The sequence below is a fragment of the Bidens hawaiensis genome, unplaced genomic scaffold (assembly GCF_021521415.1).
Source record: "Bidens hawaiensis isolate Kalapana, Puna unplaced genomic scaffold, B.hawaiensis_p1.1 tig00053215_1, whole genome shotgun sequence".
Lineage (NCBI taxonomy): Eukaryota > Viridiplantae > Streptophyta > Magnoliopsida > Asterales > Asteraceae > Bidens > Bidens hawaiensis.
In genome coordinates this window covers 1-71893 of record NW_027499586.1, presented here as the reverse complement: position 1 = coordinate 71893, position 71893 = coordinate 1, and the positions used below count along the sequence as shown (strand labels likewise).

Here is a 71893-nt window from a genome sequence, read left to right as displayed (position 1 = left end):
TCCACTCCTACCGAAATCCGTTCCTTTTTGGGCTTAGCTGGTTACTACCGGCGATTCATCTCGAACTTCTCAAAAATCGCCTTGCCTTTAACAGCATTAACGCACAAAGGCAAACCGTATATTTGGGGCTCTAAGCAAGAAGAAGCCTTTCAGACGCTCAAGCAATTGTTGTGCGAAGCTCCTGTTCTAGCGTTACCTGAGGGTACTGACGACTTTGTCGTTTATTGTGATGCCTCCAACCAAGGTCTCGGTTGTGTACTTATGCAACGAGGCAAGGTTATCGCTTATGCGTCTAGGCAACTCAAAATTCATGAAAAGAATTATACGACTCACGATCTCGAACTTGGTGCAGTTGTATTTGCCTTAAAAATCTGGAGACACTACCTCTATGGGACTAAGTGCATCATTTACACCGACCATAAAAGCCTTCAGCACATTTTTGATCAAAAGGAACTTAACATGAGACAACGCCGATGGAACGAACTCATCAGCGATTACGATTGTGAGATCCGATATCACCCTGGAAAGGCTAATGTGGTAGCCGATGCGCTCAGCCGCAAACCCAGTCAACTCAACTGTATCTTGCCGCGCAAGCAGCTTCATTTCGCGCCGATCCAAAACGATCTTGAATCGCGCATTCGCGACGCGCAGCGCGCATCGATCAGCAAAGGCAACCTACGCGCCAAGTTAGCGTGTGGTGCAGAAGCGCATCTAGTCCCTAACCTGAATGGAATTCTCTGTTATCTCAATCGCATCTGGATCCCCAATGATGAGAATCTTCGCTCTGTCATACTGAGTGAAGCACACAAAACTCGGTATTCCGTTCATCCTGGTGCTGACAAAATGTACAAAGATTTGCGCCTTTCTTTTTGGTGGCCTGGTATGAAAAAGGATATTGCTGTGTTCGTAGCTAAATGCCTAACTTGTTCTAAGGTAAAAGCTGAACATCAACGCCCATCTGGTTTGCTCGAACAACCTGAAATTCCTACGTGGAAATGGGAAAGTATAGCAATGGACTTTATCACCAAGTTACCCTTGACCGCAAGCAAACATGATAGCATTTGGGTAATAGTGGATCGATTGACCAAGTCTGCCCACTTTCTGCCCATTCGTGAAACCTACCGTGTTGAACAACTTGCGCATCTTTATGTCAAAGAAATTGTCTGCCGTCATGGTACTCCCTTGAGCATCATGTCCGATCGCGATGGCCGTTTTATATCTCGCTTTTGGAAATCTCTCCAAACTGCGTTAGGAACTCGTTTGGACATGAGTACTGCATATCATCCTCAGACTGACGGACAGTCTGAGCGAACCATCCAAACCCTTGAGGATATGCTTCGATCTTGTATTCTTGATTTTGGAGGCAATTGGGATTCACACCTACCTCTGATCGAGTTCTCTTATAATAACAGCTATCATTCCAGCATCGGTATGGCCCCATTTGAAGCACTTTACGGTCGAAAGTGCCGCTCGCCGATTTGTTGGAACGAAGTGGGTGAAGTTCAAATCACAGGACCCGAACTAGTTCAAGAGACAACCGATAAAATCGCCAAGATCCGTGATCATCTGCTGACTGCCAGAAGCCGACAGAAGAGTTACGCAGATCGCAGGCGGAAGCCTCTCGAATTTCTAGTTGGTGATCTTGTTCTCCTCAAAGTGTCGCCCTGGAAGGGTGTTGTCCGCTTTGGGAAGAAAGGTAAGCTTGCACCTCGTTATGTTGGTCCGTTCAAGATTCTTGCGAGGGTGGGAAAAGTTGCCTACAAACTGGACCTGCCGCCCGCGCTCAGCAATGTGCATCCAACTTTCCATGTATCCAATCTCAAGAAATGTTTAGCTGACGAGAACCTCCACATACCACTTGATGAAGTTCAAGTTGATGAGTCTATGCATTTCGTTGAGAAGCCTGTTGAGATTATGGATCGCGAGGTAAAGCAAACCAAGCGCAGTCGCATCCCTATTGTCAAAGTTCGTTGGCAGTCCAAGCGCGGAGCCGAGTTCACTTCGGAAAGGGAAGATCAGTTGAAGATCAAGTACCCGCACCTTTTCTCTGCGCAACCTACTTCGAGATAAATTTCGGGACGAAATTTCTTAAAGTAGGGGAGACTGTGACAACTGCCCAATCCGACCCGACCCAGGTACCCGTTTTCGAATCCGATTCTTTTTATGATTTAAAATTTGTTTATTAATCTTTGTAAATTTAACATTAAATAAATCATATATATATATATATATATATATTTATATTACTTACTAATAATAATAATTTCTTTTCCGCCGACCCGTCCCTTTCTTCCTTCTCTCCGCCGTCCCGCCTCCCTTTTTCTCTCTTGTCGCCGTCCCGCCCCTCTGCTTAACCCTTAAGCCTTGAAACCCCTTTTTCTCTTAACTCTTTGCTTGTCCTTTGGTTCTTCCCGCCTAAGGATGTCTGCGCAGCTCCACGCGCCAGACTCCTTACAAGGAAGCCTGCGTGAAGACCAGCTGTTCCTGCGATACGCGAGGCGAACTGTTCCCGCAGCGCGCTAAGAATTATAGTTCTTCCCGAGGCGCGCTAAGAATTATAGTTCTTCCCGCGGCGCGCTAAGAATTGTAGTTCTTCCCGCGACGCGCTAAGGATTGTAGTTCTTCCCGCGACGCGCTAAGGATTGTAGTTCTTCCCGCGACGCGCTAAGGATTGTAGTTCTTCCCGCGGCGCGCTAAGGATTGTTCTCTGTCTGCCTTCACCCTCGCGCGCGCTCGAGTCTTCTCGCGCTAGACCTTAAGTCTTTTCTTCAGTTTAGGTCAGCCTGTATGCTTTTGAAATATCTTATCTTTTGTTTGAGCACTGTAGGTCAGTTCCGACATCTGTCCGAAAAGCCACTTTCGGCGCAGCATGCGCACCAATCCTATTGGTTGACAGAAAAAGTGACTGACATAATCTTTTGAAATCTTCTTTTGCATGTCTTGAACAGTGCTTTATCTGACACCTCCCATGCTTTGATCTGTAACCTGTCAGCTTTTCCCCATCCCCTGCAGCTGCCGGCATATCTTTTTAATATCTTTTGCTTTTGTTTTCTTGTGCTTTTTAATATCTTTTGCTTGATTTGATAAGATCTTTTCCCCTTTTCAAGGGATTGTGTTCCCTTGGGTTTTCCTATAAATTAAGCTAATTTCTTGTTTATTAACACTACACACACTACACTTAAACACTCCCCGAATCTCTCTCCCTTGCTCTCTGCCGTAGTTCCTCAGCACGCCACTCCTCTCCTTGCCTCCGTCTTCTCTTCTGTTCTGCCCAGATTCTCGGTAAATATAAATATATATATTTTGTTCTAATTTGTTTAACTAACAAAATCGATACTTACTGCATATATTCAAGACATAAAAACCAATCGTTAAACCAATAACCTCTTATTTATAGGTTAACTTGTGCTTGTTTAAAAATTGGATTCTTGCATTATCTTTCAACGCACCGTTTACAAGTGAGTAATCTCGTACTTAATCCCCTTTTATTTTTAACGTTTTGGGATGTTCATGTGTTCGTACAACTTGAGTCTTAAACTTGTTTATGAAATTTATGTGCGCAAAACCCCATGTGTTATGGACGTTTACTTGGCTGTTTATTTGTATGTGTGAATCATTAACCGCTTTGTTCGGCCTATTCCGAAGTTTTCATGGATCCATTAGATGAACACGGGAGACCTATCGTTTACGGTTTTCTTGTTTTGTTTACACATGCACGTATGATTATTTGTTTTTGTGCTCGATTGGGAGCACGGATTGAACTATGAGCTATGATCTATTTAGGCTTGATCACAATCTGATTACACCCTATGTTAAACCCCAGTTAAGCGCATGTTGCGCGCAGTGTTTGTTATTATCTATTTATATCTATTAAACTTGATTTCTAATCGACACGCAAGTGTTGACGTTTTATTTTAACACATGTTCAGGTTTGCTGTAGCTGCTTTTGGGAATCTCAAGGACACGTAGGATGTTTTCTTTTCTTTGGACCTAGATTAAAATGTAACAAGACAAATTATGTTATTTGAATATTTTGAGTTATGATATGATTTATGTTACTTTACGATTTGTGTTCTGCGCGTGCGCAATGAAAATGTATTTATTAAATATTGACACCCAAATAGTGTCACGAGTAATGAAACAATACGTGGCGCCCCGATGTATAATCCGCCATCGGTCGGGGTGTTACACCGGTACTAAATTTTCTCATCTCTAATGTGTACAAATGACTAGTTCTTGATCTGGAACCGGTTTTAGACCCAAAGCCGGTCATATCGCGCAACCGGTTGGGTTCCAAACCTACCTGATGGTTTTATATCGGTTTCACTAAGCTTCCACCGAAATAGGGTTGGAACCTGGTTATCAAGAACCGAGTTTTAGAAATGGTTTCTAACAAAGTTGAAACATGCCCTTTTATAGTTAAATTGTGAGACTAGCTGTTGTATGACGACTATGACTATATAGTCAGATTTTGGCTCCTTTTAACCGATTTTTCGAATTCTTTGTTACTCTTTTGCCCTTATATGTTAGTAGTATTAATAGGTCTTGTAAATATGCATTGTATGTTTTCAATTAATCACATTTCCCGTAAACGCTTTCTATTCTCTTAAGTCTAAAACGTTGGGGGGAAACGCTCTCAAATGACTTCCCAAAGTGGCATGTTTTCCTTCAAGTAAAGTTGTTACAAAAATTCTTCATATGACGACGAATCAGCTATCTATGTATACTTTTATTTAAGTGAAATGTCACACAATTCTAACAAAGTTTGATGCAACAATTGTAGTGGTTTTTTTAGACTGGGATCAAACACAACTTTGAAAAAAACATACAGGGCATTTTGCAAGGTGATGAAAGTCATTTTGACAAAAGATTAAACAACAATGCCAAATGATAAAAAAATATATTTGAAATTAAAATGCAAATGCGTTCGGAATAACATCACAAAGTTAGTGATTAGACACGGATTTCTCATTCGACGGTAGGCTATCCACAAGTCGAGTCAGGATGGGTTCGAGCTTGAGCTTGAAATCAAACGAGTCAACTAAGCTCGAGCTCAAGCTTGAAGTGAAACAAGCCTAACATCAAGTGAACGTTCCGAGCCACAACTTGAGTCGACCTTGACTCGGTTACAAAAATGAACCGTTTCAACCTTAGTCATTTCAAATCTAGTCTTTTTAGCTAATTTTATTTAAAAAGATTTAAACAAATTACAATCCTCAAGCTTTTAAACAACCTTTGACAACTTTAGCAAACTTATGATGAGGTGTTTTATATACATAATAACATAATGTTTAGTATCATATTTACCAGCCCTTAAAAATATTATTTCATCATCATGTATCAAACACAAGTCACGACTCAAGAGCCGTACCGATAACGCTTAAAAGATATCAATCAATCCATATCCAAACTTAACCCACCTATTGAAGCATCTCGAAAAATTATTATTATTATTATTATTATTATTATCATCATCATCTTTACTTTGTCACTTTGTTAACCATTAACCACCAAAAACCAGATCCATCAACAGACTGTTAAATCCGTTAACTCACCATATTAACACATAAATTAAAACCCTAATGTCACCAATCACCACCATCATCTTCACTCTCTCAGTCCTCATACTCTCACCACCATCAATCTCATCACCGATCACCGCCTATGACGTCATCCAATCGTACGGCTTTCCGAAAGGCATACTCCCGATCGGCGTTACCGGATACGAACTGAACGAATCCAACGGACAATTCAAAGTGTTTTTTAATGGCACTTGTAGCTTCTCGTTAGAAGGCACGTATGAGTTGAAGTACAAATCGACTATTGCAGGTAAGTTTTAAAACATTTGGTATTAATAACTGTTAACTAGACCTGTAAATGAACCCATCATTAGAATAGAACACGTGTTTCATTAGTTCATTTGTGTTCGTTTATGTCCGTTCGTTTAACTCATTAATTGACTATGATATTCGGCAAAGACGTGAAGTTCGTTTTAAAAACCGAACGAAATTTCTTGTTTATGTTCGTTCGTTTATTAAACGAACAAACATAAACGAAATTCCTGCTGAACGGTTCATGAATTGTTCGCTGAACGTTTGGTTCGTTTACAGCCCTATGATTGCTATTAGTTAGGCATGTAAACTAGCCGAACATTCAGCGAAGACGTGAAGTTTGTTTATTTAAAAAACGAACAGACTTGAACAGTTTGTTAGAACACGTGTTTCATTAGTTCACTTAAGTTCGTTTATGTCAGTTTGTTTAGCTCATTAAGTATGACATTCAGCGAAGACGTGAAGTTCGTTTATTTAATAAACAAACAGACTTGGGACAGTTTATTAGAACACGTGTTTCATTAGTTCATTTAAGTTTGTTTATTTCTGTTCGTTTAACTTATTAACTATGACATTCATTTATTTCTGTTCGTTTAACTTATTAACTATGACATTCATTTATTTCTGTTCGTTTAACTTATTAACTATGACATTCAAGCGAAGACGTGAAGTTTGTTTATTTAGTAAACAAACAGACTTGAACAACCTATTAGAACACATGTTTCATTAAGTTCGTTTATTTAATAAACATACAGACAATTTATTAGAACATCTGTTTCATTAGTTCGTTTATGTTCGTTTATGTCTGATCGTTTACAGACAATTTATTAGAACATCTGTTTCATTAGTTCGTTTATGTTCGTTTATGTCTGATCGTTTAACTGATCGTTTATGTTCGTTTAACTTATTAACTATCATCTGTTTCATTAGAATACGAAAAGTTCGTTTATTTAATAATCTAGCAGACTTGAACAATATATTAGAACACGTGTTTCATTAGTTCATCAAGTTCGTTTATGTAATAAACAAACAGACAATTTATTAGAACATGTGTTTCATTAGTTCGTTTATGTCTGATCGTTTAACTCATTAACTATGACACTCAGCGAGACGTGAAGTTCGTTTATTTAATAAATGAACAGACTTAGACCATATTTATTAGAACACGTGTTTCATTAGTTTGTTTATTTTCGTTCATGTCTGTTTATTTAACTCATTAACTATGTATTTTAACAAAAAAATTAAAATAATTAATGTAATTTTAGATGTTTTTTTGGATGATTCATGCATTTAATATTTTATAGTTGTTCATTTTTGTTCATTTATGAATCGTGTTATTCGTTATGTTTTTTATATATCTTCGTTTACATTTGCAAGTTGTGAGTTTAGATTTTTAACGAACCACGACGAACATGTTCATTTTTACACGAATGAATGTCAATACAGAATTACAGATATATGTTCGATTAGTTGCACGTTTTCGTTCGGTTCGTTTATAGGCCTAGTTTTAGTTTTGTTGTATAAAAAGGCTAGCGGGGCAATTTATTGCCCGTTTACCTTTACTTTCGATGTGGAAAGTATTCGTTGTATAAAGTAATTGCAGGTGTTATTTCGAAAGGTAGGTTAACGAATTTGACAGGAGTTGGCGTGAAGGTGTTTTTGTTTTGGCTTAATATTGTTGAGGTTTATGTAACGGATGATGAGCTAGGATTTTCGGTTGGGATTGCTTCGGCCGGGTTTCCTATTGATAATTTTGAGCTCTGTCCGCGGTGCGGGTGTGGGATGGACTGTGATGGGGTTTCGAATAGTGATGGAGGTGTGTTAGTGAGGAATAAGAGATCGAATGCGGTTGTTTCGTCGTTATAGGGATGAGATCGCTACGGTATTTGCGATTCCGAATAATTATTCTTTTGTGGTTTTGGAATGTTATATGTTGGAAATGATACTATGAAATATTATATTATGAAATGAATCATGCTTTGAATTCCTGATAGTTTTGATGTCAATTCATTAGAGATTTATTATTTGTTAATTTTGAATATATTCAAATAATTGTATTGATATGTCAATTTCACAGTAATTGGAATCATCAAAGATAGAATGATATACCACAAGGGTTTCTCACGAGTGGAGCCGAGTCGAGCTAGTGTGAGCTTGGGCTCTGCTCGGTTTTAAACCGAGTTGCCTTCCGAAAGTTTGAGCTCAAGCTCGGCTTGGCTTTAAACTGAGTTCACTTTGCTTGGCTTGGTTTTAAACATCGTCTCGTTAAGTATGTTATGATTTTAAAATACTTATTGTACTATTGTTTTCGATTGTTTCACGAGTTTTCAATTGATAAAAATTTTGTATCTTATGAAGTTGTAGAAGAATTAAAGAAAATATGTAATATCATAATTAAAGAAACATCATTCTAATATATCAAGATCAACAAAAAAAAAATAAGATGGCAGACATAAGTTGCTGATATTCATATCATTCCTCTTGAGACATATGGACGGTACCATTGACAACTTCATTACCTTGAACCAACTAACATCCCAGCGGTTGGAGCTTTCGGTTCACAAAGCGATCTCTCCAAAAAACTTATTAGGTTTCTTCTCAAAGTCGTTCCTAACGATTCAACAAAGAGTGGCAATCCATGACATTCTTTGATAATATTAAATGCCACTTCTTTCAATCTATTGTCCAAATGAATGTCACCAAGTGCGTGTTGAAAAACGATCCATGCTTCGCTTTCTGTCAAGGGTTTTACCAAAATAGTCTTGTTAGCGCCCATGGCGATACACACGTCCATGTTTCTAGACGTAAGCAAAATCTTGCAACTTGTGTGCCTACTCCCACACGGAATGCCCAAATCATGTAGCTCCAGTTTCTCTGAAACGTCGTCTAGAATGATTAGAACCTTCTTTTTTTGAAGTATTAGACTTGTAGCAACGCGAACCTCTTCTTGTTCTCGTATCATTTTAGCATCAACACTTGGTGAGAGTGTTATAAACACAATCTTTGCAAACCGGTTGCTCATTTCCATAGCAACTTCACTCGCAAGCGTTGTTTTACCTGCACCTGCTAGACCAACGAGTCCAACTACTTGTGTGTCGTTGTCTTCTAACGCTTGAACGATTTCCTTCAAAGTAGACTTTTGGGTATCGAAATATTCAAGGTCCTTCCTTTGATAAGGACGCGAGACACTAGTTTCAAAAGTGTTGCCATCGTATATATGTTCTTTAAGGGAATAAGTTTTTCGTGATGTCTTATCACCATGACGTAAGTTAAAACACGTTGCGTCTTGTTTAGCGTTACTGAAGGTTGTGGCCTCGGATAATTTAGCTTTGGCACCCGCCGCCCACTTTTGCACGCGTAGTAGGAGACACACTCTATGTTTTAACTTGTCAATGTTTTTCCCCATGTTGCTAATCTAACCTGATTCATATACAAGGAAACAAAAATCAGAATCATTACATAAGCCAGCCATATTTTGTTACGTGTCAAAAGTATAGGGACTAGTTTGTACTTTCTAATAGTTGAGGGGTTAATTCTGTTAGAAGTCATAATTGGTCATTACGGCAAGGCCGACTCTCAAGGATGGCAGGTTGGTCGGCCGACACTGGCCCAACACCCCGCTAGGCCCGAAAAATTTAAAAGAAAAAAACTTTATTTTATATATTTTTTTATGAAAAAAAAGTATTTTTAATATTTAAATCCAATTACTCAACTCATTAAATTTGTACAACTCATATCATAATCAAATAAGCTTATTTTTAAAAATTGAATTGTTTAAATCCGACAAAAAAATCTCTTTGCTTAAGGGAAAAAACAAATCCCGCTTCGGCCTATTTTTTTTAACTATTCTTGGAAACGGCTATGCGTTACGGTTAGTTAGTCAATGGAGTCTATACTTAAGAATATGATGAAAAGATTAACAAACTATCGTGTTGATTGTAACCTAATTCTTGCGTCTCTTTCTTTTGATCATATCAGTTGACGCAAGAATTATGTCACGTTAAACACTCTGCCGTTAACTTCTAACACATAACAAGTCCAGAGTCCCTATACTTTTGGCACGTAACATAAATACCCAGAAAATAGTATATAAGTTATGACTATTATTGTAACTAGAATCAAGAATGATAACATAAACCATGTTTGAACATACATTAATTTTCTAACTTTTTAGCGGGTGTTGAAAGTAGATCGTGGACTTGGAGATGACTCTTGAGAATTGAGAAACAAGTGTTATGAGTTGATTTGATGGGATTTAAGGTTCAGAATGGGTTTTATAAGCTTGGTTTTATGGACTAATTTTAGAATGGAGTTGGGTTTCCTTTATTAAGAATATCTAAATTCCATAAATAGATATTGAAACTTTTTGTTATTGTAATATTGTTTTTATTCTTGGTTTGATCCAACTTTTAGCTATTGTAATATTGTTTTTGTGTCCTTTTTAATGTTGTGTAGTGGTAAGAACTCTGAGTTTTTCAATGTAGTGACACCGGTTCGATACTTAGAGACAACAACACTTTAAGGAGGTCGTAGGTGGCTTAATGAAAGAAGACCATGATCTTTGTGATCTCTGGTTTGATTCTGAGGGCGTACGGGTTTACCACCAGTGTTGGAGATAACTCGAAGGTGCTTAAGACCTTCATAGTTCATACGGCTAGTTGGGCCAGCTGGAAATGACATTTTGTTATTGGGTCACCCCTTACGGAGTACCTAGGTAATTCTCTGTTGTTGACCATTCAAAAAATATATTGTTTTTGTTTTCGATTTGATTAACCAAAAATAATAATTTAACTGTCAAACTTTTATAAATAAAATTTATTAAAACCCAATTCTTTTAAAAAAGAAAAATAAGATATATAATAAAATAAAATAATAAGTAGTTAAGATTCTATAAGATGTTATTAGATTCAAAGTAATTAAAATTATCAAGATAGAATGAGATACCACTAAATCACTAACTGATATTGGCATGATATCAATTGAGGTAGGTTTTAATAAGGGTGATTGGGTGAGCATTGGTTGATCAGTTTTGGTTAAATTGTATATGTAACTGATTTTTTTGGTATTTTTAAGTATGTGTCAGTTAGTGTTAATATCTTTATCACAAATAAATATATACCCGTGTTTAAGCTCATCAATTTTCCCGTCAACGCCTGCCATCCAACTCCTCAACATTTCACGAGTATGAAATATGAACCCTATATTTTTCACTGATTCAATTGCTAACATGGCATGTAGCCATCGACCGTTAGCTAAATATGGTTTCCCTTTATATGTGTTCATACACATTTTAATTGGTAAAATATGCCTCCTTTTTTCTAATAACAAAGCAATTGATAACTAACTTGACCGTATTCAAAGCTAGCTAACGACTATAGCTTAAGAGCTCGATTCAACAATGATAAATAAACTAAACCGGGAACTGGTAATTGAAAAGATATGACACTAGATTCGATATTTGACTCGTCCTGTTAGGACTTAGTCACAGTCATGTACACCCACGATGCAAGCTATGTGGAGTACATGTTACCTTACCACTAATAAGATCTTAAACTATCATTATCAATGTGGTTATGCCCATGTGGGACGGTCAAACATTGACAATGACATGTGATTTATACCAGTGACGACATGCGATTCAGGTTGCTCACTATCTCACAACTACATACGGTTTATTTCAATATGTTCCAATACTCATTCTCACACCAAGGCGGTTATGAAAGACATATCTTCATGTGACATGGCTAAGGGCGATGTGTTTTGCAGGATTCATCGGTTGATGAATTCAAAAACTTATATAATTTTCTAACGCTACTATTTATACCTTATTAAAGACCAAGTTAGCAATAATAATAAATAAAAATAAATATCGTGTTTGTGAATTATACTCAATGAAACAAGTTGGAGGCAGATTCTTTGAACGAGCAATGATCGATGTGTTTGGAGGGTCCAGACTCCAGAGGGATCATTCATGGAATGGTCAATTGTTTTATACGAAAATTATTCCACTTGTCTACTTGTGTGCTTCCTTCTCACTTCTTAATTTGGAAATAACGCAGCATCTTCTTAATATTTTTGACAACTATTTGTGGACAGTCGATAGCTAATTATACAAGTCACCAAAAACGAGAATCATATACCTAATATAATCCCACAAATAACACAGCTATCCGAAAAAATAAAGAGGTTGTTATTAGATAAACACTCAGCTCTAAAATCATAAGTATATGTTGAATGAAGCACCAACAATAAACCAATTAATAATAATAATAATAATAATAAAACATCAGTCATAGTACTAAACAAATAAGTAAAGATAGTAATAATAGTAACAAATAATAAAATACAAGATTATAATTTAAAAATAAAATATTACAATTATATATTATTTAGTACTAAAAGAACAAAAAAGATACATATATAGAAAATTAAATTAAGTTGAATTAAAAAGAACTTTAAGATGCATAGGGATATTAAAATTATAATTAGCTTATCACTAATAAGACAAAAATAAGGCAAATAACAATTTCTAATCAAAACTATATATTTCTTTATAATTCTTTATCCTTAATCATACATTTTCAAGAATTATTATCCTCAAGTCCTTTACTATGTTCTCGAAGATGTGCAAATCTAGCAAGTTATAAACCCAATTTTCTCTCCGTACAACCAAAGGGTCTCCATCTCCGTACACCATGCACATTTTAGTGTGTAATTGTGTAGAGACATTCATTAAAAAAAACTAATTAAATTTTTTTGAATAGAGTAATACGAGAACTATGTAAACACATGTATCTTTGCTATACGTTAGTATGATAATTAGGATACTTGCTTTACTCCTTTCTTAACTCTTTATTGCTAACATATATATAAATGGACAAACGATTCATATGATTCTCAAAAAGTTATACTTCAAATTAATTATGTGTTGTACAAACGTGTATTAGAGAACTACTTGTTAAAACTTGGTCACAACGTTTAGTACGATTTATAGCATATAAACTATTAAAAATTAACTAAAAATATCAATACCTTTATATATATATTTTTTAAAGAACTTTTATTATGATAATATAACGTTTGATTATTAGACGTAGTCACGTAACTAATAAAGAAATAAGTATAAAAGTTTATTCTAAATTAAATACCTTCCTAAATATAGTAATATTAAAGACGTATTCAATTTGTATTAATCATAAATTCATAATCCATAAACAACTTTTGAATTACACAATTATATGGTGTTAATAATCACATGAACAAAACCAATCAGCTGCATTCATCTTCATACTTTAACATCACAATCAATTCATCAATAAATTTAGTTCCCACGTTTTTTTTGTTTAGTGGCATCAACATGGTTTATTTGGCTCTCTGGCTTGTAGTAGCCCGTGACCGGATCCGGAACCCATGTAGTTGATTTCTTCGAGTCCTCGCCCGCTTTCTTCATCATAGCGACCCCACTTCCCCTCACGGTTCCGGATACACTCCCTTGTGTCCCTGTTGCATATCCACGTCTGTGACAATAATTAACCAAACCATAATAATTAGATCGTGAATCTCTAAAATGTGCAAAAACGAACTGGACCAAAACAAACTTTTGCGGTTTTTAACTAGGGGACCAAGGATATTTTCTCATAGGGGTCGATCAAGATTTTAACATATATATACTTCTAATCTTTTTCTTCATAGGATACGATCGATCCCTACACCATAAGTGTAGGTCTATCCCTGACACCGTGTTTTTTTTCATGAATCAGCTAGTTAGATTTGAAAAGTTGTGTTTTAAACTAAAAGTTATGGGTTTTTTGAGTCGGTGTGTATTCAATGGCGAAGCTTGGACATATACGTCGAGGGGGGCGGCCTCAATATGTAAAAAAAATTCATAAACTCTAGGGGGCTGGCTCAAAATTTTTCGGTCGGAAACGGGTAAATTTACACTATGTATAAAAATTTTTAGTCGAAAAAAGATAAAGTTACACTACCCAATGAAAAAAACAGAGGGGTCGGGCTCAAAATTTCGGTCGGAAACGAGTAAATTTACACTATGTATAAAACATTTCGGCCGAAAAATGATAAATTTACACTACCGAGCAAAAAACGGAGGGGCCGGGGTCAAAGTTTTGGCCGGAAACGGGTAAATATACACCGTGTATAAAAATTTTCACCTGAAAAAGGATAGCTTTACATCACCGAGCGAAAAAACGGAGGGGTCCGGGGCCACCCTTGGCCCCAACTAAGCTACGCCTCTGTGTGTATTGATATTTGATACCACTTTCTAGTTTCTTACCAAATAGTTTTTTTATAATACAGTTGTCGTTCTTTTGTAGAAACACAACTATGCTCAAATAGAGAGGATCCAAGTGCGAAATTACCTGGCAACAATGGAGAGTTGATCAACGATGAAGGATGAGACGCGATTAGCGCTAGCCATTTCTTCGATCAATGATATAACCGATTCGAACTAGCGGAGCGATAGAAAGTTAGAAACTTAGAATGAAAACTAGTTACTAGTGAATTGGTGATGGAGTAGAGAAACAAGAGGGTACTATTTATAGAGGAAACTGAACCGGGTTCGAAAATATAAAGGGTGAATATTATTATTGGGCGGCTATAACGCGTGGCGAAAAGCCGGTTTCTTTTCGCGACTTTAGTTTTAACTTTTTACAAAAGATGTCAACGTTGGTCAACATGTTGGTATGGAATCATGTGTAGCCAGCTTGACTCGTTTAAACTCTTTTAACTTTAAAGTTGTAACCATTAACCAACTGTATCAACTAGACCGTTCGAGAAAAACCTAGGTACAAATTTTATATAGAAAATACTACTTTAAAAAGTAGATACAATGTAATACATGTTTAATTCTTGCTGACAACATTTAGTTTCAGAGGCATCAGCGTGATGATGTAAAACTCGACGAGTAGGTGGTTTTTCATTAGTTAGTTTATTGAATTGAACGAGTTTTATTTCATCGAATTGTTGTGCCTTCAGACGAGCGTTTACAAGCGTTGGCCTTAGGTGAGAGTTTTCCCCGGATCGGAAGACGAGTGTATCATGATATAGTGAATTTAGTCAGTAGACCATTTAAAAATTCGTTGGCTGTTAAAAAAAAAGTAAAAAACTATTATTTATGAATTGCAATATTTTACTTCAAAAACAGTAAGCTTTTTTTTTATTATTATTTAATAAACTAATGTTATATATATTTGAGGACCTTGAGGCTTTAAATGTTAAACGTCTCAAGCAAAAACAATTTAAACGTCCCAAGGCACCATAGTAAATCACATCACCATACAAAAATAAAGAACACGACTAACTAAAATACGTTTTGGTGTACACACGTCGATAAATGAGATTTTAAGTTTATGACTTCTGATTATCCAGTTTTTTTTCCTTCAAATCATGGCCATTTGTTATGTACTTGTTGAAAAACATAATGATTTACTAATAGGTTTAGTAAAATAAGAAATCAAACCAAGTTGACTTGAAGTCGTGTTTAGTGTAGATTTTAGTGTAAATTTTTAGATCGATTTGAATCATGTTCTAATTTTCACGTTCTTAATTTAACCTTTTTCATGTTTTACTTCAGATCACTTCAAACAAAAGTAACATAACGTGCAAGTGTTGGCTTTGGGGGTTTAAAAATGTGTATATCAACAATGACATGAACCAAAAAGGCCAAGTATCTTGAGTATAACGTCACAATTTAACATCATTTTATAATCATTTTATAATATTAATGCATATATTAATTGTTAATGGAGTCATGTTTGTACCTTTGAAAAGAGAGAATTCATATAAAATGAAAAGTCAATTTGGATAGAAATCAAGTTGCCAAAGTTGTTAAATAAGGAAAGGAATATAGTCGAGATACCTCTTAAAGTTTGGAACAATTCACATTTATGGACTATCAAAAGCCACTTGACTCAATTATTGATTCATATTCTTGTGCTTATCAACTTTTCATACATTATCTTAGTTTTATTCTTCAAGCCATTGGTAATTTAAAAATAAACCTTTTGTTTCAAAAACAACTATCCAGTAAGAGTAGAGTAAGTCCTAACTCTTCATTTCCTATGGATAATCAAATACATATACATGGTGTCTCCAATATTGTAATGAATGGATTCCTCTTCAAATAATTCTCTACATATCATCTACACTGTACACTTGTTTATTGACATACATTCTCATATACTTATTATCTAATATTTCTATAGATGGTGCCCGAGGATCATAGCCTCGAGTCCCCTTTTAACATGTCGTTTATGATTCTTCAATCTTTGCTCAAGTGAGAGATGATGAAATATCACTGGCACACCCACCTAGACGGATTTAAATAGGAGGGACTCTCCTTTACCCGATATACATGGTCATTGATTCATACGAGTTTTAGCTTCAAGTCTTCAACATGTCTTATATCAACGAGTTAATGACTGAGGATTGGAATGTTTACTAAATACAATCAACTTGGACTTGACCAATGTTCTCAATATTCGTTCCTGGATTTTAATTTATTTAGAACAACTAACTCACACACTCACTAACACTACTCCTAAATCTATACCTTTTGTTCACCATGAACCTTAAACCCTAAACCTCATAGAGAGTGACACATTTTCATCGCACCTTAATATACAAACACTCTGGTTCCTGAATACTAGTTACTAATTTGATCATCAAAACATATACTCAACGATCAACTATTTATCCATACGAAAACAATCTCATACGAGATTACGAGAATGTGTATTTATATCTTTAGAAAGAAAATTACCAAGAAACGAGCACACCATTTAATACAAGAATGTCTCTTGAGGTCTTGAGGACAATTATAAGTAACAAGATCTTAAATTTCACCATTTTGATTTACTTGTAAATCTAATGATATGTTTAGACCTGAGAATAAAACCCGGTTCTAACTTCTGAACCTGACTTGGAAGCGGAACAAGCGTACTCGACCCACAGGTACGAACCAGGTTTGAGTTTCTTAGAAAAACCGTACCCAAACCTGACCTGGCCAAAACCCAATAACCTCAACAAAAATGGTCAAAACCAGACCATACATGGAACCAGTTCCAGTTCCAAAAAAGAACATGGTTTGTGCATCTCTAGTCCTGTAGATATATTTAGACGTGCATCAAAAGTGTGTAAGAACCAGTTCCAGGTATGGTCAACAAAAGTCAAAACTTGGTCGGGTAGGAACCGTTCTGGGTATAGCTGGGTATATGACCTGGTTTTGACCGGGTTTTGGATAGGGTTGGGTCGGGTTTTGACCGGGTAAAGATGGAACTGGTTCGGGTACATGTCCGATGAGAAACCCAATACCAGATCGTACCTGCAGATTAAGTACGGATAGGAATCGGTTTCAGGTCAGGTCCGGAACTGGGTATTTTATGCACCTCTAGATATATTGATATGTCTCAAAGGCCCAAAAGATAATCCTTCAATACTTGGCCCAAGCCCAAACCAAACACGCACCAAATTCTCACAACAAACCTCCACTTGCAAATTCAGTTAACTAACCAAAAGTAACCATACTCCATCATCTTCATCCAAATGCTCTAACCAAATATCATTTACCACACTCACACTCTCCAAAACCGTTAATTCACCACAATGCTACACGAACTCTTACTCGCACTGTTAGGTTACACCGGAGACTTAATCATCGACGAGAGAGAACGTCAGCAATCCGTCGGATTATCACCGGACAACAACGAATCCATTTCCGATCAATGCACGTTCAAACTCGCTCCAGATATCTCGTTTATTTCACCCGAGGAACGGTATAATTAATTACTCGTGCTGTTAGGGTTTCGGTTTGTTTATAATGTTATCGTTTCAATCGCTAGGTTTATATAACGTTACGCAGTTACACCGATTATTATCTATTAATGCACCTTTAATTTAAGCTTGCTCCAGATATTATTTCACCGTAGGAACGGTATAATTAATTACTCATGTTGTTACGGTTTTGGTTTCCGTTTGTTCATTAGGTATCTATCAATGCACGTTTAAGCTTGCTCCAGATATTATATGATCACTAGAGGAACGGTATAATTACTCGTGTTGTTATGGTTTCGGTTTTGTTTCGGTTTGTTTATTAGATTATATCGTTTCAATCGCTAGGTTTTTATATATATAACGTTAATTACACAGTTACACCGATTGTTACGGTTTAAGCTTGCTCATAATTACTCGTGTTGTTAAGGTTTTGGTTTGTTATTAGGCTATTGTTTCAATCGCTAGGCACGCAGTTACACTGATTATATTATCTATCAATGCACGTTTAAGCTTGCTCCAGTTATTATATCACATGAGGAAAGGTATAATTACTCGTGTTGTTACGGTTTCGGTTTGCTATTAGGTTATTGTTTCAATCGCTAGTGCTATATACTTATAAAATGTTATGAAGTTTATAGAACTAGAATACGAGCTGAATGCCACTGGTATTGTACTATGGTTGATCGAATAGTTATATTTATAGTTTTATACGTTATTTTCGGATGTAATGTTAGAATTTGAAAATTGAACTGAAACTTGTGCAACACGTCTGAAATCGAGTGGTGATTAGTAATGACGACTATTGATTGATTAGTAATTATGATATAGAAGAATTTTTGTATCAACGTATGAATATAAAGTAATTTCTACTAGATTAAAGATGATCGATTGGTTACTAATGATGATATAGCTAGGAGAATCTATGTATCACTGGCTGAACTTAAAGTAATTGCTATTAGATTAATAATCTGAGTCACTGACATTAATCAACTTTCTAGAACTAGAACACGAGCTGAATGTGGTATTGTTGATCGAATTGAATCATATGGATGAGCAAAGAGGAAGATATCTAGTTATTATTTACACATTATATTCCGGTTCAACATTCTGCGTAGTTTGAAATTTGAACGGATAATTGTGAAACATGGCTGAAATTGGAATGGTGATTACTTATGATGATGTAGAGGAAATTATTTATCAAAGCTTGCATTTAAAGTAATTGCTACTAGATTAATGATCTGTATTTTTAAATTGATGATTAATTGATTAATATATATTAATGCTGCTACTAGATTAGTGATGATCAATTGATTACTAATGATGCCATAGAAGAATTTGTGTATCATCTGCCTAACTTTAAAACAATTTCTATTATATTAATAACCTATAGTTTTATGTTGAATCTTACTGTTAGATTATTATGTGGTGTTGCTGATGAGATGCAGGAGTATCATTGAGAATATAATTAAATTAGGGTTCTACTATCGTGAACTCGATAGATTTGCCACAAAGTCCCGCAACTTAACCTGGATAGGATCAAGGAATGAGTCTCCATTGTCACAAACTTCTGAGTCATTGAAAGAGACTGTTGGCAATCAAAGTGTTTACAGGAGGGCTATTGCAAATGGCATAGTGGAATTTCTTTCCATTTACCAATCTGCTGTTTTGCATATTGAACAGAAGTTGATGGCAGATTCCTTACCAATCTTGGCTACAGTTATTCAAGGCCTGAATAAGGTAAAATTGTTTATTTTTTATTTTATTTTATTTTAATTTTGTTTTCTTTTGAGTTTTCATTGGTGACTGGTTATTGTAGTTTCTTCTTTTCTTTCAACCTCTTTATGAGTTAATTCTGGAGATTGAGCGTGATGGTATCTTTGGCGGGAGACTTCTTAATCTTCTTTATAAACGATCCCATTGTGGGGTCCCGGAGCTGCAGACATGTATTAAGAGGTGTAGTTTTGTATATGCTGTTTCAAATCATAACGTGCAAGAAAATTTTAACTGACTAGAAAATATGTGTGAACCAACTTTATTTTGTTATATCATGAATGTAGACTTCTTTGGCATGGACATCAAGTCATGTATAATCAACTTTCATGTTGGATGGTATATGGGATTCTTCATGATCAATATGGAGAATTTTTCATCCGCAGGTAAGTAATTGCTTCACATTGATTCTTTAGCCTGCAAGTGGACGATGGTTTAATGTTTTTACTTTCTACTTTGTAACAGTGATCAATCTTTGAATGATTGGTACATGGGATTCAGTATCTCAAAGGTAAGCTATAGTTTGTATACATAATTACTGAAATCGATTTTGTATTTCGAACTAATTTTAACTTTTCAATTTCCTTCAATTTGTTTCAGGAAATGTTGCCAAAATACATTCCAGTGTCGGTGGCAGAATCTGTTCTATTTTCTGGAAAAGCGATTAGGGTTCTTCGTAATCCAAGTTCCTCCTTCCGGTCTGTGGATGTGCTGACTCATCAGCAAACAGGGCCACAAACATTTAAGGAATCTTTGAGGAAGGAACCCTTGTTAAATACATCATTAACAGGAGACGAGTTACTGCCACAATCAGAAGCTGATAAAATCGAATCAAGACTTAAATCTTTGCAGGTTCTATTTATATAAATTTATCGTCATTACCTTCTTATTATTGCTAAGCACTTGCATATACTTCTGTTTTCTTGGTTAAATAGTTTTGGTTTAAAGATGAATTTTGCTAGTTTGAGTTAAACATAAATTAGGATAGACAGGAATAAGTTAGTAACTGGGATTGGTTTTCTATGTCTATAGTTCACTCATTTGGTTATTGGTTAATAGTAAAAAAATATTTTAGTTTTCAAGTTTGTAACATAATATTGTATCATTTTGACAGGAATCATCTGAGTTCCACAAAAGATCATTTGAGGAGGCCATTGGTTCAATCAGAACTATTGCAGCCAGCCATCTTTGGCAGGTAGAGTGCCGGCATGCTTTTATACATATTTAAACTTTCATTTCATTCAATAAATACTTAATTTTTTTGTCCATATTTGTATTTTGTAGCTTGTAGTTGTTCGTGCTGATTTAGATGGCCATTTAAGGGCCATTAAAGATTATTTTCTTCTAGCAAAAGGTGATTTCTTCCAGGTAATAGTTTATTGCTAATTTACAAACGTATTTCATCAAAAGCCTGATTGGAAAATTACTTTTGTACCCATACAATTTTCTAATGGAACTTCAATTTATTTCAGAGCTTTCTTGAGGAGAGTCGTGAATTAATGCGTTTACCACCTCGACGGTCAACAGCTGAAGCTGATCTTATGGTTCCATTTCGGACGGTAGTTTATTTCCATACCAGTGTTATTATTGTCATTTTGTATGGTTGTTATGACATTAGATACCTCCACATAATGTTATACTTCTAATGCAGGCCATAACCAAGACCATCACTGATGATAAATATTTATCGAAAGTGTTACTGCGGTAAAATCCCACATTTGTATATTACATGCAGTCAAATAGTTTTAGTTATAAGTACTTATAACTACTGCTTGCTTTTAGGGTCAACATCAGGTCAAACCAAGTAGATTTGCAACAGTCAAAAGCTTTTGGTGATGTAGGCCTTGATACCTTATCTGATACTTCCTTGGATGGCTGGGATGGTATTTCCCTTGAATATAAAGTTGACTGGCCCTTACAACTGTTTTTTACTGAAGAGGTTCTCACAAGGTATTGTTGGCTTTAATAACTACACCTTCCAGTTATTTTACTTTTAGTTTACACAGGTTTTGACTTTTGTTTGAAACAGGCCGCCAGCCTTTTTTTTTACTTTTGTTTTGACTAAATTCAGTGTAAAAAGACTATTTTACAACTTCTGTGTAATTTTGCATTACATAATTTTGTTATTTAGAGTTAAAACCATGGGTGTAATAGTCATTTTACCTGAAAACTGGCCACAAAACGGCAAAATAATACGCTCGGGTGGCTTGCTACCCTTTGCAATACTTTGTGTGACATATACATTATCTATTAATTCTATGCAAATCACCGAAATTGCCAATTTGACCTATGAGTTTGACTAAATAGTTTTTTTGCTTTTAGTTAAGAAATTGTTTCAGCCAACCAGAAGCTTCCACATGGCACACCCTACTGCACCAAGGGACACTTATCAAACACCAGTTGATTAGGATTCTTTTAAATTCATGGCTATTTTGTCAATCTCATTGGTCAAGATGGCCATTTTGATTATTTTCCTTAATTTTAACGGGAAAATATCTAAACGTTTATGGTTTGTGAACTAGCCTGTTCATAAGCTTGTATGCTTTAGGTACCGAAGAATTTTTCAATATCTACTCCGGTTGAAACGTACACAAATGGAGTTGGAGAAATCATGGGAATCTGTAATGCAACAAAGTCACTTAGATTTTGTCAAACGTCACAATAACCGCGAAACCACCACAACGTCTCAACAGAAACAACACCACCTTAGACCAATGTGGCACATTAGAGAACACATGGTGTTTTTGATACGGAATCTTCAGTTTTATATACAAGTGGATGTGATTGAATCTCAATGGAACACATTGCAATCTCGCATAAAGGAGTCACGTGATTTCACCGAGTTGGTGTCCTTTCATCAAGCGTGAGTAAATCATTTAGTTCGTTGTCTTCATTGATGAAGTGCTAAAATGTTGGTTCGTGCAGATACTTGTCAGCTTTGATTTCACAATCTTTTTTGGACATTGGTTCGGTATCAAGGATATTGGATGGAATCATGAAACTTTGCTTGCAGTTTTGTTGGAAGATTGAAAAACAAGAAGATGATGTAAGGATTAAAGAGCTGGAGCAAATAGCTGAGGTACTTAAAACTATTTCGACTTTTTCGTTAAAAACTAACTTGGGTTAACGGTGGGGAAAAACGTGCATTCTTCTTACAAATGATTGGACTAAGTTTGCAGTTATATAAATCTGGGGACCAAACTTGCTATATGGTCAAACCATAGGGACCACTTATGTAATTTTCTTTAACTTTTTATAAACTTTCTAATATTGGTTTACCATTATTTTTTATTGAATTGTGTTGGGCTAAAGCTTAATTAGTAACTAGCGGATCGGGCTAAATGGCAAAACTTAAATAACCATTATTTGCATCCGGATTCTTTTCGGTTACTGAAGCTGAAATTTAGATTTTGTGAAACCCAAAACCGAAGTGAAAGTCGTATTTGTAATTTGTTTCGGTTTATTTGACCCGCTTTCTTTTTAGCTTGTTTCTTTTTTAAAAGTTATACTTTTGACCCGTTTATTATAGAAAAAACATAACTTACATCGCCCATTCATAAGTAAATTGGTTATTTCTTGTTATTTTATACAGGATTATAACAAGAAATCAAATTCCTTATATACGATATTGCGAAGCAGCAGGCTCGCTGGTAGTCAGCGAGCCCCATTTCTTAGGCGATTCCTTTTGCGTTTAAACTTTAATTCCTACTTTGAGGTAATAACTACATTTATGATTATTTTAAGATCAATAAGATGTGTAACATATATTTGATCTTTTTTTTTTTAATTTGAAGGCAACTGCACATGCTGTTACGAATGTCATGAAACCGCCGCCATCCTTCAAGCGATTGCAGCTTTAAATTTTCCTAACAGGTACTGCAAAAATCTATAGTTTTCTTACAAAATATACGAAAAAAGGCTCTTTTTCGAAGCAAAAAAAATAGTTTGGATGCATCAATGTTCAATGCAACCAATCAGTTTTATAGTTTTTCTGATCATTTTATTAATAGGCATTCTATTTTTATGTAGATAACTAAACTGTTCCACTTTTTCCTTCTAATCAATAATAAGAATGGTGATATACAACATAATCCGATTTTGTCTTTCGCATTTTTATTGAGGTAATTATGGCATGGATATCTGTAGTATCAGTTTTTCGTTTTTATTGCATAGTGATGAACATTGTTAAAATATGCATTGCATGGATTCATTGCAGTGCTTTAAATATTCAACCTTCGCTTGTTAAGTTTTCACAAACGAATATGAATAAAACATTTTGTTCATTTAATTAAACAACAGAACATGAACTGATGAACATATGTCTTCGTTCATTTATGTTCGTGAACATTTGTTTGTTTATGTTCATTTGTGTTCGTTAGTTTCCCCAGACCCTACTTATAGCTTTGCTATTGGCGGGATTATACTGGGTATGATTGATTGATTGATTGATTGTGTTCGTTAGTTTATGTTTGTTAAAGCACATTATTGAACCTTCATGTGTTGACTTTAACAAGATTATATACATTGATTCATCCACCATAGATTTTCTTCTGCTATCAATCGCTAACATATCTTTTAAACGACGAACAATTTTTTTTATAATAACCACCAAAGCGGGCCAATCAAAGACGCTTGTCATGCCAACCGCCAAACAGAAAAATAAAAAAAAAACACTCAAACTAAGAAAACGCCTACAGGTTATATTTTTAACGCCACCTAGTTTTTATCATGATTCTATTATTTTAATCACAATTGTTTAATTTGTGAATTTAATTTTGTGTTCCCTATAAACTCAAAGCTAAAACAGAGAATTACGATAACAATATAATCATTTATAATTGTGTAACACATAAAACAATTACTTTAGTTGTCTCTCTCTACCTTAATATGATAAACTTTCATGCACCACATGTAGTTATCATAGCTATCTAATTGCTCATATAGTATATGTTTTCTGTGAATTATTACTCGTTATATAATTTTCATTCATAAGATGATTTAGGACATCAAGGTGAAATAGCTTCTATGAGTTAAGAGCTTAAGATAACAAGTATACTCCTAAAATAGCTTAATCAAACTCGTGTAATCTCAATTTCATTTGCTTTTTCAGGAACTTGCTAGAACATAATATAACATATACATTCTCCCCTATTTAAAAAAAAGCTTATTATATAACAAATTTTTATATGGTTAATAGTAAAAGAATAAAATCCAATGGTTTGTTCAAATCTACCGTTTTAGTCTAATAGCTTTAAATTTGCGAGTTTCGTCCCTAGGGTTTCATTTCTTTTGCAATTAACTCCAAATTCATTAACTTCGTTAAGTCTGATCGTTAAACCCAGCAGCGTGCACCTCACAAGAGGAGCAGTTTTGTCTTTTTTCTCGCCGAATAAGCCTCAGACCTAATTCACAAGCCTCCTCACGTGAGAGGATAGAGTGTATTTGGGGGAAAAATGACAAAATTGCAAGTGCAATGAAACAACATGAACAAAAATCACAAATTTAAAACTATTTGACTAAAATCACATATTTGAATAAACCACATAAACAACGAATAAACATGTGAATATACTATTTAAATATAAAAAATATAGAGTTAATGGCCATTTTCGTCCATGTGGTTTGCTACTTTCGCCACTTCAATCCAAAATTTTTAATTTTGTCACTTTAGTCCTCATAGTTTTAAATATTAGCCAATTATGTCCTATCCGTCTAACGGCATCCAGCTATGCCGTTAGTTTAAGGGTATTTTTGTCTTTCTCCTTTTAATTTTGAGTTAATGGTCATTTTAGTCCCTGTGGTTTGATATCTTTGCTAATTCAATCCAAAGTTTGAAAATTTGTCAATTTAATGTTCAGTTTAATTCAGTTTTTTTTTATTTTTTATGTTTTTTGTTTATAACCCTGAAGAGCATAATTCAAGCCCAAAACCATCGAGCAACCTCAAATAATGGTATGCATTTACTCTGTTGATAACAGTAATCATATCCCCCCCTTATATTTAGTTTCTAGACATTTTCTAAAATCTTCTCCATGGTGGAATTCAATGGTAAAGTGGTCAAGGTAATTCCCTGAAACCGAATTATACAGAAAAAAACTAAAAATTGTTTTGTTGATTAATGTATAATAGTTGATTACGACCCAGATTTTCGTTATGATATGTTAATCTCTAAACCCTAAATATTATGCATTTATCAAAGAATTGCTTTGACCACTTTACCATTGAATTCCACCATGTGGGAGAGTTTAGGAACCGTCTAGAAACTAAATACGAGAGGAAGGGTATGATTACTGTTGTCGACAGAGTAAATGCAGACTTGTTTGGGGCTTGGATAATGCTCTCTAGGGTTATAGAAAAAAAACTGACTTAAATTGACAAAATTTCAAACTTTGGACTGAATTGGCAAAAGTATCAAACCACAGGGACGAAAATAACCAATAACTCAAAATAAAAAGGAGAAAGACAAAAATACCCTTGAACTAACGGCATAGCTGGATGCCGTTAGACGGATAGGACGTAATTGGCTAATATTTAAAACTATGAGGACTAAATTGACAAAAATATAAATTTGGACTGAAGTGACGAAAGTAGCAAACCACATAGTTGAAAATGACCATTAAATCAAAAATATAAAAGTTTTGTACACTTTCTACTTCCTATCACCTACCACCTTCACTGTCCCACCAAACTCACTACAAACCAAAACAGCCAGCCCACCACAAGATCCAACAAATCCTTCAAATTTATATACATACATTTCAACCTTCATCATCATCATCATCATCATCATCATCATCATCCTCCTCCAATGGCTTCCAAACCCCAAGATTCACAAACCCCAAACACACAACACCAAGACCAACAACAAACCCAAATCATCCCATTCACATCCATCACACTTTCACTCCCTAAACACCTACCCATTCATTTCATCCCACCACCAACCATTACCCCAAATACCCTTAAACTCCCCACATTTATCAAACTCCCAACTCAAATCACATCAATTTCCAACCTTTCAATCTTCAAAACCTCAACACCAATACCCAAATCAATTGTCTCCAAAACCCCTCTTTTAAACCCATTACCCATAACCCCTAACATCCCCACTGACCCATCCAATGCTGCGGCTCTTCGCCGCGCCTCGGTTGTCTTGTTCCGTAGCGATTTACGGGTTAACGACAACGAGTCTTTGATATCGGCTAACAACGAATCCATTTCGGTGCTACCGGTTTATTGTTTCGATGTTAGTGAGTTTGGGAATTCAAGAATAGGGTTTGTGATCGAGTCGGTTAAGGATTTGAGAAGGAATTTGCAGGCTAGAGGGTCTGATCTTATTGTTCGGGTCGGAAAGCCCGAAACTGTGTTGGTTGAATTGGTTAAGGAGGTTGGGGCTGATGGGGTGTATACAGTGGCGGACCCAGGATTTTTTGCCAATGGGGTCCCATATTTTCGGTGTTCAAATTTTTCGGGTCGGTCGTTGTTCAGGTCGGGTCGAGGCGAAGAACATAATAAAAAACAATATCATAATAAAACTTTCTTTTCAATCATCACTACCTGAACGGGTCAAAATGGGTCGGGTTGACACATAAACACTTTGTTTTCCCTTTCTTAAACATTTTTGAGATAGAACCTAGATCCACCCTTTCATAAGCATGTGTTGAAAACCATTAACTTAAACTAGTGAAAAATAAAACTGATATTTTAAAGTGTTTGAATGTTTCTAAAGAAAACTATGCATAAAGTTGAAAACAATGATATGTATTTTAGAGGTGTTTGAATGTTTCCAAAGTTATCATTGCAACATTAGCAATCAAATGATTGATTAACACTAAAAATTAACACAAAAAACCAAAAACTGAGCCTTGTAAGACTTGAACCCATGACCTTTCAAAGATAAAACAAGAGACTTTCCACTAGACCACATCAACATTAATAGTATGGGTTCCAAGTATTAAATCTTATGGGGTCCTCAAAAAATTTAATATACCGCTTCTAATAAATTTTTAAAAAACATTGGTGTCCCGGGACCCCGATCCACACTATGTGGGTCCGCCCCTGGGTGTATATGCATAGAGAGGTGTCTAATGATGAGGTTTAAGGTGAAGTGAAGATTGAAAGTGTGTTGAAAGATGAAGGTGTGGAGATTAAGTGTTTTTGGGGGAGTACATTGTATCATGTTGATGATTTGCCGTTTAAGTTGGAGGATATGCCGATGGATTACGGTGGGTTTAGGGAGAAAGTTAAGGGTGTTAAAGTGAGGAATGTTATTGAGGTTGTTGATCGGTTGAAGGGGTTGCCGTCTGGCGGGAATGTGGACCCCGGTGAGATTCCGTCTTTGGCTGATTTGGGTCTTGATCCTGCGAGTAGTATGACTCAGGTATGGTTTCAAAATGTTGACTTTTGGTAATGTATGTGATAATCTTGGTTTAAAAGTGTGCACGTAATGTGATTGGCCAAGAGTTGATTGTTTTTTAAACTGTTTACTAACATTAGGGCTGCAAACAAATCAATATTATTATTTTTTAAGCAATTGAGTTTGAGTACAAATATGAGGTGTAAACATATAGGTATTCGAGTTCTGAGTTTATAAGAACATGTAGTTTTGTATCTAAGCAGTTAATGCGGAAAAGTATCGGTCGAGGACCTGTATTTGAGATATCGGTTCATCGCGGTGAGATATTGGTGGGATATTGGTGTGTGTGTGTGTGTATTATCCTAATAAGTCTTTAACACTAATAATTCAGTATACTCTTCTACTATTAACAAATTATCCTTTCGCAAGTTGCAAAACACTAACAATTGTAGCATGTAGGAACTGATTAAGACTCAAACCACCAACATTAAACCTAAAACTTGAAAATTAAGACTTAAAACACTGATATCGGGAATATCGGTAAAATATCGCCGATATTATCGGTACCGATATTCTGACTGATATTTCACATGAGGACCGATAACCGAGATACCACCTATATACCACCGAGATTGACTGCATAGATTAGGGCTGCAAACAAATCTAGATTGTTTTTTTTAATAATCTAGTTTTGGTAGAAATATGAGGTGTAACCATATAGGCATTTGACTTCTGTGTTTATAAGAACATCTAGTTATATATGTGTGTAATTATATATTGTTGTATGAATTTGAGGTGAAGATTTGGTATAGTTTTGGGTAGGGCTAATTATGTTTGTTTTATTCAAGTGTTTGAAACTAAATTGCTGTTATCAAGTTAGTTTTTATGAAGATTTTTGAGCTATTGTTCTCTTTAATTGACTGCTTATATGATTTTTATTATTTTTTTTGTTGTTATCAAATTATTGTTCTCTTTATTTTTTGGTTGGGGCTGAAAATGTGTTTATTGTTATTACATCATTGACTTTTGTACAAGTCAAATAATTTTTTTTAAATATATTTTTAATCATTTAAAATTATGATTCTTAAAGTCATGATATTGTTTTTTTTGTTTGTACCTAAGATTATGATCGGCCTGAAAGCGATACATTTTGTGATTTTGAACTGTGTTAATATCGTTGACTATTATATAAGTCATACTGGTTTCTAGTGTCTCATTATGATTCAAGTAACAAACATTACTTCAAAAACAACATCCAAATAGGTTTAAAATTACGCATCTTAATTAATGTCGATATGGGAACCAAAAGTCATTCATTTTGTTAATATTATTGACTTTTATGTAGGTCAAACCGGTTAACAAAAGTACTCTTATTGGGGGTGAAACCGAAGCACTAAACAGACTTAAAAGATTTGCTACTGAATTCCAAGGACAACCTCCAAAAGAAACCAAAGATGGAAATAACGATAGCATTTATGGTGCAAATTTTTCTTGTAAAATCTCCCCATGGCTTGCAATGGGGTGTGTTTCACCTCGTGCTGTGTTTGATGAATTGAAAAAATCTACATCTAGGTATGTCCAATTATTTTTTATATATTGTTAATATACACATAATATATAATGTATGTCAACGCCACCCAAATATTTTGAAACTACTTTATAAGTCAACCAGGTATTTATATGGTTTTATTAAACCGATCATGAGCAGCATGAGCTCGGCTGGTGAGTGGTTATTTCAAGCTCGAGCTCATGCTCGTCTCGTTTATTATTTAATAATTAATTTATATACATTTTAATTAATTTTACTCTATATATTTATAATTAAACATTTTATATATAACATAATGTATATTTTTTAGTTAACTTTATCATAATTTCTATATATAATAATTATTATTGTTTTCATATGAATACATGTTAAATATACCAAATAAAAGTTTTATTATCATAGGCTCTTTTAGGCTCGTGAGCCACAGCTCAAGCTCGATAAGTAAAGCTCGGGCTCATGCTTGTTTATTATACAAGCTTCCTTTAAGGCTCAAGCTTGTTTAAGCTTGGCTTGCTTCGAGCTTTGAGTGAGCTTATCTCATTTACACCCCTATGTTTTATAATATTCCGGAACTACAAAAACGCCTTCAGTTTTTCTTTGACATTTTCATTATCGGACGCGTTTTTTGGCATGGATTGTAATACATGAAACTAGATACATATTTTTGTGGCCTATAAAGTAGTTTCAGTATATGAATGATTATAATGCATAAAGTTGAATACATGGGTGGCCCCCACATATGTTATCGTTTTTGTCTTGACAAAAAGTTTTAAATATAGAACAATTTCCGCTAGCACAAATGGGAAAGATGGTGATTCCGGTATGAATTGGTTGATGTATGAGCTTCTATGGAGGGACTTCTTCAGGCAAGTTGTTTTAATTTTTTTACGTTTGATACAGTGAAAGATTAAACCGTATCTTATTTCTATATTTTATTGGAGAATGCAGATTCGTCACGAGGAAATACAGTTCGTCGAAACAACATAATAAGGCTCCGGTCGCAGCTTGAAAGTTGAGGCCATGTCAAATTCCTTTTTGGTGATCGGGTCACCAGAAAATTCATTCATTTTCATGCAAATGTTACATCACCATTGATGTTAAAAGACCCTATGCAGCTGTATTTTGTTTGTTTTGTATGTATTTAGGTTGTTAAGTATAAGACCAATGAATAAACTTAGTTTGATAATTCTTGTAGCAATACTGCTAAAAAATTATGTTATGATTTATTTAAATATTATATTAATGTACTGATTTGATTTAACTAAATATATAAATAATAAACAAGCTTAGATCAAACTAAGCTCAGATTTGTAAAACTAGCCATCAGTCCATCTCGTCATCTCGAGCTTTAGAAATAGAGTTTCTTTGGTATGGGTCTTGAAGGTCTTGAACTCTCAACCAATGTAATGTGAGAAGCGAAAGCGTTTCTTTTGTGTACACGTTTAATTGGTGAAAAATCAGTCTGGTACAAGCATTAAGTACATTTATGAGGTATTTTTATCAGTTCTAATCTCTTTTTTTTTTACTTTTTAGAGTCAAAACAGGGTTAGTCTCAAGTGAAACCCGAAAACATCCTTAGCTAAACAAGTTGACAGGTAAAAACTTCAAAAGCTTATTTCGACAGATTTTATCAATGCATAAAAGTTTATATTAAAATCACCGAGCCGCCGTGCTCACATTTGAAAAGCGATCAATTATATTATTATTTAACGTTAATAATTGTAAATGAGTCGTGTTCACGTTGTGCACTAATTCAACACATCAACTTGATATCCATGAACCCGTTAACACAACTAGAAACCCCGAGAATCAACGACATTAGTTTAAAAAAGACAGACCATAAATTTTACTGCTAACAGTATCTATGAAATCTGAAGCAAAACCAAAACCAATATAGGTTCAAGAATCACATGCAAAAACCCTACAAAAACAATAAACACCTTGCTTAATCTTCCTCCTCGCCCTCGTTCTCAGAAATGTTGAAGTATCTTTGCTCATAAACATTGCGGTCTTTGTTGGAGGCAATCACACGAAGCCAGTCACGCACATTGTGCTTCTTCAAGTACTTCTTTGTCAGGTATTTCAAGTACCTAAAACAAGAAAACTAACATTATTTACGCAATCAAAAAGAGCAACATTATCGCATAACTAATGTTCAATATCAAACAATTAGTATCACTACGACTAAATGCCTTTAGATAATTCTCATCACCATCATATCCTCATAGAAAAGTTTGATAATGAACACATTCAAAAGTATTTGAATTAGATTTAAACAATTAAGATTTAAACATATATCTTACATCTTTAAGCAATATTAACCATTCAACTTATGTTTGTGACTATAGATGTAAACAAACCAAGCCAAACACAAGCTCGACCCGTGAGCAGTTTCTCAACTCGAGCTCGGCTCGTTTCCAGCACTATTTCTAAAGCCTGAGCTCACCTCTTGAGCGGTTTTCAAACTTGAGCTCAAATCGTTTATTATTTATAAAATATTTCAGCTACATTTATACTTACATTGTGTATATATTATATATAACAATATAACATAATACGTATTATTTTTTCTAAAACGACTTTCTTGTGTTTTTAGGTCAGCCCACTCCCCAAATTGGAGAGCCAAGTTGCCCAACTAGCCAAACTATGTTGTCTTAATCAAGCCCACGCTGGCTTCAAAGTTTGGCTTAGGCCGCCAACTGCCACTTGACAGTCATAACAACATAACATGATACGTATTATTTACTTTTTTTTTTCATAATTCTATACTATAAACACAAATGATTATTTATAGATTATAAAACTAATATATTAAACAAAACTACACAAATAGCATACTCATTTATGCTTCAAATCAGCCTTAGGCTAGACATGTCAAGCACTCAAGCAAAATCTCTTCTTTTATGGGGGTGTTTGGGATTCCTTATGAAAATTCCTTATAACTTTTCAATAAGTTAATAAGGGGGTGTTTGGCCTAGCTTTTTTAACAAAGCTTATAGCTTTTTTTACAAAATAAGCTTAACTTAGTGTTTGGTTTAGCTTTTTAAGCTTATGCTTATGAGCTTATAAAAGCTCATTAGAAGAAGCTTATGTGAAGATGGTTTTTTAGCTTATTTGAAGAAGCTTATTTGTGTAAGGTTGTATGTTACTCATTTGCCCTCAAATGGTGATGAATTTAGTAGATATTGAAGCAACTTATAACTCTTAACAACTTATTAAGACGTTTCTTTTAAAAACTAGCTCGTTTAAGATTGGCTAGACTCAAGCTAATTTGTATTTTGTAACACATTAGCTCAACATCCTAAGGAGCTGACAACTAATCAAAATACTTATTCTAAACCCAAACAGAATCATAAACTTAAACAAGCAACTAACAAAACAGAATGCAATTCATTAGGGAGAAAGTCAACGTACATATGAAATTAGCATGCTAATTGAGAAAATCACATAAAATAATTATATAGTTACATAATTACTTGTATATATAATTATTCACTTGATTATCACAATTAACAAGTTAATTTCATTTGTATTTGATCCAAACCCATTTATTATAATATCATCAAACCAAATAATAATAATAATAATAATAATAATAATATCATCACAATTAGGGGGTGTTTGGCCTAGCTTTTATTTTTTGGCTTATGCTTACACAAGTAAGCTTGTTCAAATAAGCTAAAAAACCATCTTCAATTTAGCTTATATAAGCTAATAAGCTTAAGCTTAAAAAGCTAAACCAAACACCAAGTTATACTTATTTTGTAAAAACTATATATGAACCTAACAATATACAACTTACTATCAAACTGAATAATAATAATAATAATAATCCTCTCTTGCAAAAACTTCTCAAGAGAAGCAATCTCCATAATCTTATCCTCTACTGGCTTTCCGCAGTCGATCACAAACGTTTCCCGCCTTTGGCTCCCCCAGCAGCTGATCCTCCTCGGCTCATCTTTAATGGTATGTGAATTGAATTGAATTGAAGTGATGATGTTAATATATAAGGATTAATTTATTTAGTTATATTATTAATGTATGTATATACAAAGAGGATTTAGGGTTAAGTAGCTGTGTGGCTGTGGATTAGTGAAATGTGGAGTGTGTGTTTGCTATAAGGTGAAGGTGGTTTAGGGTTTCGGGTGGGTTGTTAATTGGGCTTTTGTTTGGAAACACTTTTGAGCCCAGTATGATTTGGGTAACATTTGTTTCGAAGTTGGTAAAACTGTAAAAGTAGAGGTGTGCACAAACATGTAGTTTTAAGAACCGGTTTAGGGTTAGGGCTGTTCACGAGTCAAGCTAAGGTAGTTTCGAGCTTGGGATCAAAATTAAATGGGGTAACTCAACTGATTTTTAAGTTAAACGAGATTAAGATCAAGCCAACGAGCCAAGCCATGATCGAGCCTAGCCTAGGTCGATTTTGGCTCGGTTACAGAAATGAGCCAACTCACCTCAGGATGTTTCAAATCAAGTTTTTTTAGCTAGTTTTATTCGAGCTTTTTGAACATCAGGGTATAGTCGGGAATTATACCGGATTTTTCAGTTTTTTTGGGTTTCGGATAGGGTAAGGTCGGGTTTTGACCAGGTATTTTCGGTTTCGGTTCCCCAGGTCCAGTCTGTTCTGGTTCCGATACGGCTTTGGGGACCGGTAGGGTACAGGTAGGAAGAACCAGGCATTTTTTTGGGTTTTGTGTAGGAACCGGAACCGGGTATTTTCGGTTCTGGTTTCGTTATGGCTTTGAGGAGAAATCCTATACCATGTCCTACCATCCGGTGCGGTACGGGTAGGAACTAGTTCTGGTTCGGGTCTTGATCCGGGTATTTTTTGCACGTCTAAATAAAAGTGGTGTTTGCATTTTTGGGCGTTTTGGTGGTAAAAATTAATAAAGATATTCATTTATTTATAGAAAAGTGTGGAGTGTATATAGAAATAGAAGGGTAAACAGTCAATAAGTTGCATCGCTAGCCCTCTTTGATCGTATATTATCATAAACCGGATATCGAGCATGAGTACATATGAAATTCTACTTACCAACAGAATAAACAAACAATGTGGTTATTTTGTTATAAACAAAAGTTTTCGATTAAAACTTCGATTTGTAACGTGATATGAAGAACTAGTTGACTCTTTTATAATTTTGATAAATTCAAAAGGATGATTAATTAAATTGATCTTAAATGTAGCCAACAATCATTTTAGCAATGTAGCCTTGCGATTCCTTCCTGATCTTCTTGTATAGAAAGCATGTAACTTTTTATAAAAACATAATTTATATATATAAAAAAAATAAAAAATAAAAAAAACTTGCTTTTTAGAACGAGTCGCGTCAACATATACAAATCTTGTGTCTTTCATTTCAACAAAATGTGTTTATACATTTACATTCAAATAATCAAATATATTTTTTGGGCATTGAGAGACGGCTAATGATCAAGTCTTTCAACTTTGCAACCCCTTTATTTGTGTCGACGGCATTCATTTATGGAGACACTTGAAAATATCAATCGTAAAATGTTGATAAGGAGACACTGGAGTGTAACACTTAATGCATTAGTGCTTGCAAGTTGCCTGATAGCAATCATATAGTTCATGTGAAGAATGTGTTCTACATTACTAGTGACTAAAAAACATAATAATTTGTTCACGAGATAACTTGTTTTTGGTTTTAGTTCTTTAATTTTGGATGTATTTCAATATATATATTTCAACAAATTGGAGAATAAATGAGCATTTAGGTGCCAAGGAGATAGATTGAATAACCGAATTCATTTAGTTTATGAACAAGTCAAACCGGAAAATATAACTTAACTCGAAATCTTTTTAACTACACGGTTCTTTTCTTTATCCAATCCGATTTTACCATGCTGAAAGTTCTCTGTACGCGGGGATGGGTTTCACCAAGCCGAAAGTTTTCTGTACTTGACTACTTGGGGAGTTGGGGATGTGATGTCAACACGGCCCAAATTAATGCAGTTTTTTCATAGTTTGACTAGTAAAAAATGGCAATACCTCATAAGAGTGTACTTCCATTATAAAGATAGAAGCATATATTCAATCCTCAAATTATAATAGGTATATTGGTTTTTATTAATCCTAACTATCTTTTTCCGGACCAAAAACCTTTTTTCCGGCGGCCTTCAACTAACGGTGTTAGGATTCCGTTAGTCGCGGACCGTTGGGAACAATTACGTTAAAAGTTGGGACCGTCAGCAGCCAATTCGTCAGCAGCCAATTCGTTAGTTGGGACCGACAGCGACCAAAAGGAGATAGTTGGGACCAATAAAAACCAATAAACCATTATAATATGTTTCAAACATGTAATCTCGAATTGCTTATTGAAAGCAACTCGTTACACGCTAGTAAACAGATAATCACACACATAACTTTACACAACCCAAGCACAACGAAACGTTTTATACAAAGCAACCAATGATGTTGATACTACATATAAGGAAAAACAAAAAAGAAGACATTAAACAGTTGAACTATATGGTTTACCAAGGCTTTGTAACCTTAATCATACAATCTGATTGTGAAACTTAAATGCTACAAAGCCAACAATTTATTTACTGTCTTAAAGAGGGTAAAGTGGAAACAGGTAGGTTTGTCGTAAAGGACATAACGGTCAAATGGGTATTGTGCTATGGGCCAGCTGCAGCAAGCTTAGTAACAAGAGCAAGAGCATTACTAGTAAAATAACTAACTTTCGTAACCTTATTTGCTAACTTCTTAATTTCTTTCCCTTTTTGCCCTTCAAACCCGTCTAAACAAGTGTCTTCATTGGTAAGTGCACTACTAACCCAAGTAGTTACATCCTCCATTTGTGTATTAAACAACTCGCCGCTAATATGTCTTAGCATCCCTAATGCTTTGTGGAGATTATCCAATGCATCTCCAAACTCTTCCAAACAATCAAGAACCGCGAAGCGGTTTCTTCCCTTCATGGAGTTTTTGTTCCTTAGGGCTATTAGGTAACGAGTCGTGTTCTTGGTTGCACCTATTGTGACCGAGACACCGGCACGGGCCCACTTAGTCGGGTCACGTTTGGCCGTGTTTGAGAATGAGGAAAGAGAGTGGATGCAAAGATCTTGATGTGTTGTAACACTACAAGCTTCTTTAACGTAGGTGTTCCCCACTCTAGATCCCCATGAACATGACGGGCCGGTTAGCCATGATAGTAACATGAATGTTACTAGCATAACGCGAGTGCACGCCATTAAAAAGACGAAAAATTGGAAATTAAAGAATCGTTTAAAATAGTCTATGACCTATGTAGCTATATGAAGTTGAAGTGACGAACATGTTTATATATATGATGCAAAAAGGAAGCGGGTTCGTTACTTTTGTATGACGTGGAAAGTGTTGAGAAACAAGAAGAGGATGAGAGTAATAAAGAGTGGTAAGTGGGAGGATAATCTGAAATAAATGAAGTCTAGATGATCATGTGAAAACGAAACGGGCCCCACCATGAATATCTAAAGTTTTCTATGATATTTGTATTGCCTTATGCTGAAGGAAGCACAAAAAAGCACAGATAGCAGAAAGATTTGATCACAAGAAAGGTGATATATGCAGCAAAGCAGTAAATACGATACGTGTCTACAACAGTACAACTATAGTCCAAAGTGATAATAAATAAATAATAAAAATGGAAAAACTTATTTCAAGTGAAAGGATCTTATGAATTAAGATAAAGTGACTCGAAATAAAGTTATATTAAGTTCAGAAATAAAAACCTCAATACGATGATGATTTTGTCACAAAGTTTTTCATCAAGCGGGTTTCTTTAGAAGTTCTTCAGAAGGGACTTCGAGTGTTGCGCCTGCGTGGTCTTTGCTTGGCTTTACATCTGCAGAAACAAACGAGAGCAGTGTTATGAAACAAGATGGTTAGATTGTAACGTTGATGAGAAGATAATATAATGCGTTTTAAAATTATATAATGAGTTTTTATGACCATCATGCTAGACACATGCTTTCAAAATAAATATCATACCAAGTTACCAACCCATATCATAAAAAGAACATTGTATCTCACAATTTTAAGTTTCCCACATACTTTGAAATTTGCAGATTTTTGCTCATTTAAAAGTTTAAATGAAAATATCCAGTGTACTGATTATAAAAAACAAAATATAATAAATCATCCAAGAGTAAGTATATAACTGAGATACGTATTCCAACAGATCCAGTAGCAGACTCAGAGACAAATTATGACCATGAAACTATAGCTTGAAAATTGAAATCATAATGCAATCATTAACATCATTAAAACACAATGTTCATATTTAATGTTGCAGTAACACTGGACTATGAACTCAATGCAACAATATCATTTTTATGGCTCATGATAACTCATAAATAGAAAACTGAATATAATATCTTTATGTTCAAATAATCAATTTCAAAGAAAATGAGATTCTGTGATGGTATATCTGGTTAGCCTCAATTTCAATTGCAAACCCTAGAAAACCACAACTTTCGAATTGGAATTGGATTATTATACTTGGAGTTCATATTTCATAAGTTGAGTACCTAATCCAATCATTCAAACCCATTTTGAATACAAATCTAACTTCTAAAACAAAACCTACAACATGTGAGCTCCTAAAATTGCAATTTAGGCACTAATCACTTACTGATTAACCAAGAAACCTTCTAAGTAAATCGCACACAACAATTAGTGAGTCAAGATAAAAAATTGAATCAGATGCTCTGTAAATCAGTAATTCATAACATATACACATCTAACTGAAATAACAAAACCTACAACACTAAATCTCTTATCATTACAATTTAGGCACTAGTCACTTTCGCATCAATCATGAAACCTTCTAACTAAACCGCACACTAAGATTAACAATTCGAGATCAAAATATGAACCAGATGCTATGTAAATCAGTAACTTATAACATATAACAGCTGTATCTGAAATATGTAAACCTACAATATTAAAGCTCCTAAAACTGCAATTTAGGCACTAATCACTTGCGCATCAATCATGAAACCTTCTAACTAAATCACACACAACGACTAATCAAGATAAAGAAACTGAACCAGATGCTGTGTAAATCAGCAATTCATAACATATACAGATCTAACTACAATATTAAAGCTCTTAACGTTGCAATTTAAGCACTAATCACCTCCACGTCAATCATGAAACCTTCTACTCAACCACACACAACGATTAGCGAATCTAGATCAAAAAATGAGCCAGATGCTGTGTAAATCAGTAATTTCATAACCTAAACAGATGCTCTTAACATTGCAATTTAGGCACTAATCACTTCCGCATCAATCATGAAACCTTCTAACTAAACCACACACAACAATTAATGAATCAAGATCAAAAAAAGACCCGGATGATGTTTAAATCAGTAATTCATAACATATCAAATCTAACTGAACTAAGTAAACCTACAATATTAGAGCTCTTAACATTACAATTTAGGCACTAATCATTTCCGCATCGACCATGAAACCATCTAAATAAACCGCACACAATGATTAGCGAATCTAGATCAAAAACTGAACCAGATGCTATGTAAATCAGTAACTTATAACATATAACAGATGTATCTGAAATAAGTAAACCAACAATATTAAAGTTCCTATAACTGCAATCTAGGCACTAATCACTTCCGGATCAATCATGAAAGCTTCTAACTAAACCGCACACAGATTAGTGAATCGTGATCAAAAAATGAACTTGAAGCTATGTAAATCTGTAATTCATAAAATATACAGATTTAACTAAAATAAGCAAACCTACAATATTAAATCTCTTAATATTACAAATTAAGCACTAATCACTTCCGTATCAATAACGAAACTTACTAACTAAATCTCACAAAATGACTAGTAAATCAAAACCAAAAATGAACCAGATGCTGTGTAAATCAGTATTTCATAACATATACAGATATAACTATAATAAGTAAACCTACAATATTAAAGCTCCTATAAATGCAATTTAGGCACTAATCACTTTCGCATCAATCATGAAACCTTCTAACTAATTTGCACACAATGACTAATGAATGGAGTTTTTTAAAAAAAAAATGAACCAGATGTGGTGTAAATCAGTAATTCATAATCTATACAGCTCTTAAGTCTTAACATTGCAATTTACGCACTAATCACTTCAGGATCCATCATGAAACCTTCAAACTAAATCGCACACAAAGACCATTAAATTGAGATTAAAAAATGAACTGGATGCTGTGTAAATCAGTAACTTATAACATATAACAGATGTATCTGAAATAAGTAAACCTACAATATTAAAGCTCCTATAACTGCAATTTAGGCACTAATAACTTCCGCGTCAATCATGAAACCTTCTAACTAAATCACACACGACTAATGAAGATAAAAACTGAACCAGATGCTGTGTAAATCAGTAATTCATAGCACATACAGATCTAAACTTACAATACTAAAGCTCTTAACATTGCAATTTAAGCACTAATCACCTCCACATCAATCATGAAAACTTCTAACTAAATCACACACAATAATCAGCAAATCGAGATCATAAACCGAACCAGATGCTGTGTAAATTATAACATATTAACAATCCATAACACATAATATTAAAGCTCCTAACACTGCAATTTAACTAATCAATTCCGGATCAATCATGAAACCTTTGAACTAAACCGCACACACCAATTAGCAAATCGAGACCAAAAACTAAACCAGATGCTGTGTAAAATCAGTAATTCATAACATATACAAATCTAACTGAACTAAGTAAACCTACGATATTAAACCTCTTAACATTACAATTTAGACACAAATAACTTCCAGATCAATATCATGAAACCTTCTAACTAAATCACACACAATAATCAGCAAATCGAGATCATGAACCGAACCAGACGCTGTGCAAATCATAACATATTAATAATCCACAACATACTTATAAAATTACACAGCTTATTTAAAACATAATAACAAACAAACTGCAGTCTGCAAAATAATAATAATAATAACAATAATAATAACAATAATAATAATAATAATAATACCGTAACCGCCGCGCGAATTGAGCTTCGCCTGAACAATCGTATTAGATATGAAATCAGCCGCCTCACGTGCCTCATCTAAAAGCTTCCGAATCTCCGGTTCCGACGTCACGTGCCGATTCTCCTCAAACTTCTTCCTCACCTCCGCGGCTGAGCCGTTGAGCATCACGGTGTCTCCGGCAAACGATTTACGAGTGGCTCTGAGAAGCGTTCGGTACGCCGATAAACTTTCGCCGGATAATAATCCTTTAGCTGCCATCGTTGATTTCTGTTAGACGGTTGTTCTGTTATTCTGTAATAATCAAGCCGCCGATGAATTCAAAAGTTATGATGCCGATTACGTGAAGTTGAGGGGTGATAGTGGCCAGTATTAATAAGGTGAGGGTAACTTTTGTAAAATAAGGGTGATGTTAAGTGCAAACAAGCCGAGCTCTGGAGCCTAATTTACACGGAGCTTGAGTTTGACTTGTTCGAGCTCTATTTTTAAAGCTCGAGCTCATAGATTTTCTAAAGAGAATCATTTACTATTATTAATTTTTAATTATTTATAATTATTTTTAAATACTTTTTTTCAATTTTTTTATAATATTGTATATATAATTAATAGTTTATATATATATATATATATATATATATATATATATGAAAAACTCATTTAGGCTCACGAGCGGCTCAAGCTTTATAAGTGAAACTCGGGCTCGTTTATTAAACGAGCTTACTTTTAGAATTGAGCTCAGGCTCGGGCTCAATTAAGTTCGGCTCGATCTAGCTTTTTCACGGATCTCGAGTAGTGGCTCGCCGGGCCAACATTGACTAGGCTCGAGCTGTGAATTTCAAGTTTTTTTTCTAAAGCTCGAGCTTCAAAGATGAAATTCCAAATGTAACGCCAAAAGAATTATTAACGTTACCGTAATTGTTGTGAGTCGTTTTTTAAAGCATGGCGTAGGCGGACTCGTTTATTTAATATTAATTAATTAATATATGTTTATAATTATTATTACATATTTTAAGAAAAAAACTTAACGAGACTAAGCTTGACTCTAGCTCGTGTGTTGTGCTTAGACGAGTCAAAAACTTGGCTCGAGCTCGTTTGTATTGTGTATCAGTACATGGAAATCCAAAAGAGTTAAAAGTTAAAATTGCATGAGGTTCTTTGAAGCTCAACGGACCTAAACAATCTTTCCATACATGGCCTCAAGCTCGGGCTCAATGAACAAACTTTATTTTAGGCACAGGCTTGGCTCAAGCTCAATAAAGCTCGGCTCTTTTCGGGGTTCATATCAACCCAATCACAAGTAACTCACGAGTGGCTCGGGTTGTTTGCACTTTACAGTCTACACTACCTTCAACCACCTTATTAGAAATGGTGATCTTTGGTTGTAGGTCCATTCATGTAGTAAAATTATTGCAAATATAACGGCAATTTTTTTATATTCTCTCTTAGAGATGGTTATGTAAAATGGATGTGCATAAGTGAGTTAGTGTTTTAATTCAAACTAATTAAACTGATTATATCAAATTTGTTTGGTTATGTTAGTTATCAGTTAAAGGAGACCAACCGGGAAAATCAGAAAACCAAGTTATGGGCCTATGGGGTATGTTCACGGTTTGTTTTGAGCTTTTTACGAGCTCATCTTGAGTAGCTCAAGGGTTGATCAGCTCGTTTACACCACACGCACATACAAACAACTAACAAGGGATAATCATATATTACACTGACTTGACTACAGGAGGGTGTTACTTAAAGTTATCACTACCAGTCTACCACAACCAAAAATAGCATACAAACCATAGTTATCAAATGTGTTAGGCGCACTCAAGGCGCATAAGCCTCTCTGAGGGCCTAGGCGCTAGGCGTAAAAAAAGCGTGGACTTAAAAAAAACGCACTTAAATAAAAAAACAAAAACAAAATTTGTAACGGGAAATATCACTTTTTCTCAAATACCAAAATAATTCAAAACCATAATCCTCAACATAAAGTACCAAAATCATCTAAACACCCAAAGCAAGTACCAAATTGATCGATCCCTTGCTATTCATGAAAAACTCGTAATAATCTGCCATAATAGTGAAAGTTACTGATGTGACCAACTGTTTATTGCAAGTATTTATTTAGTAGAACAATTTTGAAATGTTAATTGTAGCCATGATAATTAACGTTACCGATGTTTTCAAATGAGAGAACTTATTATTTATTTTGATAACTTTGGTCTTGGCTTCTTGCTTTGTGTACTGAAAAACCAGAGATTGATCATTTAATAGTGATATTGAGTTAATTTTGTTAAACCTATTAATATTAGGTAAGTTGTTTAACTAAGTTAAGTGATAAATCAAAAAACAAATTAAATCAAATCAAGCTAAAATATAAAAAAGAACTAGCAACTGCCTACCAAGTACTAATTGCCTAAAATTGCACCTGCTTTTAAGCGCTGCAAATGCTCTTCTGCTGCAAAAAACGCCTAGGCGCAAAAAAGCAATGTTTTTAATAACTATGATACAAACCACTACCACAGTCAACACTCAAAAATACCATCATTTGACCAATAAATTTAGAATGTTCATTAAAATGTACATATAAACAAGACTGTCAATCACTCTTAAAACAAAATCACCAAGCCTTGACAAATCAGTAAAATACAATAACCGTCACAAAAAATGGACGAACCTGAGAGCAGTACTTGGCGAATATCAGGAAACTTTTCTGCCTCTATACTAACAGTTCACTTATCGCATAGATAATAAGAGTTAACTTTCACTTTATAAGTTATAACAGAAATTAATCACATCAACAAGTAACTTACTTTCACCTTTTTGTTATCATATACAAAAATAAAAAAACTTGGGTTTTTCTTCAAGTTTTTCACCATTGTATGTAACTCACCATCTATAGCAAAATATTTGATGGCGTGGCGGTGTGCCACATCATCATTTTTACCTGCTACAGAATGTTGCTTGCATACAATAGAGAAAGACAGAATATTCTTTCTTGTATACAATAACAAAAGGGTAAAAGTAAATTATATATTGATGTAGTAAAGCCTGATATAACTATCAACACTCCGTATGCAGAGACATGGCTAATATTAAAAGCCCGCATCTCAAACAGCATCGATCATTCTAAGCTCATGTTTCTTGCGTCGACACCTGTGATGAGCTTTTTGCAATGTATTCTCACCAATTCTTTCCATATTTACAGCATCTGATTAAATAAAAAAATCAAAAAAATAATCAGAAAAAATGTGGAAAACAGCCTTATAAGCTTTCTTGTGCTTGCAGCATAAACAAAAAGGTACAGAAATTTGCAACAATAATAATAAAATCAAGCAACAGAAGAATTGTATGAAGGTGAGTGACAATAGATTCATAATTTAATGTACTTTGAAATGTTGGACTCGTCACAAACCAAGCATCATCTTTTAACGGTTTTGATGTAAACTTTTAATGCTGTAAAAAATGTTTATGACTACCTTGTTAAGTTATGGCAGACATAAGTCACGTAATGTCAGATACAGTTCAAGTATTGTGTATAGATAATGATATAATTAGCAAGTCTATGATAAAGTTCATATCTTGAAAGTTAAATCTAGAGAAAACAATGATGTAGCATTTAGATTATCATGTTTCATGGATATTGAGCATGAATTGTGTTACTAGTAGTCCTAAAATTTGCAGAATCATATGACCAAGAATTTACGAACCTCCAAACTTGTTCCCCCAAAATAACAGCCATGTATCTATATTCTATAGGCTTTGATGTAAATTATTAATTCTGTAAAAAAAATGTTTATGACTGCCTTAATAACTTCTTGCAGATATAATGATACGATTCCCAGGTGTACAATTAAATTCAAATAAAATGCTGTGAAGAAGAAGATGGTTGTAGTTAAAGTAATGTTTAGTACTTGAATGTGTGAATAATACAAAGACAACTACATCTATTTATACACAAACAAACCCTAGCTTTCAACCCATAAAAGGCCCATGGGCTTTAACCAACTACATGGGCTAAAACCCTAATTATAACTAAATACAACTAACACTCCTCCTCAAGTTAGAGCATAGATGTTAATCATGCCCAACTTGTTATAAATAAAATCTATCTGAGCTTTCCGGAGCGGTTTAGTTAGAATGTCTGCTAGCTGAAATTTTGTCCTCACATGAACTGGTTGAATGGATGGAGGATCAGTTTGTGTGCCTACTACTCGATCTCAAATAAGGTGGCAGTCGACCTCAATATGTTTTGTCCTTTCATGAAATACTTGATTCTTGGCTATGTGAATGGCTTATTGACTATCACAGTATTACCGCATCAAGTCATTAGAAACAACCCCGAGTTCTATGAGAAGACGACGTACCCATGTCATCTCTGATGTTACATCTGCCATGGCTCTATACTCCGATTCGGCACTCGACCGAGAAACCGTGTGTTGCTTCTTACTCTTCCATGATACAAGATTTCCTCCAACAAACACAATATCCGGTGGTAGATCGTCGAGAAATCGGACAACCTGCCCAATCTGCATCTGAGAACCCTGATATCCGACCATCTCCTTCCGTGAAGGCACCCACACGACAATGACCCTGATCAGAGTATAATATACCCAAACCAGGTGAGGTCTTAAGATATCTTAAGACACGAATGGCAGCATCCTAGTGACTGGTGTATAGTGACTGGTGTATGGCGCAGCCATAAATTGGCTTAGAACACTAACAGTAAAGGAGATATCCGGTCGTGTGACGGTTAAATAATTAAGTTTACCAACCAACCATCTGTATCGCTCAGGATCTTTCATTGGATCTCCTTCCTTTGGGAGGAGTTTCTTTGTAGAAAGCATTGGGGTATCAACAGGTTTACAACCCAGTAAGCCACATTCAGTCAACATATCAAGGACATACTTTCGTTGGGAGAGAAGTATTCCTTGTGGAGAGCGAGAAACTTCTATGCCAAGGAAATACCTCAATCGACCTAAGTCGCTGACCTGAAACTGAGACTGAAGAAACTGCTTGAGTTCGGTGATCCCGACCTCGTCATCACCTGTGATTATAATGTCATCCACATAAACAACTACGATAATCCTCTTTCCTTTCTGGTGTCTAAAGAAGACAGAGTGATCGTAGGCACTCCGAGTTATCCCAAACTGTCCCATAACACTAGAGAATCGACCAAACCATGCCCTGGGAGACTGTTTAAGACCATATAGAGAACGACGTAGTCTGCAAACTTTCGAGGCCTCCTCCTCAACAACGAACCCTGGTGGCTGCTCCATATATACCTCCTCCTCAAGAACACCATTAAGACGTTCTTGACATCAAGCTGGTGGAGCGGCCAATGATTAATGGCAGCAAGAGCAATACAAATACGGACAGATGGCATTTTAGCAACTGGCGAGAAGGTTTCATCATAATCAATGCCATATGCCTGAGAATACCCTTTTGCGACCAACCGAGCCTTCAAGAGGTGTAAGGAGCCGTCCGGGTGTAGTTTAACCGTAAACACCCAACGACAACCAACAATACGCTTCCCTTTAGGAAGTGTTTCAATATCCCATGTATGATTGGACTTTAGAGCCCCAATTTCGTCTTCCATAGCCTTTCGCCATCCTGGGTGAGCGAGAGCACTTGTCACATTTTTGGGAATCGGGTAGGAATCAAGAGTAGTGGTGTACGCATGAGATTCAGGAGATAGGTGGGTGTAGGCAACATAGTCCTGAATTGGGTAACGAGTGCATTTCCGGGGTTCTTTGCGAAAAGAAATAGGTATATCGGGTAGTGGTGCACCAGGAGGATCATAAACGGGTGTATCAGGGGTAGCTTCTGGTAAAGGTGTCGGATCGGGTAAGGATGTATCAGTGAGGTGTAGATTGTTCGGATGCAGACGAAGGATCTGAGGGTATTTCGGGGTTGTGGCCTGAATGTGAATCAAGTGTCTCTGATATTTGACCCTTACCTCGCCTAGCATATGTGAAAAGCAGTGGCGGAGGTTCTTTCGGTGGGTCAGAATCAGCAGAGATTGGATCGGTAGAGGGAATCGACACAGGAATGGTGGGGAGGAAGGGAGATGTGGGTATATCGAGGTCGGAAAACGGGTCAGAAACAGGAGTGGAACACTCGGGAAAGCAAGGAGACTCGTGAAAAGTGACATCGGCACTAGTAAAGTATCGGTGAAGTGATGGGCTACAGCATCGATACCCTTTTTGAACCCGTGAGTAACCAAGAAAGACACAACGAATGGCTCGGGGATCAAGTTTGATGGTTTTCGGACGATGGTCATGAACATAGGCGACGCAACCAAATACTTTAGGTGCGAGAGGAATGGATCATCGTTGGGAAATAGTACAGAAAACGGTGTTTTACCATGAAGAACGGTTGAGGGCATGCGGTTAATCAGATATGTGGCAGTGAGAACGGCATCTCCCCAAAAACGATGAGGAACACGTGATTGGATCATGATTGTGAGAGCAACATCCAATATGTGACGATTTTTGCGTTCGGACACACCATTTTGTTGAGATGTATAAGCACACGATGATTCATGAATAATGCCGTTGGTTTTTAAGTATGAAGAAAAGTCGGTGAAAAAATATTCTTTAGCATAATCAGATCGTAAAGTTTTAATGGTGGTGTTAAATTGGTTTTGAACATAAGCATTAAATTCTCGAAATATGGAAAATACCTCACTACGAGATTTCAACAAATAAACCCAAGTAGTGCAAGAATAGTCATCAATAAAGGTAATAAAATATTCAAAACCCAACGTAGATTTGATAGGGCAATGACCCCATACATCAGAATGCAACAGTTCAAAACAAGAACTGACTCGATTGGGCACCCTAGGGGGATAGGGACGCCTGGTATGTTTACCAAGTTGACACGACTCACAATGAAAATTAAAAGACGAAAGTGGTAAATCTGGTCGCATTTGCCTCAGAACCGCTGTAGAGGGATGACCTAACCGACAGTGAGCCTCCTTGACAGCGGAATCACATAAGTTTGCTACAGGATGCGAAAACGGGGATATACGATAGAGACCTCCTGATTCAAAACCAGTACCAATTACCCGGTTTGTTCCTAGTTCATGAAAAACGCAGCGAGTTGGGTAAAAGGTCACAGAACAGTTGTTTTGTTTGGTAATCTGACTCACTGAACAAAGACTGGTAGGAAATTTAGGAACAAATAGGATAGAAGACAGTTTTAGGTTTTGCGAGTTACTGATGGATCCTATGCCGAGAACGGGACATGAAGATCCATCGGCAAGACGTACCGGTGCATGGGAAACATTTTGAAGACTAGAAAAAATACCCCGATTCCCAGTCATGTGATGTGTGGCACCAGAATCAATCACCCATGATAAGTCAAGGCTAGAAGGTTTACCTGAATGTGCCGAGCTGGTTTGAGGATGAGGCAACTGGGAGGTAAGAAACCGTTGAATAAGATCATGCTCCTCTTTAGTAAATGTATACATGTATTTATTTTCGCCCATAGTGATACACGAAACTGAAAATTGACTGTGAACAGTAAACTTCCGGCAGTGAACAGTGACTTCCAGCGTGAACAGTATTTTCCGGTCTGAACAGTAGCTTTCCGGCGGGAACAGTGATTTCCGGCATGAACAGTAATTCCGTCGATGAACAGTACTCCGGTGAACAGTGATTCCGGCGTGAACAATATTCCGATGAACAGTGATTCCGGCGTGAACAGTACTTTCACAGTCGAAAAAAAGGATTTCGTGACAGGACAGAACAACAAGGCAGGAGCTTGTTTTAGATCTGAAGGCAGCTGGTGACGGCTGGTCAGACTAGGGTTCGGGTCAGATCGCGGCTAGGGTTTGGATCGAGAGCCGTAGCTCTGATACCATATAAAGAAGAAGATGGTTGTAGTGAAATTAATGTTTATTACTTGAATGTGTGAATAATACAAAGACAACTACATCTATTTATACACAAACAAACCCTAGTTTTCAACCCATAAAAGGCCCATGGGCTTTAACCAACTACATGGGCTAAAACCCTAATTATAACTAAATACAACTAACAAATGCAAAGCCAGAACACAAGGCTTCAATCACATTTTGGATGTTCAACATGAATTGTGCTACTAACAGTTCATAAATTAGCAAAATCATATTATCAAGGATAGCCCTGCTTGCGGTGCGCACATATGATGTATATATGTGTGAACCCTCGGGTGGGCAAAAGTGAAATTGCACTAATTTTGACGTTATTTTACTAATCTCGTGAAAATAACGTTAAAAGTGACGGACGGTAATCAGGCATCATGTAGTGGCGTTGATAGCTGAAAGATAAGGGTACATGCACCGATCAGCCAGTGTCCCGATGATTAATTGCTATGTGCCTTATGTCCAAGGCTTGATGCAAAACTACTATCGAGCCGGGGGTCTCACCGGAGGCAGCCTCTCTATCCCTATGGGGTAGAGGTAAGGCTGCCTACATCTTACCCTCCTCAGACCCTACCATAGCTTTGCTATTGGTGGGATATACTGAGTACGATGATGATGATGATGACATTATCAAGGAGTTTATGAATTTACCTCCAAACTTGTTGCCCCAAAACAACAGCCGTGTATCATCCTCTTCTTCATCAAACTCATCACCATACCCGAACTCAGCATCCCCTCTATAACCAGGTTCACTTCCATACCCTGATTCATTCCCTTGATTATCCAAATTCCCATAATGATGATGATGCAATCCAATTACACTACTCAAATTCTCCCTATCAGTATTCTATCTCCTCAAACTCCTACCGGCAACTTCACTGGCATCCGACGCCCAATTTACATCCCCTGCAGCTCCCCCGTTCACAAACAACTCGCCACTCGAATCCGTACCAGCATTAGTCGCCATCATGAAATCGGAACAAGTACCTGTTGGAGATTCGTAAGTATAAGATAATCTGAGTGTCATGAAACACTTTCATATTGAAATAATTCGGTGGGTTCCTCACTTCCTGGAATTTTCGATCGGATAAAACTTAAATATTTGACAAAAATCAAGTATGTGTATTTGTGTGAATTACTAGAACCAGAAAGTTCAAACAAGTGAACAAGAAATCGTACTTGCAGGCTATAGGCAGAAACTTCCTTTTGCATTTGACAAATTGAATTTCATACTTTAATTAAAATTCCACCCAATTTTAATCATGAATTTCGCATGCCACAAATCCGGAAATTAGAACTAAAATTCAAATGAAATTTAATGAAGCTTTTACCCAACCAGGGCTGCCCCCTTGGACCCTCGTGAGCTAACTGAGGTCGGCTACAAATCTTGAATTCAGCCGAGCTTAAACGAGCTCAAGCCCGAGCTTCTCATATCAAGCTCAAGCCGGCTTGCGAGCCTAAACAAGCTTTTTATTTATAAAACTTTGATTAACATATTGGATCCTTCTATTTAATATATGAATGATAAAAAGCAAAAATGAACATATTTATATAATAACTTATTATACATAAAATTATGATCAAAATAATTAAGTAATAAAGATTATATCATAGAAAAAACTGTATAAATATGTATATAGTATATATGTAAATAATCATGAAAATATATAAATTAAACAATTAAATACTCATAAGCCGAGCTTGAGCTTTAAAGATACAGCATTAAAATACCAAGCTCAAGCTCGAGCCCTCTTACGTTAATACGAGCCAAGCTAAAGCCTTAATGAGCTCGGTCTAGGCTCATTTACACCCCTAGCTGCGCCCGGATCCCCATTTCTTAGATCATAATAAACTCAAACAAGCAAGTGACCCGAACTTCCTAACTCGCTTAACGAACATTACAATACACATTGGTCAACAATACAATCCAAATTACACTAAACCACCAACCAACATTACCATACGCGTTTGACGCACCAACGGAGCAACACCGCCTCCGCGTCCCACTCTGATCACTACTCCGTCCCGAAACCGACCTCGACCCGCGCCTCCGTCTCTTCCTCGCCATCCAATGCATCCGATCACGCCTCGACTTAACCAACGATCTCGAACCACCCCCACAACCACCACCACCATCATCAAACAATGAGAGTCTCGACATGTCGAGATTCTCTATCGAAAACGACGTCCCTCGGTCGGATAAACACGGGCGTTTGTGAGGCTTACACGACGTCGGATTGGTGGTGGTGGTGGTAATGGTGTCTGATTTGTCTAGGGTTTTGGTGAATGATGATGTGTGGAGATTGAATGGCTTCCAGCTGTGGAGCTTGAATATGCAGGATTCGATTGCGTGACGTGAGCTGCCGATTGGTTTTGGTGACATTGGTTAATTGATTGATTGATTGATTGTGGAATGAATTAGGGTTTGAGAATTGGGGGTTTTTGAAGGAATTGAGAAGATGGTGACAAGTGGGATTTGTTATCTTATGAATAAAAATCTTGTGTATAGAAAGTATTGTATAACAATGTATAATTGTATATGGCATAAATGCATAATTGTATTGTATAAGTGATAAGTTGATGAGATAGTCCTTCAAGTTGCTAAAAATGAATATAAATAGACATTTCAAAGAAAGAATAAGAAATTGACGATTTTAATTATTTGACGTACCGTCTAAAAGCTAAGTCATCATTGTTACTTGTGACAGCTTGTTGTTAACGTTTTTATTTAAGAAGGGGATGCCAAGAGTTTCGCTCAACGGCCTACATCCCAATCACCCTTTATCGTCTGCTAAAGCTACTATACTCAAACTTAGGATCGTCTCAGAGAGATTGAAAGCCTTTCGTGAACCTTGTACATATTATAAAACTGGTCCCGAAAAATTAAACACGATTAATTAATTTATGACTTAATCGAAAATAATTAGCCATGATAGTGTTAAATTGGGAAATTTTAGGGCTGGAAGAGACTCGAACCTGCATGCTAACAAGCAAGGAGAGCCGGCTCTAATACTCCACCAAGTGACATTTTGCGTCTTGTTTTTTATATATAATTAAAAGAAAGACATTTGACATATTTCATACGGTGGTCTACCTTGCACATGTCTGGGGTGGCCTTGCATACTTTAATAGAAATGCATGTTCTTGGTGTTTTTGAACAAGTTGATCATTAACAGACTTTATGTGCTTGTAAATTACACATCTTTTATAGCACGTTTTTACCCTGTTTTTTGTGGTTGTTTATTGAAAAATCCTTACGATTATATACTTAAGACTACTTCAATTGGCAATCTCACAATCTCAATCTTACATTATAAAATTAATTTCTCTCTATCCAATCTACATAATTTAACTCATCCTAAATCTTTTATACACATTCACAACCCATCCCAACTTAAAAAAAATGTTTTTTAACGAAGTCCGTTTTTAATAAAATTTATATCGGAATGTTCATAATTTTTTTTTAAGAAATATCGTGTATTTAATTATTTTTTTAGTTAGAATATTAAAAGTTAATTAAATAATTAAGTTATCAGGGGTTAGTTTGGATTGCAATCTAAGTTTGCTCCACCAACCTAGATTGCCAATCTAGATTGCACTATTTTCTTTTTTCAATTTCTTTTTTAACATTGGGCCCACCAATCTCATTATGAGATTGCCAACGGGAGTAGTCTAACTGCTTCATTTGTGGATTTCAAGGTTTTAATAACGATATGGGAACAAGTTGGGTTATTTGGATGAGATTTTGTTAGAGACAGGAGAAAAGGTGTGCAAATCTGGAAGCGACCATGATCGTGCCCAAGTTAGCCATGACGGTGGCTCTCAATGATGATGCACCCCTACGTTCCACAAGACACCTGACGAAATCTTATCTTCCACTATGGTGGTCGGGACCATGGTTAAACGAATCTCTTGATTGACCATGTCATCGATTCCCTCTTACCACTATGACTATGCCCGAGCTCACCACAATCGTTGTACTAGTTAAACCTGACAAGATCTAATAAAGGTGTATGGTGTCAGACAACGTAAAAGCGAAAGACGTGCACACGATAATTGAATTAGCAATATTCATCTCATACATGTCTCATTCTCTTCGAAACCAAAAAACCAATCAACCCTCTTTTCCTCCTCAAGTTCTCAACGATATTGTATTCGGGCTGACGGCCCACAATTCTTTCGTTCATATCAATATAAAGCCCATAACAATAATCCACTGTCAGAGTGTCAGTTAATAATTTAGCTAATAAGATTTAACCGATTAAATTTAAATACTTACAAAAACAATTAAATTGGTAGTCATTCAATTCAACCAGTTAATATATTAAATATGAAAAAAAAAAGTAATAAAAACAACAGTTAGGCTATGTGTAGTGGAGGAGCTATAAATGGGGGCGAATTGTGATACGTGGCGTCCAATCAGCAATGGGTGAGAATTTGTTTTTGGAGTGTAATGGTGTAGGGGCTACAAATTGGGCCCACAGTATCTTTTTTATTATTTTCTTTTTATAATTAAACTAATCAAATAAGATAGCTCGGTTGGCGTACATGTTTAGGTTCGGGTCGGGAAATTGAAACGGATAGCTCGGTTGGTTTAGGTTTACCAGGTTCCATTGTAAGTTTACGTTCGGTTGGTTTTGCGAACCATAGTGTTGACCGAAAGGAGGGAATGGGTGGTTCGGTTGGTTCGGATTGTTTCTATGATTCATTTTGCATATACATACACACAACATATATACATATACATATATATACACACACACACAACATTTAATATAATATTATTATTATTATTTTCTTCACCCAGGCGACAATATAACCCCGCCCTCGCCCCAATTCGCCCACATATCGCCCGGGGGACGATGTTCGCGCCCTTTCTCGCCGAACTCTCGTCCAAGCCCACGCCCACTACATATGACCTTGTATCAAGAAAAACAAAAGGACAATTTTAAAAACAACTTATAAAAAAGCTGATTTCATTTATCATATATGACTAATAATATTGATTGAGTACTAAAAAGTAAAAACTTCCACATGCCTATAATGCCACATGTTGGTACTATATATAAAGGACGGCTAGTTTGTGAGCCCTTCCTGTCTCATCAATTGTTTGTCCAACCAACCTTGTTACATTTTTCTCAAAGACAATACATTAATGAATAGTTAAATTTATAGTATACATCAAATAACATTTTTTCAAAGCAAAAAAAGTACATAATAAAATTATAAAATTATTAATGCCCTTCTTTTAGAGCGAAACTGACCATTTAACAATTTTCGTCTTTAAAATACGTAATCATATATGGTTTTCATGAACTATTAATATTATTTTAAATTATTAAAAACAAATTAATGATTTTGAAAAAAAAAAATTAGTTCAAACTTCAAACAAATTGTTGTCACTCGTCAATCTTTTCCACGTCATCCAACATGCCACATGTGATTCGCTACCAATGTTCCCGCGAAAAATACGCTTTCCTTAAAAAACACATTTCCTAAAAACTCTCACCACCACCCATAACAAAAGTCACATGTTATCTCCTAAAACATGTCCTCTAACTACTCAAAAAATCGAATCTTAATCACGACATCATGACTTACAATGTTGCGAGAACACGATCCCAAAAGAAGCCATCAATGGCTAGCCGCGGCTTCCGATCCCTAAGCTTAGCCATTGTGGCCCCCGTGGGTCTCACCCTAACCATCATCATATGGCTCGGAGATAGCAACACGTATAAGACCCTAGCCCGACCCTTTTGGATCCCACCCTTGTGGGCCATACACCTAACCTCTGTATCATCAGCTTTGTTAATGGGCTTATCGGCTTGGCTTGTGTGGGCCGAGAGTGGGTTTCATCGCACACCCATGGCTATGGTTATGTACTTGGCTCAGCTCGGGCTCGGATTGGCTTGGGACAGTACTTTTTTCAAAACAGGCCCGACTCAGACGGGGTTAGCCATGATCGTCGGACAATTGGTTACCATTTTATTATGTTCCCATATGTTTAGTCGGATGAATCCGATAGCCGGTGACCTAGTTAAGCTTTGTTTTCTATGGAACGGGTTCTTAGCGTCTGTAAATTTATATTATGTACTTTAGGATATTTTGGATGTCCTATTATATAAACTTGTAATAATAGATGATTAGTTACTGAGTGTTTTTTTTTTAAATTTTAAAATGTTTTAATTTAAAAGCTTGTATCTACTATTCCATTTTTGATGAGTTTACGGTTATTTTTGTATTTCTATTGGTATGGGTTAACCCAACACTTTCTTAAACCGAACATTTAGGTTCTCATGCAACCATAAGCGATAGGTGTTGGTTTAACGTGGTTTTTAAAAGAGGTTTGGTCTTTTATTCGGTTAAATTGATGTGAGTTGTGTCCATTTTTTGGGGGTTGAATTGGGTTTATATACACTATAGTACATCTAGAGGTTCGCATATTGGCTATGGTCCAAATTAGTTCAACTTGAACAAGTTTTAGGTTGCAAATCGTTTTTTAATTAGTTATGGTTCAAGTATTTAGTTATTGTATTTTTTTTGAACGACGAACTTTGGTTCTGGAAAACTCTAAGGAGAGTTCGATGTTGTGAGGTATAATCCATTTAATGGTGCTTCACCCAGACTTAAACCTGGAATCTGGTAGGATTCGAACCCACAAGACCAAACAAATGAAAACATTATATGAACTTTAGATAAACTCCTAACCATTCCACTAAAGCAGTGATTGATTCACTTATCGCACTAATTATTGTGATCTATAGCCAATTTGTTGTCCTCTTACAAAGATGTTTGCCTAAGAAGGCTAAGATAGAAAGCTGCCAAAGTTCATGATCTAACATAAAAACCGTGTTTTATAGCGTTTAAAACTTTGTTTCCCTTTGTTCAATGTCAAAAACGTACATCCAACAACCCTAAATGCATAAAATGTTGAGCGCTTAAAATTAAAAAAAGCATAAAATAAGATAAAAAGTTATAACAAACGATAACATTCCAACGGTTAAACTAAATGAACCATATACATAAATATTATACATGTTTAAGTGACTATAAGTATTGTTTAGCTTAACTTAATTAAAGATAAAAAAAATATAAAATATCATATAACCTGAAAACCTTGGTCTAGCTAGGGGTATTTAACATACTCGTGTTGAGCCATTTATAGGCATGACTGATTAACATGTGGCTTTCAAGTCAGGCAACATGTTTATAAAACTTACCTATTAAGATAATCATAATCATAAAAAGGCGTCATTTAAACGAACGATGCATACTTCACCTCTCGATTTAGAGATAGTATTTTGATAAAATAGTTAAAAGACTATCAAACAACCCGATAAATATTGATAATTAGTTGAGTTATAACTTATAACTTATAAAACGTTAAAAGTTTTGATATGATTTGAAAATCTAAACCAACCTACCGAAAATATTTTTAAAGGCCGACCACTAATAATAATAAGGGTATGTTTGGTTGGAGGTAGTGGAATGAAGGGGGAATGGAATGGGAGAAGGAATTGAATGAACACGGGAATGAAATAGATCATTACCATTCATTTGTCTTGTTTGGTTAACCTATGTGAATAAAATGAATCATTAGTTAATGTTATTTGGTATCCAAACAAATTATAGGAATGAAATATAAATAATAAAAACACTTTTTTCTCATAGTAAGTTATTTTACAAAAAAAAAATGGTGGTGGCGGCGGGGGTGGTATTGGCGGTCAGGCGTCAAGGGCGGTGGTTATGGTGGTGGTGGTGGTGGTGGTGGTGGGAGAGGTGGCGGTGGTCAAGCGATGATAGCATTGGTAGTGATGGCGATGGTAGGGTGGTGACGACGGTGGTTGAGGTCAGGTGGTGGAGGCGGTGGTCAAGCGATGGTAGCAATGGTATTGATGGCGATGGTAGGGTGGTGGCGACGGTGATTGAGGTCAGGTGGTGGTGGCGGTGATAGTCAGGGGGCGACGGTGACAATGGTTGCTGTGGTTACGGTGGAAATGACAATGGTGGTTACGGTGACAATGGTGGCGGCGGCGGCGTGGTGGCGGTGGTAGCCCTAGTGGTAAGGTGATGGTGGCGACGACGGTGGTGGCGTTGGTGGTGGTGGCGTCGGGGGTGGTGGTGGATACGACGAAGGTGGCGGCAGGTGGTGGCGGCTATGGTAGTGGTGGTGGTTGATGTTAGGTGGTGATGTTGTTAAGAAAGTATGGTGAATGAGGAATGGAATGAAAAAAATGGGTGGGAAGGAATGGTTTTGATGGAATGGGATTCCATGTGTAATGGATGAATCCATTTCATTAAGCAACCAAACACCATATTTTTCATTCCCAGACGATGAATTATTTCATTCCCTTTATAATTATTGCAAACCAAACGCTACCTAAATGATTTAAGGATCCCATTATTCCCATCACCACCTCTTCACGTGTCAGTGTTTATGCCACAAACTATTTCTTTCTCATATAATAAACGACCGATGTCGGTCTCTAGTGTTTATCAAGTGTTATTTAATTATTATTTTTTTTAACGACAATGAAACTGAATATCAGCAACGCTCAAAAGAACTAGCTAGAACCTAGACGATCATCTTCTATTAATTAAAAGATTTTGGTCCACGTTCAGTTTTAGTCGTTCCAATTGGTCTTATAAAAGTAGCATTTGCCATAAAAAACATAGAGTTTAGAGTAGAATAAATTAAAGTAGCATTTGCCATAAAAAAAGTGTCTTGACTTCCCGTCCAAAGATATATCTTTCTTTTTAAAACAATCTTTGGAATTATCTCAAATCTTCGAGTGGACTTTCTTGAAACGGGATGTCACCATGTATACTGATATTAACGCTTCACGTCTGTTTCTCCCAAAACATCATCAAAAAGGAAATATACCACTATGGGAAAATCTATTAAGTCAGGTTTCGAAATGAGATTGTAAGATCGTGATGCTTAACTATCATTATCATAGTTAAATTCATTAGACCAGAAAAACAAAATCTCCAAAATAGTATAGTTCGATAATTTTTTTTTCCATAAATGCACATGTTATACAAAAATCCTCAAAATGGCCTAAAAATACCGTCGGATGTATTGGAAACAATAAATGATCCGACAGAATTTGTGCACCTTTGAAATCGTGCCACATGTCAACGTTAAATTAATGGATTATACGGAATTCATTAAATAATAGTCAAATCCAACGAAATTCCTCATATTTTGCATCTCAACCCCTAAACCTCCATAACCAACATCCATCTCCATTTTTTTTATTTCTCCACAAAATCAATCAAATCTATAGCACAAATCGCTTAGTTTTCGGTGAACACACAACCATAGTGTTCTGTTTCACTTATAACTCAAAATCAAAAACCCCTGAACTGAAAATCTATGGTTCAACGAACAAACTAAACAGTCGAATCTGACAGAAGCATAAACCGAAACGCCGGATCCAACTGTTTATTATTACGTCGCCTATAACACGAATCAGTCGGATAACTTAAAAAAATGCCGGAACCGCCAGAAAATTTGAAAATGTGTCAAAATCTGATAAGGTATACTAATCCGTCAGGTCAGTTCTTGTTTTCGTCGGATCCATTGAAAAAAGTAATATTTTCAGTATTTTTTTGAAAACATAGACTATTTATGTAAAATATTGAACAAAATAGACTATTTTTAGAATATTTTTTTTTTTAAAAAAAAGAAGAAAAGCCAACCGTGAATAAAATATTTAGATATGTAAATATTGATTTATTTAAGATTGATTACATCATTAATTTTGACTCTTTTAATACACACAATTAATTAATATATCCACTTAAATATAAATAATAAGAGTATCAACAACATTTCAAAGTCTTAACTCTTAAACATCAAACTTGCATGTTAAGTATTTGATGATGCTTACTTGGTCTTGTCATATTCCCAAAACTAACTTTACTATCATCCCACGCCACGTGTCATCATCACATCACCCGATTAGTATTCGGTTTTACAATCTTAACCCTCGAGTTTTCTCGAGTCTTCCGCACCAGATCCAGGCTCTTGTATTAAAGGCAACAATAATATCAATAACAATAATAATAATAATAATAATAATAATAATACATTGGTTACATATTCAGCATTTGCTTACTCTTCATCTTCCTTATTGAAATCTTTTTAAGCTTCTCTTCAATGGCGGATTCTGAAGCCACTCAGACTACCGAGCCTCTTGTAAGCTTGTTCTCTTCAATTTTGTCAGTAAATATAAAACAGTTACATGTTAATTTTATTTCTACTTGTTCTTCCGGTTAAACGTCGTCGTTTCTGCCGTAATTAGTATTTGATTTCTAATTTGTTACAAATTATAATTTAGTTCCAGTTAAACGTCGTCGTTTTTTGCTTTAATTTGTACTGATTTCTACAGAACAGATCAATTTATTACAAAATTATTAAATTAGTTTCATGTTAATTTGATTTCTACTTGTTTTTCCGGTTAGACGTCGTCGTTTTTGCTATATTTTGCTGTATTTTGTACTTGATCTCTACATATTAAGTTCGCTTTCTACTTATTATTCCGGTTAAATGTCGTCGTTTTGCTTTAATTAGTACTTGATTTCTACATATCAGATCAGTTTATTAAAAAAATATATATCAAATCAATTGCATATTAATTCGGTTTCTACTTGTTTTTTGGTTAAACGGCGTCGTTTTGCTTTAATTTGTACTTGATTTCTAAATAGCAGATCAATTTAATACAAAATATTAATCAGTTGCATGTTAATTTGATTTATACTTGTTCCTCTGGTTAAACGTTGTCGTTTTTGCTGTAAATAGTACTTGAATTCTGCATATCAGATCAGTTTTTTATAAAATCTTAAATCAGTTACATGTTAGTTTGATTTATACTTATTATTCCGGTTAAACATCGTCGTTTTTGCTTTAGTTTTCTCTAATTTGATCTATTAATATCTCTAAAACACTATTTCCATATGTATTTGCTTGTTATTTACATAATATAAAACAGATACGTACGGAATCATCTAGTTCATATTTATTCTTAATTCCTCTGTTTAAATGAGGAATTAATAAGTTATGTTACTGAAATTGTTAATTTAATATTTACAACGACAATTTGATTATTTTAGTGTTTGATCTGGTGGTTTTAAAAAATTTTGTGTAATTTTTGTTTAATTGATGTGATTTGAATTTGATTGGATATATACAGGTGCAGAGTGATGGAGGTGAGGTGACTCATTTGAAATATCTGGATTTTGTGCAATACGCGGCGGTGTATTTTGTTGTTTGTTTCGCAACTGTGTATGGATACGCGAAGGAGAACGCTGGTTCGTTGAAGCCTAGTATTCAGAATGTTGAGGACACGGTTAAAACTGTTGTTGGACCGGTTTATGAGAAGTTTCACTATGTTCCATTTGAGGCTCTCAAGTTCCTTGATGTGAAGGTGCGTGTGTTCGTAGTTATTGTTACGCTTTTTGCAATCGTGTGCGTATTGGTAAGCTGAGCCGAGCTCGACTTGTTTTGACTTAATAGAGCAAGAGGTCGGCTTGTTTTGACTTATTAGAGCTCGACCTCAGCCTGTTTTGACTTGCTAGAGCTCCAGCTCCGCCTGTTTTGACTTGCTAGAGCTCGAGCTCGACCTGTTTTGACTTGCTAGAGCTCGAGCTCAGCCTGTTTTGACTTGCTAGGGCTCGAGCTTGGCTTGTTTTGATTTGTTAGAACTTGAGCTTGGTTTGTTTTGACTTACTATAGCTTGAGCTAAGTTCGTTCGAAGCAACTTTTTTAAAGCTCGAGTTCATCTCAAAGGTCGTTTTATTAAGCTCAAGATTTATTAAGTAATTTATATACATTTTTATATTGAATATAAAAAAAAAATCTTAAATGAGCCCAAGCTTGGCTTGAGCTCGTGTAGAACCCTTAAACGAGCCAAAGCTCGGGCCGAGCTCTGCAGTTTGAAATTGATAAATGCAAGTCTAAAAGAGGTAAAACTTAAATAATGCATTAGGCTCGATGGCATAAATAAGCTTCTCATAGGCTCGAGGTCAAGCTCGTTAACTCAATGCCTTTGTTTGGGGCTCGGGCTTTGCTCATGCTCGAAGAAGCTTGAGTCCTTTCAAGCTGTTTATCGATCCGATCCCGAGTGATCTTGAGTAACTAATTAGTGGTGATCTCATAACATGTAGGTGGACGACTTGTTGACCGAGCTGAACCGTCACGTGCCATCAGTGATAAAACAACTTCCAAGCCAAGTCAAATACACGGTTCACAACTTCCCAGAAGTGGCGAAAACAGTGGCTTCCGAGGCACTCAAAACCGCCACAAACGTGACTCAAACATTGTACGTGAAGTACGAGCCGACAGCTAAAGAACTCTACAAGAACTACGAGCCAGTAGCCGAGAAATACGTGGTGTCCACATGGCGTTCGTTGAACAAACTTCCCGTGTTTCCTCAAGTGGCTCAGATTGCAGTCCCAGCAGGCGCTTACGTGCTTGAGAAATATAACTACATTGTCGTCTACTCTGCGGAGAAAGGTTATGTGGTGGCTCAGTATTTACCGTTGGTTCCGATTGATAAGATTGCAAAGGTGTTTGAAGATGGTGAGAACGAGTCAACGGTTAATCAAAGTGTTGAAGTTGAGACATGAGGTGTGTTTGTGTGTTACAAATTGTGTTGGATAATCGTTTGGTTTTAGTGGTGTGGTGACTTTTGTCTTTGTGGTTTATGGTTAAGTTTGGGATAATATAAGTAGGTGGTTTTGTATAAAGTTTTCATTTGGGTAATTGTTTTTGTTTTATACTTTAGGTACATCATTTTAACATTTAAAAAAGAAGTAGAAAAAACTCATTTAATAGTAAACATTGAACAAAATCCGCCGCGTTGTGTTAGTGCAGCGAGGCGCATTCGGTTGGTTTCGGTTAATTATAATGTAAACGTGCTAAACAGTATCGGCACACATATAAACTTACGTTTTACGTTTCGCGGTTTAAGCGAAATTACACATACCAATTTATGTAGCCATGCGTCGGTTGTGTGATGTTTAAAATAGGGTTTGAGGTCCCTTGATATTAGGTTTTAGGCAAAAAAAAATTTAATTAGACTAGCAAATACAATGATATCCTTTTAGGTTATGGGTTGTGTCCAGTGAACGATTGCTTTAACTGATAACTTGAGCCACGTAACGAACACTGCAACGTGTATAGCGTCATGTGACAATATGTTTGGATGAATCTTGATGGTAACTTTTAGGGCTGACAAGTGGATACCTGTTAATACATGATAAGACCTGTTAAACAAAAAAATACGGTATGTGATTTTTTATTTTCTTAAAAAATTGAAATTAGTAGGCTAGAATTAATGATTTTCTCTTATTGGTATATGAAACTTAAAACTGTCTTATACTCATGACATAAAATGTAGTTAAATGACTTTCATGTTTGATATTTATGTTAGGGGTGTCGTTGCTTACCTGTTAAACTTGTTAAAACACGAATTGCTAGCCATAATAACTTTTAACAACAGTTCACATCCTTAAACGAGTTTAGATTTGGTAGATTATTGGGGATATGAGTTTATTATTTAAATTTGTGTTGAAGAAAAAGAAATTTTTGGAATTTGTGACACTGGGCCATCAAGTTTGGCAGCATGTTTAGTGAGGCCACCGACTCTTATTTACAGCCACTAGAGTTCAATTAGACAAACATCACTGGGCCCAAGTCCATCTTTTAATCAAATTTGTGGCTGTCAGCCTGTCAGCGACTCAGCAATGCTTCTATTATTTATAGTTTATAGATTCATCTTTTTGACATTTAGCTTTATTCTTTTACTTTCACTAAAGAAAAGAAGATAAAAAATTATAATAGAATATCACCACACTATTTCACCCTTTTGAAATGAGGGTGGAACTATAGAAGATTTTGATGGTTTTTCAATTTCTATGGGAGTGTTTGAGATTTTACTTACAGGTTTTCGTTTATGTAGTTTGTCTAATTATGCGGTTTTAATTTAATAGTTTCAAATTTGCGATTTTCGTCCCCCTGTTTCATTTCACTTGCAATTAAACCCGATCTCACTAACCCCGTTAAGTCTGGTAATTAAATCCGTCAGCGTGCCCCTCATGTAAGGGCAGTTTTGTCATTTTCCTCCCCAAATAAACCCCTGTTTTAATTCGCAAACACCTTCACGTGAGGGGCTGGGGTGTATTATTATTTATTTATTTATTTTATTCTTTTTTTGTGGGGGGGGGGAGAGCAAAGCTACTAATGGGCTTAACGACCGGACTTAACGGGGGTAGTGGAGTTGAGTTTAATTGCAAGTGAAATGAAACTACAGGGACGAAAATCGCAAATTTGAAATTATTGGACTAAAACAGCAGAATTTGACAAACCACATGTATGAAAACCGCAATTTACTCTTTTACTTATATTATCTTATTAAAAAGTTAAAAACAATGTTTTGAGATTACTTATTATGTGAGAGGAGAAGATGATAAGTTACAAACTTATAACTTATCTTAGCTTAGTTATAACTTATTAAAAAAAAGTTAAAAATAGTGTTTGAAATTACTTATTATGTGAGAGGAGACGTTGATAAGTTACGAACATATGTATTGCATATGGTTTTAAGTGATGATACATTTTTGTCGTTCTAGTTCCTTAGAGTTGATAGAATGTCACATGGTTGCATATTATGTTTTGCTTTTAATTATCGAATAATCTTATTGAAAACGGATACCCTTATGTGTTCGTTACACGTCACCCGTAAAACCCAACCATCATACTCCTTGAAGTGTTTTGCTACTAATTGAAATGGACAGTTATTTTTTTATTTTTTTAGGTACCATAACGTCAACTTGAGAGATGAATGTTGTTGTAAATTTTTCTTTGATCCTTGGTTGAGTATGACGACACTGATCTCATGACATCTGGTTTGCACTTCATTGGGGAAACATTGGTATATTGATAAAAGATTCAACACATGATAACATAGTTATCATCACAACACGACATCGCTAACTAGTTTTTTTTTTTTTTTTATTATCAAAAATTGATAATGTATATGGTGTTGAAAATAATAAGATGGAAGTGAGAATTGAATGAATTGCATAAAGGTACTTCTAGCCTAATATATGGTAGTTTTTGATGGAATATTGGGTCGTATCAAATAGCTATCTAACAGGCATATCGAAGAAAACCTTGACTGACAAGTAAAACGATGCACTCATACAACTCGTATAGGCATATACAACTCACATTACTACACGACACAACCATGCCTAAAACCTCTTCACATTTGCTTGGGTTGGCAAAGCATATTCAAGTCGTAAATTTCAATTATAGGTTATGACTTGAGAGGATATTAGCCGTACACAACCAGTTAAACGTATAAATAGCAAGGGGCTTATGGTCCAATGGTATCAAGGCTTTTGATAAGGAGACACGCCAATTAGTGAGGGTTCAAGTTTCATTATAGACAAAATTTATATATATTTTCGTTAAAAAAGTTTTATAAATTCATTTCTATGTACAGTACATTAGAAACCGGCCTTAAATAAATTTTCTTTTTAACTTGTTCATGGATTTCACTTGAGCACTACATCACCACCTTTGTTATTCACTTACAACATTCGATCTATGTTATACTTATCTCATCATTCATAGTAATACTATTTTTTTTATCATTTAGTATAAGTTCATTATTGTTGTTCATGGCCTCTCATGAGTCACGAGCGTGTGCTCACTCACGCAAATATTCATGGCGGGCACAGTGTGACACGCCATATCACCCTCTCACGTAATGTTCATAAAAACGTGACTCGAAATAAATAGTTGTGTTAGCGGAGCCACGTCAAGCCACCATGTTGGATGTGTTTTTTTGGCAAGTATTGAAAAGTTTGGTACATGGACACAAAGCTTTAATGTTTACCAATATGGCAATATATCTTGGTTGGTTAATTCCTTAGTTAAATCAAAGAACATATCTTTTATATGAAGATATAATATGAGTGTTTAGAGGTGAAAAAAAACCCTATTATATCTGGGTTTTTGATACCGGAACATATACCCGACCCTACTGTAGGGTATGGATAGGGTATGCATTTCAGTACTAAAACCTATACCTGGAACCGGACCCGATTTGTACCGGTAATACCCGAAAACCCGAACCGGTACCATACCTGAACCCGGTTTTTTTCGATACCCGATGGGGTTTACAAAAACCAATCTATACCTGAAATTAACCGTAAAATACCCTAAAGATGCGCCTAAAAAGTGAAACCTTTTAAAAAATGTAATCTATACCAGAAAAAAAAAACCCTAAAAAAACCCAGAAAATATGGTTTTTTTCAATACCCAAAATTAGGGCATTCAAATACCCGGCCCTATACCCGACTCGAACCCAATGCATTGGGTATGGTTTCTAAAGACAATGTCCGGACCCGAACCCGAACCCGGTTATTGCTAATACTCGATTTTCCAATACCTTGCCATACTCAAACCCGGTTCCATACCCGGAACCGGGTATTTAAAAAACCCTATATGTGCACCTCTTAGGAGTGTACGTATTGATACAAGACATAACAACCAGACATCATGGTTTGTGTATTTTCAGCTACGAGCTTGACACGTTTGGTTTCTTTGTGGATTTTATTTAAAAAAAAAACTTGTCAAAGAAATTGGGCTTCAAGTGATTTGTAGAATAAAATATGAAAGATAAATAGCATGAAGAATTAAAAAATAAAAAAAGGAGTAACAATGATTTCAGCTCATCAATGACCAATTCACATGGAACTTTCATTAAAGTTTATTATGATGAACACAAAGTACAAATAGTAGGTTTCATTTATTGGTGTAACGAACTCGGGTTGTTAATAAGCTATTTGAAATCGATTAAATAAAAACTTAAACTAAATCGAGCTTAAACAAGATCAAGTTTAAGCTTAATTATAAAAATAAGACCATGGCTTCACTTATCAGGCTCAAGCACACTTACTAAAAACTTGAATCAAACCGAGCTTAAAACAATATCGAGTTTAAGATTGAATATAAAAATAAGACCATGGCTTCGCTTATGAGGCCTTAAGTAGACTTAATAAAAACTCGAATCAAACCGATCAAACCAAGCTTATAAAAGATCAGAGTTTTGAGACTTTAAGCTTAATTATAAAAATAAGACGATGGCTTCACTTATGAGGCTCAAGTAGACTTAATAAAAACTTGAATCATATCGAGCTTGAACAAGATCGAGTTTAAGCTTGTATACAAAAATAAGACCATGGCTTCCCTTATAAATAGACTAAAATAAAAACTTGACTCAAACTGATCTTAATCAAGATCGAGTTTAAACTTGAACATAGAAATAAGACCATGGCTTCAGTGGCCTCAGATAGAGTTAATAAAAACTCGAATCAAAACGAGCATAAACAAGATCAAGTTTAAGCTTGAATATAAAAAACAAGACCATAGCTTCACTTATTAGACTCTTTTAAGTAGAGTTGATAACTTGAATCAACTTAAAAGAGTTCTTGCGAACAGATAAACTAGATGAATTTCATGTCATATAACTATTTGACATTAAAAAAAATATCAAAAAAAATATTGAATGCATTTACTCACATGTGAGGTGCTTATATATATATATATATATATAAGCACCTCACCTGCAAAAGTTATCTTGCCAAGGTAACAATGACAATACAACATAATCCTGATAAAAATAATATGATTTATAAAAAGAGGCACATATCAAAATAACCCAAAGATAGTATCTCATAGCTTCATCTCATCATCTTTGTGATTTTACAAAATTAAACAAAACATTTTAACTGCTGAATAAAAGCATATTATTCAATAAAACCAAGAACAATGATCTTCAAAACACCATAAATAAAAGCCGGCTAACCTTCTTAATAAGGAGAGTACTTGTCACCGTCACCACCACCAGACCGCAACTTCTTGTAAGCCGAGATAACCGAAGGAATAACCGCTGCAAGTGCAAGTGAAAGATACTCCGAGCTGCTTGTTTTCACCGTGATTTGCCCGCTCATTTTATTATTAAGCCCGGCCCGTAAAGTCACTTTGGAGTTCCGCCCTGCTGAAAACTGAGCCAGACTGTTTAACCCGAGCGCCAAATCACCCCTCCATTTTATAATCGATAACCCGATAGTTGACTGGATTTGACCGATCGGGTAATCGAGCTCACGTCGTTGGACCTCGATGTTAGCTCCATAAGCCGAATCGGTTTGGAACCGAACCGTACCCGCGCTACCAATGATCGCGTATTGTCTCCCGAGTGCAACTTGGTCCTCGACTTTAAACCCGGTTACTATGTTTTCTCCAAGAAACGTGACCGACACCCCTGCAGCGGTTTTGTTTTTCTTCAAATTCTTGAATTTGGTCTCCCCTCTGACTATATAAGCCAACTGTTTCCCAATCGGTTGGATGTCAAAACCGGCCATAGTCGAAACATTCTCCCCGTGTTTCGCAGAAACCGAGGAATCCATATTGATACTGAAATCTTTCTTATCTTTGGTGACTTGAACCGAGATCGCAGCGGGGAAACGGTTTGCGATGGCTAATGTTTGTTCGACATTGACTCCATCATAACCACAGTCATGGTCCCAACCGTGGGTGTCAAGAACTGGTCGGGCCAGAAACTGTGAAGTGGGCTCCAAGAACCGGAACCGGTACGCGGGGTTATCACTGTCAAAAGACGGTGGTAATGCCATGTCGGGTAATGGGACCGCCACCGGTGCGGGTGCGTCCCCTTCACCTTCTTCTTCCTGGTAAGTTTGACCGGTCAAACCGTCGGGACCTTTCTTTTTCATTTCTTTCATTCTTTTTACTTCTTTCCATTGTTTCTTCTGTAAAAGCTTCACTCGGTAATCATATTCATCATAGTAAGCTTTTTTCTGTTCTTTGCTAAGCTTTGCAAGTTGAGATCTTTTTAACGGTTTGAATGGGGGGAGCTGGTCATACTCGTCTTCATCTTCTTCACGGTCAGAATCAGTTAACTCCGCCAGGTCAACATCTGAATCACCAGCGTCACCACCCTGATCGCCCGCCAGCTTCGGGTGAGCACGAGACTGTAACATCGAAGACAACATGTACGGTAATGGTGGGGACCGCACACGGAACCCGAAAAGCTTCCGGCTGTCAAACGGGTCTTGCGGTTTAGTCAAAGAATTCGCTTCCGATAAAATCTTCATAGAGTAACACAGCATGAGAAGCTGTGGCCGCCAAGTTTGACCATTCGGAAGCACCTTTTGACCTTCACGATTCTTCCGACAAGACTGATGGTTTTCAACTAAAGAAACCGGGTTCATCAAACCCGGGCTCATCATTCTCAAATCCCCAACTGCTTGGCCGATGGCTTGTTGGACCACATGCGACCGTTGGGTCACAAACATTTCATAACTCAAAGGGGTCCCGTTTGCTCCCTCGGGTGGGGCCGACGCACCATGTGTAAAAGTAACAATCGCACTTCGCCAGATGGCAGAACCGAGTGAGCTGGTGATGGTTTTGAGTAATGGAATGTCATTATGATCTCGGGTCTGCGCATCCAAACGGTCCACATAAAGAACAATGTCAGGCGGGGTTTTCTTTGTGAACCTTTTAGCTGATGATAAAACACTCCTGTTATACCCTTGTTCCATCACAGAGGTCCGAAGCCCGGGTGTCTCAAAAACCCGAACAGTAACTCCACCTACCACACCCGTTATCTCCTTAACCGTACCAGTAGCAGTTTGAAAAGCACCAACCGGGGTTTTTTCTTCAACGAAAATAGAGTTAACTGTAGCACTTTTACCGACACCAGCTTTACCAATGACCAAAATGTTGACCGAGAAGTCAAGATCAGTATCACCAGCAGCTTCAAGCTCGCTAGCCTTTCGTTTAGCAGCATCAAGACTAAACGCCTGACCCGTTTGTCGGCCCGCGATGAGTGCCAGCCTGTAGAGAACTTGTGCAGCTACTGATTCGTCTGGTGAAAGCCCTAATCTTTGAACAAGTCTTAAAAACTTCACCCTGATGGCTTGTAATTTCTCAAGTTTCGTCCTTTCTTCTTCAGTTAAATTGGGTTCGGCTTCACCAGCATTCATGAGACTCGAGGGGTTAAAAATATTGGCACGTGGCGACCTCGGGGCGGCTCTCATGGCCTGGAGGGAAGACCCTAACCCAGCCGGGCGTTCAACTGTGAAAAACCTTGACCCGTCTTCTGAAGAGAAGGTAATGTTGCCGCCTTCTGAACCACCATCAGCTGCGGCTTTCAGAAGGGCGGCTAACGCGGCTGAATCAAAAAGCTCTTTCCCGTCTTCTTCATCGTCCTCTTCTTCTGAATCAGTGACAATCTGACCGTCCATTTGTGAACGGTCTAGAGAACTCTCACCACCAGTGTTGGACCCACCACCTTCCAACTCCTCCATAAACTGCTTAGCAGCTTCTGAGCTTTCATCTGAGTGCGACCCATCAGATTCTTCTAAAACGAACTTGTCAGCCGGCCCGTTTTCTAGTTCATTATCTGCTTCCTCAGGCTTATCTTTGGTCAAAACTTCAGTTGACTTTTCGTCATCTCCCTCTAAACCAACCACAGAAACATCTTCCACATCATTCAAAGCAGCTTTGACCACCACTGGCTCGGTTTCTTGACCTGAATAATCAACTTCTTTCTCTACATCTTCAGCCTCCAAAGGTGCAAACTTGCTATCAGTTACTCCAACAACCTCCTTATCCACCACTTCTTCTAAAACAGAACTCAACTTATCAGTTTCCGCCACATCAGCACCATCTTCTTCCACCTTTGTAACTACCGCCACCGCTGTCACTCCAGGTAATGGCAAATCAACATCTATGGCGTCGTCCACAACAGAATCAACTTCAGGGGTCACCTTCACATCTTCTGCCTCAACAGATGCTAATTCAGGTTTTTTCAACATCAACCTTATCAACCACCGCCACATCAGAGTCACCTTCAGCGGTCACCTTCACATCTTTTGTATCAACAGATTCAAGTTCAGGTTTTTCATCATCAACCTTATCAACCACCGCCGCATCAGAGTCAACTTCAGTGGTCACCTTCACATCTTCTGCATCAACGGTTTCTAATTCAGGTTTTTCTTCAACAGTTTTAGCAACCACCGCCGCATAAGAGTCACCTTCAGTGGCCACCTTCACATCTTTTGCATCAACTGATTCAAAATTAGGTGTTTCTTCATCAGTGTTGTTAACCGCAGCAGAATCACCTTCAGAAGCAACATTCAGATCATTAGAAAATAGAAATAGAGCTGTATATGAATCAAACGTTCCGTCAAAAATTCGTTTATGTTCGTTCGTTAGATAATAAATGAAAAGACACGAACAAAAAATTTCATACCATTAACTAAACGAACTAACACAAACAGAAGCCATGTCTGTTCAATTGTGTTTGTAAACGTTATATAACGTGTTCGATTACGTCTGTTAATGTTTTTTGTTTATGTTTGTTCATTAAAAACTTTTAATACTTTTTAATGACTTTTCTAATCTCATCAAATATATGCAAATTATTAACTAAAAAAACATATTGGTATTACATGATTAATTTATATGTAAAAAGTAAAATAACACATAAAAATAAATGTAAAAAAAACAGCACAAACTTGGTAGCTGGAACCAAACCATTACCTCGTACCATTCTCGATTAGTCAAATCAAATAAAACATTGTTTATGTTCATTTGTGCTCGTTCGTTCGTGTTCATGAACAGTTCACAAACAAGTTCATGTCTTTAATAAACAAACACGAAACATAAAACACAATTTGTGTTTTATTGTGTTTGTTCGTGAACCGTTCACGAACAAGTTCATTTCTTTAACAAACAAACACAAAAAATAAAACAAATTTTATGTTAACTTGTGTTCGTGTACCATTCACAAACAAGTTCATTTCCTTAATAAACAAAACGAACAAAAAATTCCGCTCGTTAGCTTTTCATGAGCCATTCGCTTGTCCAATAAAATCTTAACGAACAAACATAAACAAATCCTTATTGGCTTTTTCAATTAACTCTATTCACATCCCTAATTAAAAACCATCATATCCTAAATCAGATATTTCAACAACAAAGTTATTAACTTATTTCTTTAATAAACAAACTCGTGAACCGTTCATGAACAAGTTCATTTCTTTAATAAACAAACACAAAAAAATAAAACATGATTTGTGTTGTATAGTGTTCGTTCGTTCATTTGTGTTCGTGAACCGTTCATAGAACAAGCTCATTTCCTTGATAAACAAAAATTCCGTTCAATTAGTAAATAAATGAACTTGTTCGTGAACCATTCATGAACAAGTTCATTTCTTTAATAAACAAACTCGAAAAATAAAACATGATTTGTGTTGTATAGTGTTCGTTCGTTTGTGTTTGTGAATCGTTCACGAACAAGTTCATTCCTTGAATAAACAAACACGAAAAAATAAAACATGGTTTGTGTTGCATAGTGTTCGCAAACCGTTCATGAACAAGCTCATATCCTTAATAAACAAACACGAACAACAATTTTTCATTTCGCTTATCAATTCGTGAACTCACTTGTCTAGTAAAAGCTAAACGGATAAACATATAACATAATAATTCCAAATTCAATTACTTCAAACAACAAATTTATTACCTTCATCAGAGACACCAACCAACAACACATCCTCATCCTCATCCTCAGTATCCTCATCCTCAACCTCCTCCGTATTCGTATTCGTAACCACCACCGCCACACCGGGCGCAGGCGTCTCAACCTTCACCTCCTCCACAACCGAGTCGCCTTCCTCAGTAACCTTCACACCATTCTCCACAACCGCCTCCTTCGACACCGTCTCATCACTAACCTTATCTCCTTCACTTCCTATCCCTACCTTAACCTTTTCGGCATCATCCGAACCCCCAACATCATCAACTTTCGGCAACGGAAACTCCGAAGGCTCCGAAAAGGTCTCCTCCTCACCTTCATCTACATTCGCTAGGGTTTCTAAATTATTATTATTATTATTATTATTATTATTATTATCTATTACTGTCTCAAACGCCTCTTCCTCACCGCTAGCAAACCCCTCGGTTTCGTCATCACTACTAACAACAACACTCTTCAAATTACTATTATTATTATTATTATTATTATTATTATTATTATTATCAACAACAGCGTTGTTAGTAACGGAATTGACACCGTTGGATTCAATTTTATCGGAAGAAAGAGAGTCTGATGGTTTAGAGTCCATGGGATTGTGAAATTGTGGATAATTGAGGAATTAGGGTTTATGATAAGATGGTGAAATTGAAGGATAAGGTTTTGGGCGAAGAGGATGAAAGAAATCAATCCTTTTGCACCCAGCCGCTACACACAGAAACAAAAGTGAGGGGTTTGGGAAGGCTTTTGTTGTTGGGCTTTTGGTAAAGTATGTGAAATGACGGTTTTACCCTTGGGAAAAAATATCTTTTACATTTTATTAGATGGTATGACGGTGAAAAAAAACACTACGCTTTGTTTTATTTTATGTGACACATGTTCTGTTCATATCTTTAGTATTTAGTTTCAGATGTATTGAGGTGATGATGAAAGAGTAGGCGAGTATGTAGTTTTCACTAGTTGGATCCTTGAACTGAACGAAGTTTTATCTCACAGCACTGTTGTGCATTCGGGCGAGTGTTCACGGAT

General features: G+C 35.9%; 8 protein-coding genes and 2 pseudogenes across 10 annotated transcripts; 6 read left to right on the top strand and 4 right to left on the bottom strand.

The window, feature by feature from the left end:
• Window positions 1–5523: 5523 nt before the first annotated feature.
• LOC143600015 (uncharacterized protein At5g01610-like) lies at window positions 5524–7731 on the top strand. Its single transcript, XM_077077825.1, has 2 exons — window positions 5524–5829; window positions 7435–7731. Exons 1-2 carry the CDS (start codon window positions 5583–5585, stop codon window positions 7695–7697), a joined length of 510 nt encoding a protein of 169 aa, XP_076933940.1. The 5' UTR covers window positions 5524–5582; the 3' UTR covers window positions 7698–7731.
• Window positions 7732–17450: 9719 nt separating this feature from the next.
• On the top strand, window positions 17451–19867 carry LOC143600009 (gamma-tubulin complex component 4-like). The gene is made up of 5 exons (XM_077077822.1): window positions 17451–17620; window positions 19064–19355; window positions 19435–19561; window positions 19676–19774; window positions 19854–19867. The coding sequence occupies exons 1-5, from the start codon at window positions 17451–17453 to the stop codon at window positions 19865–19867; spliced, it is 702 nt and encodes a 233-aa protein (XP_076933937.1).
• On the top strand, window positions 18532–22622 carry LOC143600013 (gamma-tubulin complex component 4-like; annotated as a pseudogene). The gene is made up of 6 exons (XR_013147400.1): window positions 18532–20240; window positions 20503–20583; window positions 20673–20756; window positions 20861–20947; window positions 21040–21338; window positions 21937–22622. The product of XR_013147400.1 is annotated as a gamma-tubulin complex component 4-like (transcript).
• A 3574-nt stretch (window positions 22623–26196) lies between these two features.
• Window positions 26197–30548, top strand: LOC143600012 (blue-light photoreceptor PHR2-like; annotated as a pseudogene). Its single transcript, XR_013147399.1, has 5 exons — window positions 26197–26788; window positions 27449–27768; window positions 29090–29316; window positions 30073–30159; window positions 30242–30548. The product of XR_013147399.1 is annotated as a blue-light photoreceptor PHR2-like (transcript).
• Window positions 30549–35751: 5203 nt separating this feature from the next.
• LOC143600019 (pectinesterase inhibitor 6-like) lies at window positions 35752–36613 on the bottom strand. The gene has a single exon (XM_077077829.1). It carries the CDS (start codon window positions 36512–36514, stop codon window positions 35939–35941), a length of 576 nt encoding a protein of 191 aa, XP_076933944.1. The 5' UTR covers window positions 36515–36613; the 3' UTR covers window positions 35752–35938.
• A 137-nt stretch (window positions 36614–36750) lies between these two features.
• On the bottom strand, window positions 36751–40706 carry LOC143600020 (mitochondrial zinc maintenance protein 1, mitochondrial-like). Its single transcript, XM_077077830.1, has 2 exons — window positions 40333–40706; window positions 36751–37146 (listed from the first exon to the last, which is right to left on the bottom strand). Exons 1-2 carry the CDS (start codon window positions 40586–40588, stop codon window positions 37070–37072), a joined length of 333 nt encoding a protein of 110 aa, XP_076933945.1. The 5' UTR covers window positions 40589–40706; the 3' UTR covers window positions 36751–37069.
• Window positions 40707–42908: 2202 nt separating this feature from the next.
• LOC143600011 (uncharacterized) lies at window positions 42909–50719 on the bottom strand. The gene is made up of 3 exons (XM_077077824.1): window positions 50187–50719; window positions 48879–49214; window positions 42909–43529 (listed from the first exon to the last, which is right to left on the bottom strand). Exons 1-2 carry the CDS (start codon window positions 50608–50610, stop codon window positions 49075–49077), a joined length of 564 nt encoding a protein of 187 aa, XP_076933939.1. The 5' UTR covers window positions 50611–50719; the 3' UTR covers window positions 42909–43529; window positions 48879–49074.
• Window positions 50720–53819: 3100 nt separating this feature from the next.
• On the top strand, window positions 53820–54326 carry LOC143600008 (translocator protein homolog). The gene has a single exon (XM_077077821.1). The coding sequence runs from the start codon at window positions 53820–53822 to the stop codon at window positions 54324–54326; it is 507 nt and encodes a 168-aa protein (XP_076933936.1).
• A 4022-nt stretch (window positions 54327–58348) lies between these two features.
• On the top strand, window positions 58349–60997 carry LOC143600010 (stress-related protein-like). Its single transcript, XM_077077823.1, has 3 exons — window positions 58349–58431; window positions 59426–59659; window positions 60399–60997. Exons 1-3 carry the CDS (start codon window positions 58393–58395, stop codon window positions 60858–60860), a joined length of 735 nt encoding a protein of 244 aa, XP_076933938.1. The 5' UTR covers window positions 58349–58392; the 3' UTR covers window positions 60861–60997.
• A 4930-nt stretch (window positions 60998–65927) lies between these two features.
• On the bottom strand, window positions 65928–69362 carry LOC143600018 (translocase of chloroplast 159, chloroplastic-like). Its single transcript, XM_077077828.1, has one exon. It carries the CDS (start codon window positions 69165–69167, stop codon window positions 66117–66119), a length of 3051 nt encoding a protein of 1016 aa, XP_076933943.1. The 5' UTR covers window positions 69168–69362; the 3' UTR covers window positions 65928–66116.
• Window positions 69363–71893: the final 2531 nt, after the last annotated feature.

Bases quoted from the DNA above. Each gene is read 5' to 3' on its own strand.
- LOC143600015 (XM_077077825.1), top strand. From the start codon at position 5,583: ATGTCACCAATCACCACCATCATCTTCACTCTCTCAGTCCTCATACTC. The intron at 5,830-7,434 runs GTAAGTTTTAAA...AAGTAATTGCAG, and splicing joins GTACAAATCGACTATTGCAG to GTGTTATTTCGAAAGGTAGG.
- LOC143600009 (XM_077077822.1), top strand. From the start codon at position 17,451: ATGCTACACGAACTCTTACTCGCACTGTTAGGTTACACCGGAGACTTA. The intron at 17,621-19,063 runs GTATAATTAATT...GATGAGATGCAG, and splicing joins TTTATTTCACCCGAGGAACG to GAGTATCATTGAGAATATAA. The intron at 19,562-19,675 runs GTATTAAGAGGT...TCATGAATGTAG, and splicing joins GGTCCCGGAGCTGCAGACAT to ACTTCTTTGGCATGGACATC.
- LOC143600019 (XM_077077829.1), bottom strand. From the start codon at position 36,514: ATGGCGTGCACTCGCGTTATGCTAGTAACATTCATGTTACTATCATGG.
- LOC143600020 (XM_077077830.1), bottom strand. From the start codon at position 40,588: ATGGCAGCTAAAGGATTATTATCCGGCGAAAGTTTATCGGCGTACCGA. The intron at 37,147-40,332 runs GTATTATTATTA...TTGTTTCTGCAG, and splicing joins CAATTCGCGCGGCGGTTACG to ATGTAAAGCCAAGCAAAGAC.
- LOC143600011 (XM_077077824.1), bottom strand. From the start codon at position 50,610: ATGTCACCAAAACCAATCGGCAGCTCACGTCACGCAATCGAATCCTGC. The intron at 49,215-50,186 runs GTAATGTTGGTT...AATCTCCAACAG, and splicing joins TGGTGCGTCAAACGCGTATG to GTACTTGTTCCGATTTCATG.
- LOC143600008 (XM_077077821.1), top strand. From the start codon at position 53,820: ATGACTTACAATGTTGCGAGAACACGATCCCAAAAGAAGCCATCAATG.
- LOC143600010 (XM_077077823.1), top strand. From the start codon at position 58,393: ATGGCGGATTCTGAAGCCACTCAGACTACCGAGCCTCTT. The intron at 58,432-59,425 runs GTAAGCTTGTTC...GGATATATACAG, and splicing joins CTCAGACTACCGAGCCTCTT to GTGCAGAGTGATGGAGGTGA. The intron at 59,660-60,398 runs GTGCGTGTGTTC...CATAACATGTAG, and splicing joins TCAAGTTCCTTGATGTGAAG to GTGGACGACTTGTTGACCGA.
- LOC143600018 (XM_077077828.1), bottom strand. From the start codon at position 69,167: ATGTGGCGGTGGTTGATAAGGTTGATGTTGAAAAAACCTGAATTAGCA.